Source organism: Sceloporus occidentalis, unplaced genomic scaffold (genome assembly GCF_023333645.1).
Source record: "Sceloporus occidentalis isolate IW3139 unplaced genomic scaffold, rSceOcc1.0.p SCAF_22, whole genome shotgun sequence".
Taxonomy (NCBI): Eukaryota; Metazoa; Chordata; class Lepidosauria; order Squamata; family Phrynosomatidae; genus Sceloporus; species Sceloporus occidentalis.
This window is the reverse complement of record NW_028317002.1, coordinates 313459-384889: the sequence shown is the minus strand read 5'-3', so window position 1 is coordinate 384889 and position 71431 is coordinate 313459. Positions and strand designations below refer to the sequence as shown.

The 71431-nt window shown below is 40.4% G+C and overlaps 6 protein-coding genes and 1 pseudogene across 6 annotated transcripts in view; 2 read left to right on the top strand and 5 right to left on the bottom strand.

Moving 5' to 3' along the window:
- LOC149300871 (centrosomal protein of 97 kDa-like) overlaps positions 1-8169 on the bottom strand; it is an 11565-nt gene extending 3396 nt beyond the window's left edge. Inside the window, exons 1-9 of the mRNA XM_089484456.1 lie at positions 8136-8169; positions 7190-7332; positions 6874-7032; positions 6270-6371; positions 5602-5715; positions 4942-5108; positions 4495-4659; positions 2225-2355; positions 1165-1831 (exon numbers count right to left, since the gene is read on the bottom strand). Of these exons, the coding sequence (XP_089340582.1) occupies positions 1165-1831; positions 2225-2355; positions 4495-4659; positions 4942-5108; positions 5602-5715; positions 6270-6371; positions 6874-7032; positions 7190-7332; positions 8136-8169 (1682 nt within the window). The remainder of the gene's footprint in view (positions 1-1164; positions 1832-2224; positions 2356-4494; positions 4660-4941; positions 5109-5601; positions 5716-6269; positions 6372-6873; positions 7033-7189; positions 7333-8135) is intronic.
- Positions 8170-15154: 6985 nt separating this feature from the next.
- On the bottom strand, positions 15155-19498 carry LOC149300870 (ribonuclease P protein subunit p21-like). Its single transcript, XM_089484455.1, has 5 exons — positions 19442-19498; positions 18372-18472; positions 18044-18126; positions 16967-17098; positions 15155-15228 (listed from the first exon to the last, which is right to left on the bottom strand). The coding sequence occupies exons 1-5, from the start codon at positions 19496-19498 to the stop codon at positions 15155-15157; spliced, it is 447 nt and encodes a 148-aa protein (XP_089340581.1).
- Positions 19499-40065: 20567 nt separating this feature from the next.
- LOC149300869 (zinc finger and BTB domain-containing protein 11-like) lies at positions 40066-52187 on the top strand. Its single transcript, XM_089484454.1, has 12 exons — positions 40066-40375; positions 42048-42274; positions 42930-43161; positions 43711-43935; positions 43984-44798; positions 45551-45724; positions 45829-46050; positions 46155-46299; positions 47015-47132; positions 48118-48276; positions 50960-51135; positions 51673-52187. The coding sequence occupies exons 1-12, from the start codon at positions 40066-40068 to the stop codon at positions 52185-52187; spliced, it is 3318 nt and encodes a 1105-aa protein (XP_089340580.1).
- Positions 52188-56175: 3988 nt separating this feature from the next.
- Positions 56176-58847, bottom strand: LOC149300868 (PEST proteolytic signal-containing nuclear protein-like). Its single transcript, XM_089484453.1, has 5 exons — positions 58805-58847; positions 58141-58355; positions 56990-57064; positions 56386-56441; positions 56176-56296 (listed from the first exon to the last, which is right to left on the bottom strand). Exons 1-5 carry the CDS (start codon positions 58845-58847, stop codon positions 56176-56178), a joined length of 510 nt encoding a protein of 169 aa, XP_089340579.1.
- Positions 58848-59752: 905 nt separating this feature from the next.
- On the bottom strand, positions 59753-60970 carry LOC149300867 (tRNA methyltransferase 10 homolog C-like). The gene has a single exon (XM_089484451.1). It carries the CDS (start codon positions 60968-60970, stop codon positions 59753-59755), a length of 1218 nt encoding a protein of 405 aa, XP_089340577.1.
- A 3210-nt stretch (positions 60971-64180) lies between these two features.
- On the top strand, positions 64181-65318 carry LOC149300866 (thioredoxin-like protein 4B). The gene is made up of 3 exons (XM_089484631.1): positions 64181-64312; positions 64417-64568; positions 65153-65318. The coding sequence occupies exons 1-3, from the start codon at positions 64181-64183 to the stop codon at positions 65316-65318; spliced, it is 450 nt and encodes a 149-aa protein (XP_089340757.1).
- A 4667-nt stretch (positions 65319-69985) lies between these two features.
- On the bottom strand, positions 69986-71038 carry LOC149300865 (putative protein ARB2BP pseudogene; annotated as a pseudogene).
- Positions 71039-71431: the final 393 nt, after the last annotated feature.

The window sequence follows — 71431 nt, the reverse complement described above, 5'->3', positions numbered from 1 at the left end:
GGGTTTTGGGGGGTTTTTTTTTACCCTAAAATGATGATAAGTCTAAAACATTAAACCAACAATCACATCTGTCAGTTGTAGACACAAACGCAATGACATTAACAATATTATTGTATGGATGGAGTTCGCTGGAAGCAGGGAATTTCTTGTGTAAATTAGGTCAATCTGCTTGTTGCGCAAGATTGTTACACTTTTTATATTCCGGTGCTACTTTAATGAGTGACTAATATGATAAGTCGCTATAGAGCCTGATTAAATCATCGTGCAGTAAATCAGGCTGTACAACTTTATATCCCTGTAATAATAATTGCACCGGGACATCTGGGATTTTTTTTTTTTTCGTCTTACATACTTTTTGTGACGTCTTATTTTATAATTCTTGACTAATGATCATTGATTTCTCAAACCAATATATATAATTGTTTCTATTCATGCGATGAAACATCCGTTCGTTCATCTGCAAACAAGGCCTGTCACACTGTGACTTCCCCTATTAGGATAGATATGATAAAACTTTCTCAATATTTAATTGATGTCACCACCAGGATACAAGCCTGTCTTCCCTTTCTCTTCTTAGCCACACCATGCCTCTACAAGGATTAGGTGATTTAGGCAACGGGTTTCAATGAATGCATCTTCTGTATGTAGATTTCACAGTCTGTCTATTGTGGTGGTCTTGTTACACTCCGACTACAGCTATGTGGTCAGAGGGTCTTCTACATGGTGATTAATTTGCCTCGCTCTTTTCCTCTCGTTTAAGCAACATCTTTTAAGCAATGTGTAACCTGATTATTTCTTAATCCTAGTTGACTTGTATTGACAAGTACTTCATTATTACATTAGTCACGAAGTAAGAGTCAGGTCTTAGCACCCTGACAGGCGCCTTCATTTTGATAGGTCTTTTGAGTCATGCTTAAAGTTGACATTCGTATCTGAGGGAAGAGAGGGTTATCTATGTGTTGTCTATATAGTCTGAAAATGAACCGGATTTAAAATCTTTACTAACCTTAGGTATTCCTAGATCATGTGAAAAAATGTACAAAAAACATTATTCATAGCAGATATACAGTTTGTCTCATAGTTATTGCTTTTTGCATATTGCATCTATTTTAATAAATATTTAAATACTTTATATAGGACATGGTTATTCAGAGGGAAACCTACCTATTGATCTCCCTGGTTAAGAAGATAATGTGCTCCTGCATTCTGCGCAGTCTGATCTCGTAGTGTACATCTCGAACTTTAGGATTATTTTTCCTGGCATAGAAGCCTCTCCAGCTGGACTGCAGCTTTGTGGCTGCTTTGTTCATACGGTTTAGACTTTCTTCATCCATTTCCGACAGAGACAATACTGTAGGTACTGTAGTATTACAAGGGTAATTATTTGTCCGTTGAGGATTCACAGCAATAGTACTGGAGGATGGGTCATCATTTCTGCCCTTGTTTGGCATTACTGAATTTACACAACAAAATGTGTCTTCTTCCACTTTCTTTTCAACTTGTTCAAGCTGCGTCATCTCTTGTGCCACCATTGTCAGGTTTTCAGTACTTTCTTTGTAAAATTCAATCACGCTTTCATTGGTAGCCAGCGTCCTCTGTTCTACACAGGGAGATACAGGGGAGAGACCAGGCGCAACGGGCATGAAAGTCGACTCTGAAGAAAGAAGACTACAGTTCAGTTTGTCCTCATCCGTTTGTATATCTTCCAAATAGAAGCTGTTGTATTGTGATGTTCCAGAATGGCCGGTACTAGAGGACACTTTTCTTGTGGCATAGGAGTAATCACAAGCACTGGTTTTTCCAAGCCAAGCATCTACATGGATTATAGGTTCTAAAAAAATATAAATAAAAAGAAAACGATACCTTATATATGCACCCAATTAGCAAAATCAGTTCCCTATGCACGTTATTCAAAATCTTAACTGAAAGCTTTGAATGATTGTTATTCATAAATTTCTGATGTGGTTATAATCAGCTAGACTTGTTACACATAGGGTTGAATACTGAAGATGTAAAAACTGCAAATGGATATGAGGAAGATCCATGTGATGCTTGGATCCTTTTAAGCAATCAGCATTTTATGATGTCAAATATGCATCAAAGCTGCCTGTTATGTGCAAGTGGATTGGAAGTCGAAGAGGATGACAAATATAAAGCTGTGCTATTCCCTGATGCCTCTACAGAGAAACACATATATATATATTATAGTGAATACATTCTGCACCATTGTCATGAGATCTTTGGAGTGTGCGACTTGGACTCTGTTGTTCCGTAGATGATGGTGACCTTCTATTTGGTGTAGATGAGAAGTGGCCTTCCCCGCGGATCTGGTGCAATAGCTGCTTCTGATGTAACCTGATAATGAAAAGCAAACATTTAAGAACCTGCCACATATGTATGTAAGAGATTTAATATCTCATTTTTGTCTGGAAGGTGAATGATGGATTACTAAAAAGTAACAGAACATTTGTATACCTCACTGTATACAGCAGCTATAGTCTCAGTAGACCATCGAATGCCTTCACCAATCACAATGTGGCAAAGCCACAGAGATTTAGTTTGGAGACATTGATATTACAGCAAAAGGTACCAGAGGATAACAGACAGTTAGGGAGTAACTAATACCGTATTTGCTCGATTATAAGACGACCCTGATTATAAGACGACCCCCCAAAATCTGAATATTAACTTAGGAAAAAAAGAAAAAGCCTGAATATAAGACGACCCTAAAGGAAAAAAAGTTTTACCAGTAAATGTTAATTCATGTAAACTATTTTTTTTAAATAAAAGCTATGATTGAGAAAAATATTTTTTTTTGTTTTTATTTCCTTGTATTTTCCAACCTGTCCCCCAGTTACGCACATCTGCCCCAAGGCTTGCCACACCAATATGGCACTGTGGCCCATGATATGCCTTTTAACCCTCTATATGCCACTGTGCCCCATGGTATGCCTTTTGACCTCCTATGTGCCACTCTGCCTCCAGAAATGCCTTATACCCCTATTTCCCATTCTGGCATTTAGGGGGTTAAAAGGCATATTATGGGGCAGAGTGGCATATAGGGAGGTATAAGGCATTTCAGGAGGCAGAGTGCTCTATTAAATGCCCCCTTAATGCCACTATGCCTCCTGAAATGCCTTATACCTCCCTATATGCCACTCTGCCCCATAATATGCATTTTAACCCCCTAAGTGCCAGAGTGGCATATAGGGGTATAAGGCATTCCAGAAATGCCCTATGCCCCCATTTAACACACACACACACACACACTTACCGGGCTTCCAATTTCCTGCTGTATTGCCGGGGCAGCGGGTTGACGTCTCCTTCCACTGCAGCCGGAAGGAGGTGGAGTTGGCAGCGGGGGTTTGTCTGCGTCCGTCGCGGATACCTTCCCCGGCTGTCAGAGATCAGAGTTCCCCTGATCTCTGACAGTCGGGGAAGGTATCCGCGACGGACGCAGACAACCCCTGCTGCTAGCCACACCTCCTTCCGGCTGCAGCGGACGTTGTCTACGCGAATCGCTTAGACGTCAACCCGCTGCCCCGGCAATACAGCAGGAAGCACCGGTAAGTGTGTGTGTGGGGGGTGTGGGGGGTGTGGGGTGTGTGTGGGGTGGGAGACAGGAGGATCCAGGTCCCCTGCAGCGGTGCGGGGGATCTGGATCTTGGTCTCATAATCAGACCTCTATTTGAGGTCTGATTAGAAGACGACCCCGATTAGAAGACGAGGGGTATTTTTCAGAGCATTTGCTCTGAAAAAAACCTCGTCTTATAATCGAGCAAATACGGTACTATAGGCAGAGTTTGAACATTTTTACTGGTATATTTAGATGTGAGCACAAAAATCACCACATTCATCTAATTAGTTAAAAAAAATCTTCCTTCTTGCTGATCATCTTTCTTCTCCACACCAGAGCTGCTTCTTCAGATTTGTTGATGGGGAGACAGTGGTAAATCTGTGATACTAATGTGGTGTGGATTTACACCAAGATCTAAAACTTATCAAACTTATAATGCCTAGTACACAAATTCAATCATGCATCAGTCTATAAGTTCTTCATTAACATTGCACCAACATCACAAATAATTCCTTTGGGAAAACAAAAAATTTGCAGACGCCATTGGTGGCCTACATATAGTGTTTTCATTCCTATTTTTAAAAAAAATATTTAGTATATTTAATATGATGTAACTGCCCATCTCCTCTAATTACACTACTACTGGGACACTGGTGACATCTTCTGGAGGTTGCATAGTGTGGCATGTTAAACACCAGTAGTAGCTCCAGTTACATATTGTATAGAATGAATATATCCTTGCTGAGTTTGTATGCTATGTACCAACTTAAATAACCGCTACAAGAAAAGCAAAGAGCAATAATAAGTAGTCCTTTTACATGATAACACACGGTGTTAACACAAAGGCTCAGACAGTGACTGAAAAGCTTGTAAGGAGGCAAGTACTTAGTGAGACTTCCAAATGAACTCATACGTACCTCTGTTTACTTAATATTTTCTCCAGCTTTGCATCCTCTTCAGTTTGAAGGCCGAGCGCTGAAGTAAGAGGACAAACAGATGCCAAGTACTGCACAAGTGGCACATGCTGACCAGGCCTGTAGGACCTTCCCTTGCCTTGGCTGTAAAGCCATTCTGCCTTCAAGCTGCAAATAGTAATGTGGACAAGATGCTAAGACTGTAGAAAATGTATACTACATGGTATCATTAGGGATGAAAAGAAATAGAAAACAAGAATACACAAGAATACATAGAGTTCCTGCAATTGGATGTAATATCTCCGTAGATAAATCTACATTGTAAGCACTCCCACAGATATCTATTTTTAACATCAGTGTAAATGATTTAAACACAAGTCTTCCTGAAACAATAAAAGACAAAACTTTCACAAATCTATACACACTCATTTAGTTAAAATGTGTTCTTACTTTTCTTTTTGGGACACAACATAACCATCCAAAACCTTAAGGTTCAAGCACCAGCTGACAATATAAGGTCTGTAGTCAAAACCAGGAAGAGATGGGGTGGCCATCACACAAGGATTATTCATGATTGATAATTGTTCCAGATCAGCAAGACCTGCAAGCAATGATACCTGCCAAAAAAAGTACATTTCGGTTAATGATGAACACGGCAAAATCTCAGTATCCCAACACACAGATCGTACAAACAAAACATTAACATCTTCCTGCAGGAGACTCTCATTGGGGTTGGATCTTATAATACATATTGAATTCAAAGTGCTGAAACCACATCTCTTGTGCAAACTCATAGTGAATAGACCTTGCTTCCCTAAACACAGATCCCAGCTCCTATCTGCAGATTATCTTTTTTTTCAAAACTTAATTCCTGTAACAGAATAATGCACCACGAATGAAAGTGAATTCAATTTAACTAGAAACACAAGGTGGACAGCAACCTCAGAACCTCTTTCTTCAATACCTATGCATTATATTGGGCTTGCTCACACCTGCTTCCTGGATTAACTCACTGAGGTGGTTCCTCCATTATGCATACTCATATCAAGGAGTATAAAGTACCTTTTAGGTGAATAGACCCCAAACGTTTTGCTCAACAAGTTCACTTACTTCATTTAAATCTCTGATTTCATTCTCTGCCAAGGAAAGTATGGTGAGATTCTGGGGAAGGTTTGCAGATGTGGCGCGTAAAGACGTTATGTTGTTTCCATGGAGAAGCAAAGTCTACAAAAGAAGGATTTATTAACAGCTATAGGTGTAAAGTCATCTGCTGGTTATGTAGAAGTCATCTTGTCTTTTACTTGAGAAAGAAAATCTACTAATATGGCATTAATGGGTATTGTCATAAATAAAATGTTGGCGGAGCGCAAGGTGTCTAAAGTGGAACAGTGTCCAATAACATTTTTGCGTTCTCCATCAAATCATAAAAACTTCCTATGGATTAGACATTGTAATATTGTTCAGTAGTTGAAAAAGATTTTACCATTCTGGCGTTTGTGCTATGTCCTGTCTACCTATTGTACAGCACTACGGAATTTGATGGCGCTATATAATAAAACAATAAATAATAATAATAATGACAAAGACACAAATCAGTCCCTTCAAAGAGAAAATCACTATCAGCAATGAACATGAAATGCAAATTCTTTTATTGATATAGCGCCAACAATTTATGCAGAGCTTCTTACAATACATATATGCAAGGAGTATGTTAAGACTAGAATTAAACATTCTTACATGAAACAATGTAGTTCTTTTATCTGGCTAACTCTACTTACTTTCAGAGATGTCAGTTTGGAGAGGTCACCAACTTGGGATATATTGTTGTCTGACAAATCCAGGTGTTGGAGAGAAGTGCAGCTATTTATTTGATCAACAACCTAGGAAACAAATTAAGTGTTTCTTGTCAATGAAACATACGTTTAATATGAAATAAATAAGTGTAATAGTCCAAGAAGGAAAAAACTACCTGTGATTCAACAATAACATATCTGTAGCAAATGACTATAATCTAATAACTCCAGCATACACTAACAGGTACATTCTCCAAACATAAAGCTGGTGGTCAGATTGTGTGAAAGAACCGTATCAGGTGTGGAGATGATAACTAACAAATGATAACTAAGTTTGCCTTCTTTGGCAACCACTGCATAATGCATAAGAACAAAGGATGTACAATAAGGGTGATCATCTACAGATGACCAAAGTGAAGAGAAGGATGAACTATGGGGGAATATGTGATCACAGGTAATCTATTAATCAAATTCCACCCTAAATGTGGCTTGACAATATATGCTAGCGAGGGTGCTTGGGAGAGGAACTACACAGTGTACCAAATAGTATGGCAATCGCTAATCCAATAAATGCCTTAATGACATTTACCTTTAAATTGTTTCCTGCGAGATTAAGCCATTCCAGATGCACTAAATCTTTCAATCCTTCCACATAGCCAATGCTGTTATGTGGCAGGTTTAGGACCCGGATATGGACCAATTTTGACACCCCCATCATCCGTACAAGCCGATTGTTGGCAACAGATAGCTGGCAAGGAAACACAATATAAATCAGTTTCAAAATCAGAATGATCAAGAAATGAGAGGGAGAGGGAGAAGAGAAAAAAGAGAAAAGAGGAAAGAAGAGAGAAGAAAAAAAAGAAGAAGAGAAACACACAAATGTTTTGGGGGGTTTTATTACTCACCTGTGTAAGATTTTTACATTTCTCAAGATGTTCCAGTTTGATAATCTGGTTCTTGTCCAATATTAACGTACGAGTGTCAGACCCAAAGGGTAGTGTAGGGGTCAGTTTCTGGAGACCTTGTCCTGACAGATCGGCTATGCTCCCTGAATGAATGAATGAGCAGACCATTAGAAACCAGTAAATCACTTATAAAAGCTTGAGCGGGTACAATACACAGCAAACATCTTTACAAAAAACATACTGGGAAATAATATGCATTTAAAGTCCTCACTGGAAGTGCTTTCCACATATCAATGCATCAACTAAACATACAACCTCAACAGAAAAACAACGATTATTTAACAGTTTAAAATTCAAGGGATTTGAGTTATTGAAAAATATAAAATAACCATCATCAATAACAATGTTCTCCATTAAGTGCGGACAATCCATATACCGAACGGTTCCTTATTTCGGTAATGGCAGAAATATACTATAATGAACAAAATACATACTCCCTATCATAAATAATACAAATGTAACCATCAATACTACATTATGAGTGATATTCACAAATACATGTGGCGCCAATGGCATACTTTCAAGTTTTAGGTATAGCGCAACAATATAACTCATTCTTCTAAAAAAAAAAAAAAAAAGAAACCACTGTTTTTTAAATTATTATTCTTCAAAGTCTAATTACTACCCACCATGATTAATAATGACGGGATAAACACACACACACAAATATTAAAGGCGTAGTGACAATGAAACAGTGCTGCGCTACATAATAATAGTTTAGTCTTGGTTACTTTCTCATTGACTGTGCGTATGCGTAAAAAAGGCAAATCCAAACCATCGTCTTTGAGATACAAAATTATGCCTTTTACTGCACAAAAAAACAATAACTGACCGACGAGTGCCACGGCACATGCGGCAACACCAAACAGCGTAATATAATACTTACCGTGGCTTTCACAGGCCAAAAGCGAAACTCCCATGGCACCTGAAAAGTCGATTTTCGCTTACTATAAAAACAAGGGACAGGGTGTCGCGAGGGACGGGGTGCAAGGGAGGCTACTGCTATTCTAGAATATACGGTAACGGAGGGAATATACGGAATTAAGCAGTATTTAAGGAACTTGGATAAACCCGACGTGTCACCGCTACAGGCTGCACTACTGTATATATACACGGCGGCACTTATTGTATCTCCCCTTTTATTATAAGGTAAACTGCTTGATCGTGGTTAACAAATAAAAACAGACACAATTATAATAATAATAATAATAATATTATAACAGACACAGGTATAATCAGCTATGAGTGCTGTGTGTAAAGCCCCTCTCTATGGTATATACTGTGCCGTTCCACAGAGCCAAAGAATTTTCATTCAGCTGTTGATCCACGGATAACCCACAGGCTGTCAGTTTAACGGTCACTTCACTTCAGTTCTCGAAGAGGGTTGTGGGAGCTGTAGTCAATTACTCAAGCGCAGAATAAAGTAATGGCGATGCAAGACTACAACTCCCAGAGAGCCTCGCGGCGGCGCCGAGAATGCTATTGTCCGCGCCTCTAAACAGAAACGAAGGCAAACTGTAAACATGGTTCCGTTTCGCACTGAACTACAATTACTAGCATCAGCGATTGCGCGCCATCATGCACCTTCACTCAGATATAAAGAAATCGTTGACAACGTGTTACCTTGTGATTTAGGGGACACGAGCGCGATGCTGGTTACCTCCTCTGCCATGGTTTCCGCAGCTTCTCAGCTCCCGGGCAACCGATTGTTGTGGATTTTTCGTCACTTCCGCTCCACACAGAGGCGGTGAAGGGTTGACTGGTTGAACAGAGATAGCCATACGGACCTTTCTTTAGCCAGCGTGCTAGCACCCACATCGGCCACTAGGTGGCGCTATTATAACTGGTTATATGTAAATGAAAAATAAATGCCTTGGGGCCAATTTACAATTGAGTAGCTGGTGTAAAAATAGTAATTTTAAATAACTTATATGGGTAAATAATAGAACACGCACAAGTGGAAAAATGATTTATGTAACCATGAACAGCAAGAAAACAATAGGTGGGAATAAAGACTGGACCCAATTTTCTGATAGCAAACTCATAAAGAATAACTAATAAAATAGAATGTGGTTAATTTAGACAATGCTTGCTAATGTTTGCAAAATAAATCTAACAGTTTATTCGCTAAACTAAAAGTTTGTATGTAAATTGAAATGAAGCGTTTGAACTTCCAGGCTTTTTTATACATAAGGAGCTCTGCTTGCTGATCACAGTGTGATCAGCACAGACAGATCAGCACAAGGAGAGGCAGATACAGTTTCTCCTCCTTCCAAAAATTGATAAAAAAAAGTGTAAAAATTAAATAGAATAAAAAGAGCGTCACAATGACATCACTGGAATCAAACATGTCTGAGGAATCCCTATAGGGATCTCAAGCCATACTTACACACAAGAAAAACACAAACAGGAAAATGATAAACAAATATATAATACTGTTTTAAAAGTGGCCCTTAGCCCTACCATTATATGTATTAATTTAAGAAAAGAAGAAAAACTACCACAAAAACACCGTTGATGATGGCAGAATATAGACAGTAGCGTGGCAGGGAGTAGTGCACGCGCGTGTGTGTATACTGTACCGTCAGCGTGTGTATGTGTAAATGTATAGTGCTGGAGTCAGTGTGTATGTGTACACTGTAGTGCCATTGTGTGTATTTCTATAGATGTATAGTGTTAGCCAGTGCGTGTGTGTGCATGTGTATAAGACTGTGGTGTTAGGGTGTATGCTGCATATCTTACAGTATGGTAATATGTGTATGTCTGCATTTTAGTGTTATGAATGTGTGTACATGAGCGTGGAATGTTAGAGTGTGTGTTACTGTAAGGTGTTTGTGAGAATATGATGTTACTGTGTGTGTGTCTGTATGGTATTAGAGTGTGTAACTGTATGTTAGTGTTTGGCAGGGCTCAACAAACCCTGGCTGCCAAAGTGACTATAAATCACTTTAAGGCCTCCAGGAAGCAGGGCAGCTGCATCCCTGCTTGGCTACGGGGGGGGGGGGGTGGGGGGGGGGTGATAAAGCGGGTATCACAGGTGGACAGCATCCATCCTAATTTACAAAATGTTTACATATTTAAGCACTAACATATTTGGCTACGCAGCATATAAGAGAGTTTAAACAAGTCCAGGTGCATGTCCCAATAAATATTAGCACAAACATGGTTTGATATGGAACATTGAAATCATTGAACCTTTGGCCGGTACAATAAAACACAAAAAGAGGAGTGATGATTAAACATACAGGGTTGCAGCGTGGAAGAAAGGTGTGTTTTAATTAAATTTAACTGCAGACTAGGGGAATATAAAAATAAAAACATGATTGGGGAAGAAAAAAAATCTGGCTCCTAGATCTTTTGGCTGGCTTCTAGATCCAAACTAAAATTTGTCGACCACTGCCTGAAGCCAAGAGTATTAAAATATGTGATTATAGGGTAATATGTAAAATATTGATGTCACCCTCTTGAAAATAATATATATTATATATATATATACGCATGTGGGGTATGACTAATCAGGAGATGTTGTTTAACATAAATTGGGTCATTGTTCAGCTGTGGCAACCACTGTGAAAGAGACATTTTAACCAAAATTGCAACAAAAAAACCCAATAATTTCTTACCGTAAATTTTCTTTTTCCTAGTATAGTGGCAGTACGTATGAGTTGTTCTTTCCCCTCAGGACAAGCTTCTGAAAGACCAATCAAAAAGTAAACTCCTCCCCTCTTACCCATAAAGGACGACAAACTGGTAGAGTCCTCAGTAATAGCAAGAAATACTACTCACTCCAACATATAAGGGAGGGAACTACGTACTGCCACTATACTAGGAAAAAGAAAATTTACGGTAAGAAATTATTGTTTTTTCCTGCGTATAGTGGCAGTACCTATGGGATATAGAAAGATCCCTAGATGGGTGGGATAGAGGCATTGACCGCTAGAAGAACATGACGGCCCAAGGCAGCTTTCTACAGAGGGCCTTGTAGAGTAATAGCCTTGCAAAAAACGCCAATAAAAAAGGGATCCGAGGCCAAGTCCAAAGCAAGAAGTGGCAGAGGGCAGACACTTGTCCCTTCAGGGTAGCCACCTGGAGACCTGCACTGAACCCCCTCTCAAGAAACTGCAAGATGACTGAAATAGATGGAGGATAGGTCAGGAAATCTTGATCCTGGCACCATTCCAAATACTTGCTCCAAGTTCTGCGGTAAATTTCTGACCAGCTATAGCACCGTGACTACCTTAATCCTGTAGAATTAGCCTTGCAGCATCCATGCCGTTAAGCGAAACATCTGGATGGAGTGTATATGGACATTGTGGTTTCCCAGTAGATCTGGAGATTCTGGAAGTTCCCAAGAACAAATCGTCATCTGGAGCAGGTCCGAGAACCAGCCCCGGTTTGGCCAAACGGGAAGGATTGCAAGCACCCTGGCTTTGTCCTTCTTGATCTTCTGGATACGCGGGATCAGAGCTACCGCGGAAACACAAAGGCTAGCTTGAATTGCCATATCACTGTTAGTCCGTCTAGAAAATGAGGATAGTCCATTTTGTAGAGAAACGCAAAAAGAGGGATTTCTGTTTTGTCTTGTAGCCATGAGATCTACTTCTGTACGCCCAAACTTGACGACCAACCTGTCGAAAAATAACTGGGCTCAGAGACCACTCTGTCTGAGAACATATTCCCCTGCTCTGATCGTCTGCCTGATATGACATGCCGATAGATCTGTCAGCTGATTTTTGGCCCGTAACAAAAAAAAATCTCAGAACAAAGACATTGAAGCTTCCAAGCCCTTGTGCCTCCTTGTCTGTTGGGGTAAGCTACTACAGTCGCATTGTCTGACTGAAGCTTACTTGGTGGAACATAATCCAAGATTTGAACGCCTTTAGGGCTAGAAAAACTGCATCCAGTTCCCTTTAGCTGGATGACTGGCTTGTCTCTTCTGGGGACCATCTTCTTTGGGCTCTGTGGAACCAAAGGTGAGCACCCCAACCTGTCTCTGACGCGTCTGTTGTGACAATGGACCAGTCTGCTGGTTGAAAACAAAGCCATCAATTGAGCTGTTTGAGAACCACTCTTGACACCTGGATCTTAGAATCTAATTCCTCTTGAGACCTGGACCAGCTGGAAAGGATCTGCCACTGAAGTGGCCTCATTCTTGACCGGGCCCATCTTACTGCTGGGATGGTAGAGGTTAATAGACCCTGATCAAGACCCTTTCCTGATGATACAAATTGGATATCGTTGCAGATGGTTTACTGCCTGTATGATCTTCTAGAAGTAAGGTGCAAAAAGAGGGATACAGAGTCCACAATGTGACCTAGGAAATAGATTCTCCTGGATGGAGTAAGATAAGATTTTCCTATGTTTATGATCCATCCGTGCTGTTCTAAAAAGGCTATTGAAGTCTTCAGTTGGTATTTAGTTGACTTGAAGAGGATGCCTTGAGAAGCCAGTCGTCAACTGCTTTGAGATGAAAATGCTTTGTTCTTATAGCAAATCTCAGGAACTTCCTGCCATAGGGACATGTAGATACGCATCTTTTAGGTCTATAGTGACCATGAACTCTCCTTCTTGGACGATGTAGGAAACGGATATAATGGCTTCCATTCTGAAATGTTGATAAGCAATACAACCAATTACGGATGGCCTTTAAGTCAAGAACCGGACGGAATGTGCCATCTAGTTTGGGCACGAGAAAAATTCGAGAATGCACACTCCTCTCCATTGATGTTCTGAGGGCACTTGTTCGATGACCTCTTTCATTAACAATTTCAACACTACTGCCAACAAAACTTTGTTCCTACTTTTTTTTTTAAGATCAGAGGAACACAGGAAGTGGTCGCGAGGAACAGTGAAAAACCTGATCTTGTAGCCTACAAAAACTATTTGTCTAGACCACTCTGTTATCCATGTGTTTTCTGTAGACTGAAACCATGCTTTCTAGTCTGTGAGCGGCATCGAGGAGCTGCAGTGCAGGTAAGGGGGTGGGGAGGGTGTTTGAATGAGTGTGTGTGATTGAGGGAATGAATCTGTGAATGAATGATTATATGAATAAATGAGTGTGTGTGTGTGTGTGTGTGTGTGTGTGTGTGTGTGTGTGTGATAGCATGGATGTGTAAGTGCTGGAACCTAGGCATGATGGGACTGTGATTGCTGTTAGCAATCACACTCCTATCATGCCAAGTCAGCCAGTACATGCTGAAACCTGGCCAGCTACCCCCCTTGTGTAGTGATGCTGCCAGCAGTATGGGGTCTGCACTTACAGCCACGCTGTACCAGCATGTACTGGCTGACTTGGCATGATAGGAGTGTGATTGCTAACAGCAATCACAGTCCCATAATGCCTAGGTTCCAGCATTTACTGGATGGATGTGTAAGTGCTGGAACCTAGGCATGATGGGACTGTGATTGCTGTTAGCAATCACACTCCTATCATGCCAAGTCAGCCATCTTTAAATGCTGAAAGGTCTGGGATAAATTATCTTCGAACAGCATAACAATGACTGCATGTCTTTTTGCTTTTCTTTTGCCAAGATGTCCGAAGCACACTGTTGGCAAGTCTTTTTTCTGTAGCCGACCGGGAGCGGCATATTACACTCTGCACAGGCTAGATGTCTAGCTTTAGAAGTAGCTATCTTAGCAGGAGGAGCAGGTTTGTCTTTTTCGGGAGATGAAGGGTTAAACCCAAATTAAATCAGTGGCCATAAAAACGATCTGCCCCGCGCATGCTCAGATCCCGCTACAGGATCACAGTGGAATGAATAGCCACCTGGGCGTGCGTTCCACACAATTGCGCATGCTCCTCCTCCATTCCCAAAAAAAAAAAAAAAAAAAAAAAAAAAAAAAGGATATAGTGAACGCTGCCTCTGTAAGCCAGTTACAAGGCGCGCAGCACAGAACTTCCACCCGGGAAGTTTAAACCGCAAACATTTATTAAATCCAATGCAAGACAACCGTGTGGGGGCTTGGTGACACGGGAACCTGACCTGACGCACACTCTTGTGGTCAGTCAGGTTTGCACAGCTTAAAATAGGCTGCCAAATCATCAGAATTGGCGTTATAAAAACGATCCGTCCCGGGCATGTTAAGATCGCGCTACAGGATCACAGTGGAACGAATAGCCACCCGGGCTTTCGTTCCACACAGCTGCACATGCTCCTTAACCAAAAAGGATAGAGCGAACGCTGCCTCTATAAGCCAAACACTCACCCCCCCGGCAACAACCCGTGTGCTGCACCATCAGAAGAATCCACGAAGCTGTTCACCCTACGAGGGACAAGAAAGAACTGAGGACTCTACCAGTTTGCCGGCCTTTATGGGTAAGCGGGGAGGAGTTTACTTTTTGATTGGTCTTTCAGAAGCTTGTGCTGAGGGGAAAAAACAACCCATACGTACTGCCACTATACGCAGGAAAAAAATGGAATTCTTTTTCTTTGACATTATGTTGCCTGTATTTCTATGATTTTAAAAGGTCATTATGCTCCTGAAAAAATGATGTATAATTTTGGTGGATTCATCAAATATGTAAAAGGGAGATGCTTAACAGAGTAAACATGACAGACAAAAATCTGGCCTTTGGGTTCGCAAAACTACTGGGAATGAAGAGGTAAAAAAAAAAATAATTCAACTTTATTACACATTATGAAAGTCAAAGCCCAAGCGAGGTGACTAAAGAATCCATATGTGCCAAGCAATTAATCGGTGATGTGTTGTAAATCTGTAGTAAAGAAATGCACAAAAACAGATACTTTATTTGGTACGAGGAATCAATTACAGTTTTTAATGGAGTTTGGGGTTTTAAAAAAAAAAAAAAAAAAAAAAAAAATACTGTGTGTATTTTCAAAATGTTAAACTTACAAATCAAAATAACTGTTCCATATGAAAACATATTTAAGTAGAAAGTGCATCTTAAGTTTTCTTTTCATCAGGCTTCAGTGAAGATTCTGTCTTGTTTGGGTCTTTTTGAGATCCACTATTCACACCTAATTAAAAAAGAAAAATTTTTTTTTTTAATGTAAAGTGGAAAAAATCCAGGCAAATACTTCAACATTAATACTTTAACAGCATTAAGTTTGCTTTATGCAGCTCCTGCATTTACTTCTCGACCAATGAAGTATCAGGTACATCAGGTAAGAAAGTGTCCCTAAAAACCAATGTTTTCTGCAGCACTGACCTGGAAGTCAAAAAGTGCAGTTCTTTAATACAGAATTATTACTATCTGATCACTTATAAGAGTGATCACATTTTCAAGATTATTATTATTTACTGCTTTATTAAGTGTCATCATATTCCTCATCGCTGTACAATAGGTAAACATAACAAGTAGTATATAACATACCAACAGAAACAAGAGGTGAGGAGGGCGCTGTTCAAACGAGCTTACAATTATACAAGAGGTAAAAGTGCCGTTGTTAGGGATGGACCAGTCACACCAGTATATGTATAGCAGGAAAGAGACTAGGAAAGGTGACCTTTCCTGGGAGGGCATTAACACATAAGTTAGTAGGCGCCCTTAAAGTGGGTCTTGAGGGATTTTTTTGAAGGAATAAAAGGCACAGAGAGAGATGGATAGGTTGGGGGAGGGTATTCCAGCAGATAGGGGCAGTCCTTGGGAAATCTTGTAAGCGTGCATAAGAGCTAAAAATCAGAGGAGAGGATAGGAGATAATTGGATGAGCGGAGAGACCGTTTAGGAGTGTATTTAGAGATGAGTGAGGAGAAGTAGGTGGGGGGGAACCGCTGTGAAGGGCCTTGAAAGTCCTGAAGCGCACAGGCAGCCAGTGAAGAGACCGATGGAGGGGAGAGACGTTAGTAAAGCGATGGGAGAGGAAGATAAGTCTGGCAGCAGCATTCATTGTGGATTGTAGAGGGGTGACAACGGTGTGAGGGAGACCAGTAAATCAGGGTTCCAATAATTGAGGTGGGAGATATTGAGGGCATGGCAAGCCCTTTGGTGGCATCTTTTGTTAGGAAGGGATAAATGTGGACATAGTTTTTAAGATGGAGACAGCAGTTTTTTGATACAATAGATGTAGGAGGTGAATCAGAGGTCGTATTCAAGGCAGAGAGTGTGAGGGAAACTGTTGAAGAAATGTTAGCATTGGAGGGAGGGAACGTAAGTTTGGTTTTGAAGGAAAGAGAAAGACGCAGACATCCAGTTAGAGACACGATCTAAGAGGTAGGGAGAGAGATCAGCAGAGGATAGGTAGATCTTAGTGTCATCAGCACCCAAGTGGTACAGAAAGCGAAAGGTTGAGATTGGTCTGCCAAGTAGTGTAAAGTGAGAATAGAGGGGATCCTAGAAATGAGCCTTGGGGTACCCTGACTGACTGTTAATTTGAAGGCATGATCAGAAAGGTAGGATGTGAACCAGGAGAGAGCAGTGTCAGAGCCCAGAGTTCTGAAGAGTTTCAAGGAGAAGAGGTTGATCTACTGTGTCAAAAGCAGCAGAAAGGTCCAATAGGATTAGCACAGAGTAGTGGACCCTGACTTTAGCAGTGGTCATTAGTAAGGGCGGTCTCAGTAGAATGTCGAGAAAAAAGTTTTCAATTTGAACAATAGATATTAGAAATATATGAAGACTAATGTTCAGCAGTAAGCACACACATTAGCTAGGCAAGGACAAAAAAAGGAAAACACCAAAAAACAGATGATAATATCTGCGTTTGGGGATGAAGCGGATACATGTGTGATATTTCTTGATAAAAAAAGGGAAGCTTACCTGGTTTGGGCTGATTTTCTAAGAGAGCTTCAGGCTGTTCACACCACAGCTTGTAATCTGGGTTACTGAGAAATCGTTTAGTGAGACCACAACTCAGACACCTGATAATGGTCTTCCTCTGTCCACGACATTCTGAAATACATGCATTCACTGGGTTTTAAACTGAAGAGGTCATGTTTATTTAAATTAACAGAGTGTTGTAGTCAATGGTGTATATTCAGAAAAGGTCTTGTTACCAGTGGGATACCTCAGGGACCTGTACTTGGACCCATTCTTTTTTATATTTTTAATAGTGATACTGCAGAAGGTCTTGATGGAAAGGTTACAAAAATTTGCAACAGGGTTGATGTTCCTGGAGGAAGAAGCCAAATGGAAAATGATTTAGGTGAACTGGAAAAATGGTCAGAGCCGTGGCAACTGGCATTTAATGTGGATAAATGCAAAGTAATGCATCTAGGGCCTAAAAATCCAAGGGCAGAGTATAGAAAATTTGATACTGTCCTAACCTCAACATGTGAGGAAAGGGATTTAGGGGTAATTATTTCTGAGGACTTAAAGGTAGGTAAGACAATGCAGTAGAGCAGCAGGTAATGCTAGCAGAATGCTTGGTTGTATAGCGAGAAGTATTAGCAGTAGAACGAGGGAAGTGCTCATGCCGTTGACAGTGTTAAATTGGAGGGTCAAATGTTTCAAAGTGATGACAGGAAATAATACTTTACTGAGGATAGTGGATGCATGGAATAGTGCTGAAGGTTACTACAGTGAAGGAGTTTAAACATGTATGGGATAGGCATAAGACTATTCTAAATATAAGATAAGGCCAAAGACCAAGGAAAGTATTCAGACACTGGGCAGACTAAACGGGCCAAGTGGTTCTCATCTCCCGACATGTTCTAGTTTTCTATGTAAGAAAGATGTCATCCATACGCCTTGCTCTGTGAAACAGTCCTAAAGTTTTACTAATATGGAAAAAGTATAATGTTTTTGAAAGATACATGTCACCATTTCATATAGTATGTTATGATTTTTCCCGTAATCAAACCTATATTTTTTCATATTTTTATTAGGTAGACTTACTTTTTTGCCTCACCGTAGATGTGACACCAGGAATTAGAAGGGAGCTGCATCTTTTACAAATTGTTCTTTTCACCGATGGGTCCCTTAAAAAAAACATAACAATGAAGTTCAAACATGAGATTAAAAAAAAATAAAAAATTCACTGAACAAAAAGGAAATGTATTGACATATTTAATATCAAGCTCTTAAGATTTTGATTGTGTTTTCCTAAAACAGTAATTGAGCGATCGAGGTATAATATTTATGATAAAATGTTTTTTGCTGAATGTCAACGGAAAATCATGTAGTAAAGTACATCACACGCTTATCCGTTGAAAGAAGAACTCACTGCCTCAACACCAGTCTCTTGCTGATCACTCTTTGTGTTTGGCAATAAAATCGAGCCAGCTCCACATTCTCAGGGTTTTGTGCCAGGACACAGTGTGCAGCCTTGGGAAAGGAAAGACAAATACAATCACAAACACTTCAGAATGCCTTAGACACCCAGCACCCATCAGCTACCCCAGGTTTTAGCTTTGTTGAACTCCTATACCGATTGGATAATGATGTCAATATGATATTCTAACAAAACTGCAATGATGGCTGAAATGCTTCCCTAACTGCTAAAGTTCAACACTTTCTGTACATTTTCATAGCAGAAAAGCTTGTTAACTAGGATTCCTTTACGACTTATACAAAAATATGCAGGTTCAACGCAACTCCATGGCTTACATTATGAAGAACCAATCCCAGGGAGATTATGCTGCAAGAAGGGGAGGGGGGGCTGACCTACGACAAATTTAAGTATCCGTTAAAAACGGTCACCCAATAAGCAGGAGACGTTCACTGGGCTTGGCGCTTCAAAATTAAGTCTGTGAATCGATACCTTAATTTGCCTGAAATCCTAAAAGGTTTCTACGCAAAGTGTCCAGTTAGAGACTTAAAACAAATAAATAAAACCATTATTGATACATGTTGGAAAAATGGCATGTTTTCCAAAATACAAGTTAAACATTTCTGAAAGACTGCATACTGAAAATTATGAAAGGAAGAGAAGATGAAGATGTTTGTGGTGCCGTTACTGTGCAACATGTAACAATTTGGCAGTAGGTCTTACATCCGCAACTTGAGGCACCCAAAAATAAAATGTAGAATTACATGTCAATCTGATTTTACTATCTATAGGATTAGGATGCCCAGTGGCCTTAACTAAAATTGCCAGACATACAGAGTATTATCAGTATGTGCATTTAGCTGAGGTTTGAAGACTACATGCATCTTCATCTATGAATCATCTGTCATACATGACAAAGTTACGACACATAAGAAAAAGACACTTGTTTTCGCAAGAAGATAAAAACGTATGGCACCCCAAATAGACATCGGTCTAAGTAATAAGGAACGCTTGCTTGTTTTTACCTGGTATAGAAAGTTGAGTCTTTCAAATGCTTCTTTATCTTTAATTTGAGTTGACATTTTTTTTTTAATCGGTATCAATCTGGAAATAAGCAAGAAACAAGCTATATTTCTCATTGTGTGCACTTATACAAAATGTTTATGAAATCACAAGAACAGTTATCTACAAAATTTCAGTATTACAGTTAGAAGACTTTTTTTGAATTAGTATTTGAAAAGTTTATTTAATATGTCACAATTTACAATAACCCCAGTGAGCTCCTGCTGCAGGAAGAGTTAGGCTGGACATGTACAATGTAAAAGTCAAACCGACCAGAAAATTATGGGGCGCAGATACATATAGGGAAAAAAACAAAACAATATATAGTGTAGAGTGTAAGATCAATCTTATGTGGAAGTGAAGTGTTGCACTCACAAGTGGAACAGATGATCCAAACCCATCAAAGTGAAATGCAGTGATATCTTTAACCCCTTCGTGACAAAGGCTGATTTTACTTTTTGTACCCTTCGTGACAATGGCCTTTTTAACATTTCTGCGCTGCTTGTGTTTAGCTGTAATTTTCTTCTTTCCCGTTTACTGAACCCACACACATTAGATATTGTTTTTTTCAGGACAAGAAGGGCTTTCTTTAGATGACATTGTTTTGATTGTATCATATTATTTACTACTAAAAAAAGTATAAAATATGGTGAAAAATTTAGAAAAAAATGACTAACTTTTAGTTGAAAAATCTTTTACTCATCTATAAAAGGTAATGAAAAAACCTGCTAAATGGATTCTACTATTTGTCCTGAGTTTAGAAATACCCAATGTTTTTATGTTTTTTTTGCTTTTTTCTACACATTATGGGGCAATAAGTACAGGTAGCGTTTTGCTATTTCAAAGCCATTTTTTCCAAATCTGGTAATTCTTCCCCCCATGTGCCATTTCGGGTATCTTTGAACCCGGCCAATGCAATTTACCCCATCAAATCATATATTTTTGAAAACTAGACAGCCCAGGGTATTCCAAATGCTAGTATTTTAACTATTTCCATGCACCATATCTACCACCAGTTTTTGTCAAACTTTGTGGTAGTCATTTTTTTGCATTTGTTTTGTCACACACATTTTACTTCAGGTATGAATTAAAAGGTTCTCGTTTATGTCACTATCACAAAACACCCCAATATGTGTTCAGCAACATCTCCTGAGTACAGCGATACCTCACATGAATGATTTTGCCTGGCTGTTTGGGGGCAAAAGGGCCACATTTGGGGCATGCGCATTTTTCAATGTTGAACTTTGGCATTTGGGGATCCACTGCCTATGCCCTATTTGGTACATCTTTGAGTCGGGCCATTTCAGTGTGCCCAATAAACCCATATATTTTTGAAAACTAGACACCCCAGGGTATTTCAAATGCTAGTATTTTAACTCTTTCCATGCACCATATCTACCACCAGTCTTTGTCAAACTTTGTGGTAGTCATTTTTTTGCATTTGGTTTTCCACACACATTTTACTTCAGGTATGAATTAAAAAGTTCTCGTATATGTCACTATCACAAAACACCCCAATATGTGTTCAGCAACATCTCCTGAGTACAGCGATACCTCACATGAATGATTTTGCCTGGCCGTTTGGGGGCAAAAGGGCCACATTTGGGGCATGCGCATTTTTCAATGTTGAACTTTGGCATTTGGGGATCCACTGCCCATGCCCTATTTGGTACATCTTTGAGCCGGGCCATTTCAGTGTGCCCAACAAAACCATATATTTTTCAAAACTAGACACCACAGGGTATTTTAAATGCTGGTATTTTAACTCTTTGCATGCACACATTTTACCACCAGCATGTTTTCAAAGTTTGCAGTAGTATTTTTGTGTGTGTATTTTTCCCACACACACCTACTTTATGTATGAATTTACAGCTCCTGGTATATGCCGCTGTCACACGACACCCCATAATGTGTTCAGCAACATCTCCTGAGTACAGTGATACCCCACATGCATGGGTTTGTCATTTTTGTGGGAACTAAAAGGCCACATTTGGTACGTGTGCATTTTTCTAATTGGAAATTAGGTGTGTGGCCATCCTTCCCCCGGTGTTAATTGGGACGTTGTTGAACCTGGCCAATTCAATTTACCCCATCAAATCATACCTTTTTTAAAAGTAGACACCCCACGGGCATTTAATATGCCAGTATTTTAACTCTTTCCATGCGAGAATTGTTTTAAGCTAATATGCTAATTTTAGGACTTGCTCACAAAAATATATTTTTTATATATATATATTTTTTTTGTCTTTTTTAAAAAAAAATTTTAACATTTTTTTTCAACTTGGAGGTTCCCCTGATAGTGACATCAGTGGGAAATGATTTTTACATTTTACTAGTTTTTTACCATTTTTTTTCTAATTATTATTAATTTTATTTTATTTTTTAATTTATTTTTACTAATCACACTGTGATTAGAAAGCTGGGTTCCATTGACTTGCATGGTGAATGCAGTACCTCTATTCAACCTGCAAGTGGAGCCAAAGTTCTCTAGATGGTCTGGACCATCTAGCGAACTTTTAAAATTTGTTGGTTCCTGTTACAGGGCAACGGCCATCTTGCTTGATGGCGAAGATCATCGGCAGCTGCGACCGCTCTCCGGAGCGGTCACAGCCCATCGAAAGGTAAGTGTTTGGTGTCGCTGGATGCCTCCTGATCGAGGCATTCCAGCGACACCATTTAAGTTTAGGAGGCGATCGTCGATCGCCTCCTAAACGCTTTTAAAACGGGCGTCCGCCGCCATACAAAGTATGGCGGATGTTGACGCCCCGTGGAGGGGCCAGAGATGGCCCCTTCGTTCCGATCGCGGCGTTGCTGAATGCCTCGAGGTCGAGGCATTCAGCAACGTTTTTTGGGTGCAGAAAGCGAAAACAGATCGCTTTCTGCACCCGTTTAAAGACGTGCCGGTCCTGGCACGTCAATTGTCGTAAAGCATATGCTTTTCCGTGTCGTGCCAGGACCGGCAATTGTCGTTAAGGGGTTAAAGACGTGCCGGTCCTGGCACGTCAATTGTCGTAAAGCACATGCTTTTCCGTGTCGTGCCAGGACCGGCAATTGTCGTTAAGGGGTTAATGATCTTCGTGTTGAATCTAAAAACATAAGCTGAAATGGTGCAATATCTTAGGTAAAAAATCAAGTTCACCGATAAAAATGCACTCACATTTAGTCCATGCACTCAAAGTGCATAAAAGCGTGTGGGTAGAAAATCCACCGATTGTGGAATATAAAACGGTCCAAATGGATCCTTCCAAACGCGTTTCGCCGACTTGGCTTCCTCAGTAGAAGTATAATCGATCCGGTAAGTAGTCTTGTTACGTTCTTGTGCTCTTTTTATGGCCGTTCCCGTATTGCGTCATCACGCGCCGTCCATTTCTTATCTGTTGTCGCCGCGTATCACGTGTCTCCCGTCGTTCGTTTGTGTATCAGTAAAGTTTCGTTTGAAAACGTGGGCGGTCCAGCCTTTGCTCAGGGAGATCATAACGCGATCCTCCCTCCTGAAGTTTATTATTCCAGAATCAATGTGTGTGTTAATGTGTTTGATGGTGACAATTTATTATGTAAAGGTATAACATTTTAAGAATAAAGTGCAATAAAGATGTGCTTGTATAAATATCTTGGAGTGAAATCAGGAATCAAGATGTCTAGAGTTCATTTTAGGGAATTAATTCAGTGTCTGAATAAAAGTGATTTATTGTAATAAATATGATGTGATTATAAGATTATAGATGGAATATAATATAGGTACTACAAGTGTCAAGATGTCTACCATTCATTATGTGGAATCAATACATTTATATCAGGAATAAACAGTGTCTAAAGTTCATTATTTTAAAATCAATATAAATGTCTGTGTGTTTAATTGTAAACAATTTATTATATACAGATATAAAGGTTATAAAAATAGGATTGTGATTTATATAAATATGTTAAAATAATGTCAAGAATCAAGATGTCGAGTTTATTTTATGGAATTTGCTGATTGTCTAAAAGAATATGATTTATTATAATAAATATACTATGATATATAGAGTAGTAAAAAAAAAAATCAATGGATTGTAATATAGGTGTCTAGATGTCTACTATGTAGATTCAATAAAATGGATATCTCAATAACTGTAATATAATATACTGACTGTTATATAATAGTAGTAAAAGCTGCGGACAAAGGAGGGTCCATAGTCATTATGGATAGATCATATTATTTACAAGAGGCATACCGCATCTCGAATGATGAAATCACATATAAGAAACTAAAAACAGATCCCACGAAATCCTTCCAAATGGAATTTAATAATTTATTATTAGAAGGAAAACACAATGGAGTCCTTAGTAATCATGAATTTAGTTTTTTAAACATAGAATTCCCAAAAGTGGCCATCTTTTATTTCTTACCCAAAATCCATAAGAACATGACTACTCCCCCGGGAAGACCTATAATCATCGGGATACATTCTTTAACAAGTAATACATCACAATATGTTGATTTTTTCCTTCAAAAATATGTCACCCTTTCTCCATCCTATATACGAGATATCAAACAGATACTGGAAACCTTAAAAGATAAAATGGTCACCAAATTACATATGGGCCACAATTGATGTCTCATCGCTATATACAGTAATCCCCCATGAAAAGGGAATACAAACCATTGAAAAGGTATTACAAAAAGATGAGAAGATGGACCCTTTACAACAAGAATTTATCTTAAAGTGCATTAAATTCACTCACACACAATTATTTTTGGTTTCAATCAAACTTTTTCCTACAATTGTGTGGTACAGCCATGGGGACCAGATTCGCACCCAGTTATGCCAATCCATATGTGGCAGACTGGGAACAAGAACACATTTGGTCCAACAACCCTTTTTATGCGAATCTGGTCCTCTGGCGTAGATATATAGATGACATCCTTATAATCTGGAATGGCCCCTTGAAAAATTTAAATTCCTTCATAACATGTGTAAATCACAATGACTACAATCTACAATTCACCTCCTGTATACACAAAGAAGAAATACATTTCCTAGATCTCACTCTATATACAAGTGGAGAAGAGATTCACACGAAAACCTTCTTTAAACCAACGGACAGAAATAGTTACATCAATTTTACAAGCTGTCACCACCCGAATTGGTTACGAAACATTCCAAAAGGACAGATTGCCCGTATTTGTAGGAACTGTACGGAAGAAAAGGAATTTATAGCTCAAAGCCAAAAATTATCAAAATTTGAGGACAAAAATCACCCACAGGTTCTATTACAGGAGAGCTTTAGATCTATCAAAGAGAAAAAGAGAGATGAACTCTTGAAGAATCAACAACAACCTAAGAAGAACTTTGATTTCTGTTTTTGTACAAGATATAATAATGACAAAGCATTTGAAATTAAAAAAGCTATCAAGAAATGCTGGCCCATTTTAAGACAAGATAATATCCTGAGAGAGGTTCTACCTGAAAATCCTAATATCATCTACAAAAAAACGGACAATCTAGGCATTACTAGCACCCAGTGTATTACCCGAGACAGAAGAAAAGCAACTTGAATTTTCTTTCTATAAAAACTCCCGGGTACCACAAATGTGGGAGATGTAAAATATGTAGGACATGCAGTTTACAAGACAGAAAAAAAGCACGGTTTTTAGGTGCACAAACACGGGGAAAGAGTATAAGATAAAGCACTTTATTAATTGTAACACCACCAATGTCATATATATGTTAGAATGTCATTGTGGAGCTCAGTATATAGGGCGAACCTCCAGAAAATTGAAGACTAGGGCCCTTGAACATATAGGAGGGATTAGAAACAACAATCCTAAACATAGCGTGCCTAGACAAGCAAATGACTGTAAATCGTTCTCTCTTAATAGTTTTAAAATTATAGGGATTGATATAGTTACCCCACATTGGCGTGGATGAAACGTCAAAGGGGGATTGAATATGGAACTCGATATTTTAGCTTTTATGGATTAGCCCAATTTTTTAATTTTTAACTCTAACAGTCATACATCTTTTATTTCAACTTTTAATATCCCTAATTCTAACTTTTATTATTTTAGCCAATATCCCTATACTTTTTTATTATAAATAACTATACAAATATCGTATATATTCTTTTATACTTTTTTTTTTACACTTAGTTTACCAACCCCATAATGATATATGTGAAAACTTACAATATTTTTGTATATTTCTGTATATTTTTTATATAATTTTAAATATATCACTTTTAGATATTAACATTTATAAACAGTCAGTATATTATATTACAGTTATTGAGATATCCATTTTATTGAATCTACATAGTAGACATCTTGATAGTTGTAACACCTATATTACAATCCATTGATATTTTTACTACTCTATATATCATAGTATATTTATTATAATAAATCATATTCTTTTAGACCAGGGCTTGACAAATTTTTTGTAAATCTAGGCGCCAGCTAAAAAAGTTAGGAGCCAGGATTTTTTATTTTTTTTTAAATTTAAAGTTTTTATTAGGTTTTTGTTTTCCTTTTGAAAAGGCACAATATACAAATTATACAGAAACAGACTGTCAGAACATACAGCGGCGAATACATAGTATCCCAAGTCAGCACTTACAAACAATATGAGAAGAATAATCAAAGAACAGTCACAACAGGATATCCAGACATCTTAGCAAGAGCAACAAGTATACAGAATACATGTACAGAATAGTTGATAGCGAACACATAGTATCACAGTACCCGAAAAGTGGTGACAATAAACATAAATGCAGACCGTACCACTAACAGCCTGAAAGCCGCATAAAGAGTGCCACGGAGGGGCAAACCAGGACAACAAGGCGCCTGGAAAAACTGTGAAACAAGAGGATAAACCAAAACTTGACTCTGGGAGCAAGTACCTTAGATGGAAAATTAGGTGTAATGTAGATTTACAGAGGTCATCGGGAATAATGAACAGCATCACATATAAAACTAAGAAGAACACGATATAGGTAGGCCCTGCAAGGCGAGGAACGAGTCCTCTCATAAACCATGTCCTCAAGCAGAAGCAAAAGAAACATAAAAGGCGACTAACAAGAACGTCTAGAACGTCTGGGCACGGCTCGCCCTCACCCGGGACTAGTCACTCTCCCAGAACGCGGCATCCCGCATGAGAAGCCAAGGGGACCAAACTTTGTCGTACTGAATCAGTTGATGGTCATTCCTGAAAGAGAGTTTTTCCATCTCGTGTACACGATCTAAATGCTGGCGGATAGCCGAGACACGGGGTATCTCTGCGGACTTCCAGTGACGGGCGATCAGTAATTTAACAGACAAAAAAAAGTGTATAATTAATTTCCTACTAGAAGGAGGGAGATGGTCGGGGAACATGTGTAAGAGCGCCAGCTGTGGCTGAAAAGGGAGGCAAACCTCTAGAGAGGATTCAAGAAACCGAAAGAGCTTCCTCCATATCGCTAATATAGGTGGGCATAACCACCAGACATGTAACATTGTACCCTCAGAACAACACCCTTTCCAACAGAGGGAGGAGCAAGAGGGAAACATGCGCGAGAGGCGTTTAGGCGTCAAATACCATCTACAGGTTAGCTTTTTTTGTAGTTCCACATGATTGGTACAGTGCGTCACACCCCTCATTGCCTCTTCAGCTTCAAGCCACAGCTCAAGTGGAAATGTAGTGTCCAACTCCTTTTCCCACGCTAACATATGGGGGAGTTTCTTCTCCCAGAGACCAGAGAGGAGAGAGGCATAGCACACCGAAATCGCACCTTTAAGGGGCGCAGAAGCCAAACATAAAAGAATGATTGGGTGTGAGGATGAAATATCAACCGGCAAACAAGGTTTGTCGGATTGAAGTAAGTGTCTAATTTGTAAGTATTTATAAAAGTCCCGTGATGAAATGGAAAATGTGGTACACAAATCAGAGAACGGTCGGAAAGAACCACGGTGGAAAAGGTCACCTAAACGGATGGGGGAGAGAGACTCCCAAGCACGTAGTTGTAAGTGTGGGATTAACAGTTCTAAGGAACTTAACGGTGTAGCCTTAGTGAGGTGGTGAAGTGGAGGAAGCCGATTAGCAACCCGAGACCACGTCCACAACGTACAAAGCGTTGTGGGTGGGAGAGGAGGTAGAGGAGGAATATATCGAGTTGGAAGCCAAAGGAGCTGCGATACTGAGTAAGGACGCAAATAGGAATTCTCCAACAACACCCATCTAGGGATATAATCGCGGAAATGAAAAGCAGCCGCTTGCGAGAGAATCGCTGCCTTGTAGTATGCCACAATGTCCGGTGCACCCATACCCCCCTTAAACCGAGGAGAGAAAAAGGATTGTCGTGAGATCCTAGAGCGACCACTCAAATTAATAAAATCATTAAGCGAGGTTTGTATGCGCGAAAGAAACCTAGAAGGCACAGCAACCGGGACTGCCCTGAAAACGTACAGCAGTTTTGGTAGGACCATCATTTTAACCGACGCAATGCGCCCGAGCCAGGAGATGTCGAATGATCGCCAACCATGCATTGTGGAGAGTATATGCTTCCATAGAGGGACAATATTAAAATCATTCAATTTGGACAGGGACTTAGGTAACTTAATTCCCAAGTAAGAAAGATAGTCACGTCTCCAATCAAAGTTGTATGCGGCCCGAAGTGAGGAGGATAGGTGAGCCGGAAGATGCATGGGCATAGCTTGTGTTTTATGTACGTTTAATTTATGGTAAGACACCGCTGAATAATGTGTGAATTGGGTCAATAATGCAGGCAAGGAAACAGATGGGTCCGTGATAGCAGCTAAGATGTCGTCAGCAAAGAGACCAAGAATAGATTCATGACCCCCCGCATGTTGGAAACCGTGGATCAACGGATCAGATCGAATAGATTGGGCTAATGGTTCTAGAGCCAATGTGTACAACAGAGGGGATAACGGACAACCCTGACGCGTTCCATTAGAAATTTAAAACGGAGGAGAAAGAAAACCTGAAAATAGGACAGATGCAGAAGGAGAGGAGTAGAGGGCCATAATGGAGCGAATCATGGAAGGTGAGAAAGCAAATTTCCGAAGAACAGAGGAAAGAAAAAGCCAATGTAGCCTGTCAAAGGCTTTTTCCGCATCAAACGAAAGGAAAAGACATGGGGTTTTGTGTCGCGAGGCCTCCCAGGAAAGGTCAATAAACTTGCGGGTATTATCATTCGCTTGTCTATGTCGAACAAAACCCACCTGGTCAGAGTGAAGAAGGAGAGGGAGAATCGCGGAGAGCCTATTTGCTAAAAGTTTGGCATAAATCTTAATATCATTATTCAACAACGAGATAGGACGAAAATTCTCACATCTATCTGGTGTTTTGCCTGGCTTAGGAAGGGTAACTATATGTGCACGAAGGTTTTCAGTCGGAATACACCCCTTAGACATAAAAGAGCGAAAAAGAGAAAGAAGGTGAGGACCTAGAACGGGGAAGAAAGTTTTATAGTATAGACCCGTCAGGCCATCGGGACCAGGGGCAGATTTATTTTTAAGTTGGCAAGTGATAATGCGTATTTCATCCAAATCTATGGGAGCATCGAGGCTAAGCCTCATATCATCCGTGAGTGAGGGCAAGGAGACAGAGGCAAGATAAGCGTTAATAGAGTCGAGTGCAGGCTGAGGAGTAGAAGTGTCATTAGAAAGATTATAGAGAGAGGAATAGTAAGCAGCAAATTCGCTAGCAATCTGGGACGGGTCCTGTAAAACCAACCCTCGTGAAGATCTAAGAGAAGAGGGACGCGCCAGGGCCGAAAAATGTCTAAGTTTATGCGCAAGCATAGTATCCGCCTTGTTCCCTTTGGAATAAAAACGTTGCCGGATTTTCAACATCATTAAAGCTGTGTGGCGAGATTGGATTTCAGCCAATTTGAGTTTAATGCGTCGAATCTCAACAGCATGTAGGGGAGACGGAGAACATTTATTCAGGGCCTCCAAGTCATATAGTTGAAGAAGCAAAGAGTCTTTGTCATCCTCTCTGCTCCTTTGTTTTTTCAGGTGCGAGGCCATGCTAATAAACCGACCCCGAATCACAGCCTTATGGGCATTCCACAAGGTCTCAACCGAGTTCACAGAATCAGTGTTCTCCTGAAAATACATATCTAAGTGTGAATGTATTTGTGACGTAAAGGAATCGTCCGAAAGAAGAGAGTCATTAAGGCGCCAGGAGCCTTTGCCTTGGAAAGGATGCGTGACACGTAGCTGCAAGCGCAAGGGAGCATGATCAGACCAATCAATGACACCGATAGAGCAGTCCCGGATTGCTTGAAGCGTAATTTTATCAACTAAAATGTAGTCGATCCTGGTATAAGAATTTTGTGGTGCAGAAAAAAAAGAATAATCCCTTTCAGAAGGGTGTCGAAGGCGCCAAACATCATATAATTGAAATAAATGTAAAGTATTGGACAAGGAGTTAGCAAGAGATCTCATCTGCCTGCCATAAGTACCCGTCTGGGCAGAGGATGTATCAAAAAGGGGGTTAAAAAATGCATTGAGATCGCTGCATACAATAAGATGGCCACTTTTAACGGAGTCTACTTTAGCTAACAACTTCTTAAAAAAGTGTGACTGGGAAGTGTTGGGCGCATAAAAGGAAACCAAAGTATAAGCAATAGAATTAATAACACAATTAATGATCAGATATCTACCCTGGGGGTCTGCCGTCTTTTTAGTCAACTGAAAAGAAAGATGCTTCGAAATAAAAATAGAGACTCCCGCCTTACACGTTTTAGCCATGGAATGGAAGTGCCACGGGAAATCCCTAAAAAAGAAATTTGGAGGGGAGGGCTGTTTAAAATGAGTTTCCTGCACACAGAGAATGTGAGCGTGGTGTGTCTTGGCCTCAGAGTGAAGCAATCTCCGTTTGTGTGGAGTATTCAGGCCATTTACGTTTAATGACAAAAGGTTAAGGGACGCCATAGTGATAGACAATAAAAGAGAAGGGACCTAATACGGTGATCGACATAAAACTGAGCAGAGACCCCCAGAGGAGAAAATCCCAAATTGTATAATGGGATGAGCCGTGTCCAGAACCAAAAAAATTAAAAATAATATGCAAACCCATACAGTGCCTGTAAGAGAAAAGAATACCAAATTGACAGAACCAAAACCATACGTAAACCAGCATCCCATAAGTAGCAATGGAATAGATGCGCTCCCAGAGTAAAAAAAAGAAAAACACAAAACTGATATGAAACTCAAAACTGAAGCGGCCCATACAGCTGTGGGCCGGCGGGGGGGGTGGAAACCTGTACCCTGCAGAGAGACTGTACAAGGAGGTAAAGGCCATACCCAAGGAGGGCTAGGAGACCTCCAAAATAGTTAAAAGAAAGAAAGAGACCCCAATGGGCAACTAAAGAAAAACTTCGTGACTTATGTGAGAATATGTGTGTGTGTGTGCAGGCTAGAGAGGCGTGATGGTGCAAAAGAATATGTCGAGAGTGTGTCCTCTCTGCTTCATGTAAAAAGAGAGCACAGAGTAATATAAAATGGTGTAGTAGAAGGGAAGGCATGCAGTATTGTATATGAATGCGTAACAGTAGGTTCAAGCCGGCCTATAACACCAGGCCAAATACAAAGTATCGAGAAGCCGAATGTAAATAAAGTAATGAAGTGTATATGTGAAAAAAGTGAGAGTGTCGTGTAGGGTGATATGCAAGCGTGGCAAGACTACATGAAATCAGAGTCATAAGCCGCCGGAATAGCACATGAAAATAAAAAAAAATAACAAAAAAAAACCAAAAATAAAAACAAAAACAAAAAAAAACAAACACCAAACACACACAAAAAAAGAAGGGTGACAGTATCACATAAAACAGCGGGTCTCACCACCGCAGCCCGGGAAGACGACCCCAAAGCCTTGGAGAGGCTCGAATGAGACGCACGTAGAGACCGAAATCCAAAAGAATAGATGAGAGTCTAACCAGTCCTGTGAAATAAAAGCTGCAACGAATAGGATCCGATGCAGGCCACAAGAGTCAGTAGACAACGGCGAACGTCCATGCCACCAGGAGACAACCTCAGAAGGTACGGTGGAGAGCAGGAAGGAGGAGACAACGGAACAACCACCCCGGGTGGAAGGAGACAGCGACAACGAGTTCACGCTGGAAGCATACCGGAGCCAAACAAAAAAGCAACAAAAAAAAATAAATTTAAATAAAGAAATGTCAAAGAGAACACATCGGCACGGGCGACAGCGGAACTTCATGCATAAGATGCCACCGAGTAGCTCACGTATGTGTAGGAGAGCGCTTGGAGTGCACCACTTCCCATTCTCGGGCAAGCCGTTTGGGAGGAGACCTGGCGAGCGGGAGCTGAGCCCGCGCAGAGGCGAGTTGTGCAGGTGCTTCAAGCAGGCCCCAATCAGAGAGTAATTGAGAGCCTACAGCCGGCGTTTTAACCAGGTGTGTGGTGCCATCTCGGTTGATGAGTAGACGAGTGGGATACCCCCATCGATAGGGAATTTTGTGAGCCCTCAGCGCAGCAGTAACGGCTAGAAAAGCCCTACGATGTTGCAGAGTATATTGAGACAGGTCTTGAAAAAACTGTAAATCACGATATTGCTCCGGGAGAGCATTCTTGTGTCTAGCCTTCTGCATAAATTGATCCTTGAGCGCATAAAAATGACATCCCGCGGAGGTGAGCCTTGTAACGTTTTAGGACGAGGCAATCTATGTATGCGGTCGATCGAAATCTCCGTGGACATGGGTAGCTCCAGCACCGAGCGGAACAGCGTGGTGACATAGGTAAGTAAATCCTCCGAGGCGACATCTTCGGGGATACCGCGGATTCGCAGATTATTGCGACGAGAACGATCCTCTATATCGCTAAGTTTGAGACGTAAAGAGTCCACTTCATCCTGCAAAGAATTACACGTGTCGACCACAGAGTTGTGCGCCGACGTGAACTCCTCCATCTTGTCCTCAAGATGTGCAGTGCGGCCTCCAAGTTCTCGGATATCCTTTTGGATTTCAGAGAGAGCATCTGTCATGTCATGTTTAAATTTAAGGTGCATTTCATCTAGCAGCAATTTCATCGCGGAGATGGTCAAAGCCTGATGGTCGGAGGCTTCTGCTGCAGGTGAAGGAGAACGCTGAACAGGAACGACATCAAGGCCTTGTGAGGCGTCCGAGTCTTCCCCTCCATCTTGGATCACCGGTAGAGCGCGGGACGCTGTCTTCCTTCTCGATTTAGACTCGAAAAAGGTAGGTATATTGTGCGCAGATGGTTTTGCCTTGCCTGCAGACATCATGGAAACCAGTAGAGTCAAAAAATCATAAGTCAGAACCGAAAAAAGAAATAAAAAGGGCCGTTGTATGAAAATGCTGGAGGAGCTCCACCACCATGCGTCCTACTCCATTGCCGACCAAGCCACGCCCCGGAGCCAGGATTTTTTTTTACATTAATTGTTGGTTAGGAGTGATCTGATCATCATCAGCCCACTTACTAAACTCACAGCATTTGACCTGGAAGCACCCTGGACTTTTAGGTCAGTGCTGTTTTTTTTTTTTATATATATATATATTTTTTTTTTTTATTTTTTTTTTTTAACGCTTTCAATGCTGATGTTCCATTGGAGCACAGCATTGACTGATATTTAGTCCCCACAAGCTTGTGGGGACAAATGTTAACCCCTGCAATGCCACGAATGTGTTATAGACAATTATGGAATTGAAGGGGTTAACGCTGCACTGTCGCTCTCATGGAGCGATCAGGCAGCAGGGGGGTGTTGGGGCTGGTCTCCACACTCATGTGGAGACCAAAGAACCCTCTCCCCCTGTCCCTGAAGCTGCCTCTGGCAGCTGGGACGCAATTGCTGGTCTATAGACCAGCCATTGCAGGGGGGAGCCTCTGATGACTGCTGTAGGCTTCCATGCCTACAGGAGTCAAGGGGCTTGTGGGGGCTGGTTTTTGCTGTTGCTGGTCTGCCTGGGCTTCCAGGCAGACCACCAGCAGCAGAGCCCCTTACAAAACGGGAATTAACCCCTAAATGCCGCGATCGCGGCATTGAAGGGGTTAACGCTGCCCTGTCGCTCTCATGGAGCGATCAGGCAGCAGGGGGATGTTGTGTCAGGTCCCCACACTCGTGTGGGGACCCAATCAACACTGAACCCCCTTTCCTGAAGCTGCCTGTGACAGCTGAAAACGCTATTGCAGGTTTTCCTGCAATCGCGGTTTCAGCCTACAGGATCACTCCGTGGGATCTCAGGCTCGGGGGCGGGCTCTGAGTGGCTGTGCTGTCTGCCCAGACGTGGTGACGCGGGGCCATTTTTTTTTGGATGTAAGAGGTAGTGATGTCCGGATCATGAACGAATCGTTCATTTGATCCGGTTCTTTTTAGTGATCCGGATGAGTCGGTTCACTAGACTGAACGATTCGTTTGTAGCGGTTCAGTCTGTGAATCATGCAGCTGTAACCTGATCCTAGAGCTGTGAGTCATCTGCAGAGCACTCTGGGGTCAGGTTACAGCTCATTAATTCACACAGGAACGATGACTCAGAGAGTCGTTCAAAGAGTCGAATGATCCGAAGAGTCGAATGAACCGAAGAGTCGAATGAACCGAAGAGTCGAATGATTCGAATCTTACAGGGATCCGGATCTTACAAGGATCCGGATCTTACAAGGATCCGAATCTTAGAGATTCGAATCATTCAGAGAATATCACTGATACCATACTTTTATAAATAAATACATTAATGTTCACACTGCCCCCAGGATTTAGATTCCCCTGAGTTTGCCCCCCTTTACCTATAACTGCACCTACCGTTAACTTCATTAAATTAAATTAACCCTCAGTCATCAGCATAAAATTAACCCTTATACCCCATCAACCATAACTGCCCCTGAAATTAACCGTAAAGATCCCATTAACCATAACGGCCCCTGAAATTAACCCTAAAGACCCCATTAACCATAACGGCCCCTGAAATTAACCCTAAATACTCCATTAACCATAACTGCCCCTAAATTAATTGCATGTACTCCAGATAAATTACCTAATAAATTGGTATGGTTGATGGGGTCTTTAGTGTTAATTTGGGGGCAGTTATACTTAATGGGGTGTTTAGGGATAATTTAGGGGCAGTTATGCTTAATGGGGTCTTTAGTGTTAATTTAGGGGCAGTTATGCTTAATGAGGTGTTTAGGGTTAATTTGGGGGCAGTTATGCTTAATGGGGTGTTTAGGGTTAATTTGGGGGCCGTTATGGTTAATGGGGTGTTAAGGGTTAATTTTAGGGGCAGTCATGGTTGATGGGGTGTTAAGGGTTAATTTTAGGGCAGTCATGGTTGATGGGGTGTTTAGGGTTAATTTAATTAATTTAATAAAGTTAGCTTAAGGTGCAGTTGCAGGTAAAGGGGAATGTAAATCCTGGGGGCAGTGATTATTAATGTATTATTTATAACAGTATGGTGACATTCTCTGAATGATTAGAATGCCAATGAAGGCAGAGAGTCGTTCAAAGATCCGGATCTTACAATGATCCGGATCTTACAGTGATCCGGATCTTACAGTGATCCGGATCTTACAGGGGCGGGGCCAATCGTTAGTGCGCCTGCACGGAGTTACTGGAAAACAGTAACTCCTTGCAGACACACTGAGTGATCCAAAGATCTGGATCATGAATCGGATCATTTCAGTGAACGAATCGAAATGATCCGATTCACTTTAACGATCCGAACTTCCCATCACTAGTAAGAGGCTGACAAACTCCTAGGCGCCAGGACAAAATTCTGAGTCGCCATGGCGACCTGGCGTCTGGGATTTGTCGAGCCCTGCTTTTAGACAATCAGCAAATTCCATAAAATAAACTCGACATCTTGATTCTTGACATTATTTTAACATATTTATATAAATCACAATCCTATTTTTATAACCTTATATCTGTATATAATAAATTGTTTACAATTAAACACACAGACATTTATATTGATTTTAAAATAATGAACTTTAGACACTGTTTATTCCTGATATAAATGTATTGATTCCACATAATGAATGGTAGACATCTTGACACTTGTAGTACCTATATTATATTCCATCTATAATCTTATAATCACATCATATTTATTACAATAAATCACTTTTATTCAGACACTGAATTAATTCCCTAAAATGAACTCTAGACATCTTGATTCCTGATTTCACTCCAAGATATTTATACAAGCACATCTTTATTGCACTTTATTCTTAAAATGTTATACCTTTACATAATAAATTGTCACCATCAAACACATTAACACACACATAGGTTCTAGAATAATAAACTTCAGGAGGGAGGATCGCGTTATGATCTCCCTGAGCAAAGGCTGGACCGCCCACGTTTTCAAACGAAACTTTACTGATACACAAACGAACGACGGGAGACACGCGATACGCGGCGACAACAACAGATAAGAAATGGACGGCGCGTGATGACGCAATACGGGAACGGCCATAAAAAGAGCACAAGAACATAACAAGACTACTTACCGGATCGATTATACTTCTACTGAGGAAGCCAAGTCGGCGAAACGCGTTTGGAAGGATCCATTTGGACCGTTTTATATTCCACAATCGGTGGATTTTCTACCCACACGCTTTTATGCACTGAGTGCATGGACTAAATGTGAGTGCATTTTTATCAGTGAACTTGATTTTTTACCTAAGATATTGCACCATTTCAGCTTATGTTTTTAGATTCAACACAAAGATCATTAAAGATATCACTGCATTTCACTTTGATGGGTTTGGATCATCTGTTCCACTTGTGAGTGCAACACTTCACTTCCACATAAGATTGATCTTACACTCTACACTATATATTGTTTTGTTTTTCCCCCCTATATGTATCTGCGCCCCATAATTTTCTGGTCGGTTTAAATTTCTACACCCTGAGGAAGAGTGTTCTTTTGGGCAGCTGCGGTCGTATCTGGGAAGTATTATTTATATTTACTTTCACATTTCAGCACATGAGCACGTGACTTTAGGTTATTTCATAGCTTTTACAATGTAAAAGTCAGCCAGTGAGATTTCTTGAGCCTTCTTACACATTGAATTACCTTGCATTCAGGTAGTAGTATACTGAATCACTATACTACTTAGGGCAGGGGTTCTCAAACTGCGGCCCTCCAGCTGCTGCAGGACTACATCTCTCATAATGCTCCTTCAGCTAAGGGGCTGGCTGAGGAGTATGGGAGATGTAGTCCTGCAGCAGCTGGAGGGCCGCAGTTTGAGAACCCCTGACTTAGGGTGACCACATTTCCCAGATTGCCCGGAACAGTCCCGCAATGGGACTTTATGCGTAACAGTAATGCATTAATAATGCATTGTCACAGAACAAGAGCTCTGAGTGAAGGTCTGTCCTCCTTGGCCGAGTCCCCTCTTCACACGGAGCTCAGTGTAAGCTGCATCCAGCATCAGGCAAAAAACCCACTGTGTAAGTGGTATGTGTGTGATTGCGTGTGTCATGTCACGTAACGGAGGAGTTATTTCTCAGAAACCGCTCATGTCTGGTATTGATTGTATGTATAATATAATATTAAACCTGAAATAAACTTGGTTCCCGAGTTTCCTAATAATTTATAGAATATGGAATGCATTTTATGTGTATGTGAGATATACAGTGTATATACACACCTGTGTGTGTAATCTCATCTGCTCCATACTGTGTCCCTAAATGGCAGAAAACAGCAGAAATAAAATGTGGTCACCCTCGCAGAGGCTCTGGGCACATGTTAACCTCCTCAGTGCTCCCCCGCACTTTTCCTGGGCATATATTATAACGTCATGGACTAATTAGATAATTTTGCGATATGAACCACAATATTCCGGGCACAACATGCAGCTTCCGATGACAAACACCAACCTCTGACTACACTTACAGGAGATGAGCAGACATTTATTGATTTACATACATCCTTCATATGCCGCAGTGTTTAAAAACGGGTAGACAGGACATTATAAGTACTGTATAGCATAACAAAGGTAAAAGAGGGACATACTCTCAGGAGCTTACAGTCTAGAGTGTTACAATGTTACCTTCCTCATCAACCTGTATAGCTCCATCAGTGATAATCTCATATAAACATTCCCTTTCTCCTCAGATCATGAAAATGTCAGAGAACCAGTCAAGTGAGAAAGCTGATGCTGGACCAAATAGGGACTCTGCACCAACAGACACCATTGTCTCCATTCCACCATTATGACATCTCCAGGAGTACCATGTACAAAATCATGTGGAAGTCTTGGAGCAAGCAAGTGTGTGGCCACTGAAATCCAGAAAATGATCCCTCTGGGAGAACTTAGCTTATTAACCACTTAAGGATCAGACACATCTAGAAATATAGAGAAAAAGACTTCTTTTTATATCTTCTTTAAAATCTGTAACAGTAACAGAACTCCAATGGCACAGTATCGCACTTATAAGAGGTAGCGGCACAACAGATATGTTATGCACAAACACTCATTAATGTAGGTAGAGTCCCACTTATCATAGGAATTAATGCAAGTCGATCTGTATTATGTTCTCGATGATCACTCAACGCGTTTCACCAAGTTTGGACCCAGCTTCCTCAGGAGGAACAATAGCAATAATGGAAAATCCACTGAAACAGCCTCCCATGAAATGAAGAAAAATTGTCTCCTCAGCACGGCCCCCCCATAGACTGCATTAGAATGCATTGCATGCCTTTACTTGGTGTCTTAAAGGCACAGTGCAACTTTTAAGATGGTGCAGATCCCAATGAGGAGAAGGCAGCTGGGGGTCCTGCACCGCATAAGGTAAATACGTCGCCAGGCGATTGACCCTGACTATTCATAATAATCCAGCATCACAGATATACTATTATATCTATATTTAATCATCCTGTCACATGCACCTAAAGAAAAAAAAACATCTCTCGTATCCGCCCATTCCTCACCCAAGAATCCACAAAAACTCTTGTTCATTCACTTTTTTCATGATTTCCTGTCTTGACTACTGCAACACTCTTCTGGTTGGCACTCCACTGTCTCGACTCTCTCCTCTACAGTCTATCCTAAATGCCGCTGCTAGGCTTATCTTTCTTGCACGTCGCTCCTCTTCTGCTTCCCCCTCTGTGAAACCCTCCACTGGCTCCCAATTACTTTTAGAATTAAATTTAAAATCCTGGTACTGACATATAAGGCCATCCATAATACTGCTCCTCCGTACATTTCTGCCCTCATAAGCAAATACTCTCTTACTCGATCCCTACGTTCTTCCCATGGGCTAAGGCTCTCCTCTTCACATCTAAAAACCCACTTCTTCAGAGAAGCATACCATCTTAGCTGCTAGAACTTCCTTGTCATCGATACAACCACCACACTACCTCTCACCCTTTCTCTATGCCTTATGTTTGTCACCCCTTTTCCCTCTAGATTGTAAGCTTGCAAGCAGGGCTCTCTCCACCGAATGTATCGGTTTGTCTTAGTCTGTCAATTCTTGTCTTATCATACCCCTTGAATTTATGTATTGTATTAAGCGCTGAGTAAACTGTTGCCGCTATATAAATAAAAGATAATAAAAATAATAATATTGGGTAACATCCTAAATATCATCCCGCGCTGATTTGATTCTCTATACAACGAGACAAGGTTGAAACATAATTGAATCATTCTTTTATTCATTATGTTACGGAGAACAAGTGCGTGAAGCCAACAGATGAACTCCAATTAACTGTATTCAAAGATTTTGCCTTCATAAAAATGCAGTCATCCACATAGGATTAATAAATACTATTATTTATGATAGTATAATTATTTATTGGAAGGCTAATTAACAGTCAGTAAGCCCTCATTCCTGGAAGTTGACCCAGGCATCACATGCCTGCTGAAGCCAATTATGCATGATAACCATAAATTTCGTTAGGACTAGTGATTGTATGGCTTCAAACCAGAGCCTCGGATGGTACCGAAGATCCACGCAATGTTTAAACGACCAACGGAATCTCATTAGAAGTCTTTACACGGCGGGCCCCGGGATTTGGTGTTTACCGTAAATATGTCATATCCATGTCATATAAGAGACGTGCCCCCAAACTTTATTGTTTGAAACGTTGCATATTTTATCGTCGTACAGTGCTTGCGTATCATTAAGCGGTCTGTGTCTGGCTTGCTATATGATAGGAGTCATGCTATACCACCGTCTGTGGCAATGCACTTGGGAAAGAAAGGTAACGTTCCTGAACGGCAGTTAGGAAATACGGTCGTCTTACATAATATGTAAACATCCCCACCGTACTACATTGACACCGACGGTTACCACTCACCACGCTCCCGCGGGGAAAAAAATCACGCAGCGTCTCACCGCCTCGAGTTCAAACACACTGCGTACCAGGTTCCGCCCCCCCTGCTAGTGACGTCACTTCCGCTGGTGCAGCAGCCATTTTATCTTTCCGCGAGACTCTTCATCGGGCGTTCCGATATCTGCAGTTCCCCGTGTAACTGTCACCCCCTGTTGCGGGTTAACGGTGAAGCAACCCGTGCGGTTATTTGGAGCGCCCGGTGAGTTAGCCGGGTGGGTCCGAGGAGGGGCATAAGGCGGCGGCTGCCGCCAACGGACCATTATTCTCCTCAGCCTGCCCTACAAACATGTCGAGTGAAGAGAGTTACCTGGCGATCCTTCGCTATCTCACTAACGAGCGGGAGCCCTACGCACCGGGCACGGAGGGCAATGCCAAGCGCAAGATCCGCAAGGCGGCTGCCTGCTACGTGGTGAGGTCAGGCATCCTGTATTACCAGAGGCGGCACAGGGACAAGGAGAGCTTCACCGAGCTGGAGGTGGTGCTGCAGACTGAGCGCAGGAAGGGGCTGATAGACGCGGCGCACATCAGGGCGGGAGGGGAACACCTGACCCGGCATCAGACATGGCATAATCTGTCCCAGAGCTACTGGTGGAGAGGTAAGCACGGGGGATACAGCGGCGGGACTGGGCAAAGCAGTACAATCCTACTGGGACTTCTGGGATGGGGGGAGGAGGTCACTGGTGCACAGTCTGGAGTGATGAGCGCAGAAAGTAAACAAACAAACCTGCACATGCTCTTTGGATGTGTGCACAAGGTGTGAGGCTGGGTAGGAGAGCAGAACAGTGACCAGGTAAGGGGTGATACCAAGTGTGCTTCGCCTGCTCTATCTATGCTGCAGGATTTAGCTGGAGCCTTTTGAAATAACGCTGATCACTCCGTCTCGGCATGGGACACTTGCAGTTCTCTATGTATCTACTGGAGCACGTGTCCTCGGTTCCTACTTCCCCGCTGGGATGGAAAGCGGGAGGGGTCAGGAAACGGACAAAACTGAAGGATGCTTAACCTTGGAGGAAGTTTGTTTTTTTTTAAGCGAGAGCGAGAGACAGCCTCGCACAGGAAGTGGCAGGCGCCTGGGACGGCTTGATATAGTCCATCAGTGGGCGGGGCAGGGAGGTGTGGCCCTAATAGCATGACAGCTGGATAGTGTGGGGGCACGAGGGAAGGAAGCTGCGTGGGGTCCTAATACTTTACTAGAACACTCGCTTTTATCATTGACATGATGGCCATGTCGTTGACTCTGCTGGACTTAGCACCCTAAATGCACTATTAGTAACCATATTTTAGTATGATATGGAATGCCTTAACCCCCCTCTCTCCAAAAAACAATGTTTGCCTCATCATTTTTATATTATTAAACCTTTTAAAGAAGAAATATTAACATAATCTAAAAATAGAAACCTGGAGGTCAAGTAAGGCACATCTTCCCAGCAGATGTGGTAGAGGCTAAAACAGTGAGGGAATTTAAACATGCATGGGATAGGCCTAATGCTTCACTGAATCTTAAGACAAGACCAAGGACTGCTTGTGGTTTCAGTCTCTACACCAGTAAACACGGGCTGAATTGTTGTCAAACAATCGTGTAGTCAAATCTCATCTTCATCTCATCTTAAGTCATTTTCAGTGATGGCTTTAGTTTTTGTGAAGGCATTATAGTAACTTGGAGTTGATGGAGCCAGGTCTCTATCATGTCTGATGTTGAAACAGTATGCAATATACTTGGATTTCCAATCGGCTGTGTCCCACTTTCTGTGTTTTACGGCAGTATTGAGGTCTTCTGACTATAGAGTTGGCAGGAGAGTTGTGGTTTTTACTCCTTTTCTGCACTATATGCAATGAAGGTTGTACTCCAGTAGAAAGAGCTTGGCTGGCCCTGTGCATTGTATGGTTAAATACGCTAAATCGGTGAGCGTTCTCCAGTGTCCCCACCGTCTGTACATTATACTGGGCAGGCTCCGCACTTCTTACTGGAGAAATTAGCCAGTGTTGGCCCTTCATAATGAATGGACAGAGTTTTTTTTCTTTTCCTTGTTCTTTATTAAAAAAAATAATATATATATATATATATATATATATATATATATATATATATATATATATATATATATATCATTTTCAAACGCACAAGACAAAAAATTGTATGCTGTATGTTTTGATGCCATGTAGTGATGTTGGCTTTGGATTGTTTTATTTAATTTCTACCCCAGTGTTGTCCATTATACCGATGAAGATATATATAAATATGTTTTCTTTTTTTTCTTTTTTTATTAGGCATTTTAAAGCAGGTAAAAGATTACATCAAAGCATGTCCCAAATGCCAGGAGAGGCTGGATCGCTCTCGCTCTTTGAACGATCCATCTGAAATGCTAGAGGAGCTTGGCATAGAAGTCCGATCAGACGGCGAGACAGATGACGAACAAGGCAATTCTGCGCCCTGTGCAAAACCTGTCCAAAAAACTGTTAAAAAGAAACCGGCGACAAAACACGAACTGGTGTTTGTACGTATTTAGTTTGGGAAAACTTCGGATATGAGACAAATGTATTAATGTTATATTATTACTTTGTCACATTACCTTAAACTGTCCGGTTGTTTTCAGCATAGTTTTTCGTGAATTTATCCCTTGCTGTAATGCAGAAGAATTGTGTGAATTTAATTTCCCTTCCATACATTGACACACATGGATAAGGGGGGGGGGGGCATAAAGCACAGCTACACATTCGGCAGAAACCGAAATCCAAGGTATTGGAGTTTTACTTTCTATCAAGGCATATGCTGTGATGGAAAGCAAATAGCTATTCATGCTTGCTTTGTACACTTTTGATGTGTATGGTGGTTGTGTTTTTTGACAACTAAGTAATGTTGACAATAATGATTTGGATCTTAACTGGCAACTAAAGATACCATGTTTTTTTTTTTTTTTATCTTCTTGGACAGACAGGGAGCTTATTTTTAATGCTAGCCTAAGTTCGGTTTGGAGAGAGAAGCCTAAGTCCGGTGTGTTCCCCTGACAGTATATTAAAGAGTATTATATCACAGTTGTGTCACATGTCCATGTTAATGATTCTGTGTGGTGTACAAGTTCAGATTCCGTACTTTTTTTTTTGCGACAACAATTACAAAATTGAAGTTTGTTTTTCTTCTTGTTCCTCAAGGTTGATAGCAAAGGCACAGTGAGGCAGTCCTCCACTAAGCATGGGCAGAAAGTGTTGGAGCAGCTGAACCAGCAGCGCCTATCCAATCAGTTCTGCGACGTTACGCTTCTCATCGAAGGAGAAGAGTTTAAAGCACACAAGTCTGTGCTAGCTGCGAGCAGCGAATACTTCAGGGAGCTCTTCATTGAAAAGGGGGCTGTTTCAAGTCATGAGGCTTTTGTGGATCTCTCTGGTAAGGAGTGATGTATTTTATGTGATATTGCATATATAACCAGTGTCTTGATTAGTATATATGAACTAATTACAGCGTGATGTGAAGGATCAACATTCTTGTTCCTTTCCTCTATTAATAATGCCTGGCCTAAAAATTTCAATATATACAAGACTCCACAAATCTCAAGAGCCAGGCAACCATGGCTACTAACATTTTCTTTAGCTGTCTAAAAGAATGCGTCTGTTACGCTGGCTTGTGACATTTCTTCCTGATTGCATATTGAATATTCCCATGCATGGGCTAAGGAAGATGTTCATTGTATTGTTCTCTGATATTCGGATCAGGTGCGTCCAGTCCACTTTTTCTGGATCCTTACGTTTTATATCTAGACAAGTGTGGTTAATGTATTCTTATACCATTCCTAAAAAAAAACAGAAGTATTTTTTTTAATTTATTGATTTTTTTATTTTTTTGTGCACTAGATCAAATGTTGAATGACTTTCTGGTGACAAGGACGCAGTCCAATCGTATGCATGTTATCTCACGTTATGCTTCTGCCCTTTCCAGGATTCTGCAAGTCCAGCTTCCTCCCGCTACTTGAGTTTGCATACACCTCAGACCTGAGCTTTGATTTCTGCACCATGGCAGAAGTTGCCATGCTGGCTCGTCATCTTTATATGAGCGAGGTGCTTGAAATATGTGAATCTGTTCATAAACAGATGGAAGAGAAGCAGCTCACCCTGTACCATAAAGGTGATGTGCAAACTGTGACATCAGAAAAGAGCTTGTTAGGCGATCATGTGGAAGTAGCGGGTAATGCAACCCCCACAGTGACTGAAGCGGTGAATGAAAATCAGGCGCCAGATGTGATAAATAAAGAAAATATGGAATGCGAGGTTGCTGACACAGTACAGATGGAGGCTAGAATAGTTTCTAGCGCAACTCCTCATCTTACTGTTGGCTTATCTCAGTTGTCTGTAGACTCTACCGTAGAACTGGTGAGCGAGAGCGAAGTTCCCATTAGTTCTTTGAGTGCCACAACGGCAATCTACATTTCAGATGTGAATGCAGAGCTCCAGCCCGCAGTCATTATTCCTGCAGTAATCGATGTATCCGCAGAGGAAACCCAGGCTCCGCAAACCGCATGTATTGCTCCAGAAGTTTGTGTGTCTGCTGAGCCTACCGATACCCAGCCAGAACCTTTGGTTGAAAATGTGAGTGAATCCCATGATGTTCCCGAGTCACATATACTCGCCAGCTGTGCAGTTGAAGCAAAGGTGACTTCAGATTCAGAGCAGCCAGATGTCAATTTGAATGACTCCTGCTCCACAAGTACGCAAACACATCAGCAGTGCAAAGAGTCCAAACGGGAAGATTCTGCCATTCCTGTCGAGGCACCTTGTGTCGATGTTGTGGAAACCGTACTAACAACAAAGAGCAAAGACACTCCTCCTAAGAGGAAACGTGGTAGACCTCCAAAGTCGCCAGCGACAAGAACCATTGGTGGCTCCCAAGAGCCTCTGGCACCTTCTGATGACAGCACTTATAAAAGGAAGCTGAGGGAGCGCTCAGTTGGGGAAGGTGGATATGTCCAAATGCACAAAGGTCAAGAAAAGAAGATCCGAAAGACGAACTCCAAATCTGCAGTCCAACAGGTAGTCTCTCTTGCCCGTTCTTATATGCTTTCTTTTCTTATAGAAATTGTGTTTTCTGGAAGGAGTTCAGCCTCATAGAGCTCCTTTGTTACTTTGGAGCATCGTTAACAGAGGGCTTGACTTTGATTTATAATTTTATTACGGTGTTGGTGTGGTAGTTAGCTTATAGGACATTTATAATTGCTTAATTAGTTGAATCTATTGTAACAACATTTGAATAAATAAAACCTAATAATCGTGAGGTTAAAAACATTTAATACAAATCATTGTTTCTCTGAACCCTGGATTGAGGCATCCAGTATTCAGTCTGTTCTGTTGGAGAATCAGAGACACAGGTTTTGTGTTACTGAAGTTGTGTCCAACTTGGTCCAGAAGAACCTCATTCTGATTAGTTGTACGCTTCAGCTAAATACTATACATTCTAACACCTATGCCTTTTAGGTGTTTAAGATGGAGTTTGATGGCTCAAATACTGTACAAACTAAGGGATAGGATCATTGAAAGATCATCATGAAAGATGCTGAAATAAAGTGTTAAACCCTTTTTTGATCCATTAGTGGGAGCTGGTGGCTCATTACAAAAAAAAGAAAAGTTCCTGTGCCAACAGGATTTCGTAAAGATCCACCATGTTTTATGCAATATTGTGGTTATCCTGGTGTAGTCCTGTAGAGTATGTGGCATATTATTTCCCTGTCCTTAAAATACTGCCTGTAACTTACTAACGAATATTTATTTTTAACAATTTAATTAAGGTTGCCATGAAACTGGTGTTGCGTGGTAAGAAAAGAATAATGCCGTCCAAGAAGGAAGGGCCCAAGGTTGAAGACGAACACAAGTGCGCTGAATGTGGAATGGTTTTCCAACGTCGCTATGCCTTGATAATGCACAGCGTGAAGCATGACAAGATCAAGGAGTTCAAGTGCCCGGTGAGTCGTTGTATAGGTTTGTCTCAATTATGGAGCAATGGAATATATAAATTTGCCTTATTACTCAATTCTGGAAGTAATTGATGTATATTTTTGACCCGCAGCTGTGTACGAAAGAGTTTCAGTATAGGGCGTCCCTCCGCGCTCATCTCATCCGGCATACCCGCAAACCGGAATCGTGTATAGTTGAAGCAGAAATGGATCCTGCCAAAGGGCCAACAAAAAGGCAGTTTATTTGTGATATATGTGGAAGAACGCTCCCAAAGCTGTATTCTTTGCGATTGCACATGCTCCGACATACAGGAGTGAAGCCACACGCGTGCAAGGTAACAGATGCCCCCCGTTGCATTTTATTTATTGATAGCAAAACTTTATTTAAAACAATTTCTAACCTGTGGTCGTCTTCAATTGTGCTGGGCTTCATTCTTAGATCTGTGAAAAGACGTTTACCCACAAGCATGGTTTAAAGATGCACCAGGCTCTACACGAAGCCCAGAAGCGGTTCAAATGTGACAGGTGTGAAAAGTCGTTTGTAACAAAACGCAGTCTGCAGGAACATGTTAGCACGCACACAGGTAATGAAGTGTAGAGATCTTCTATTAAAAGTGATACAGAACTGTTAGCCAAGTGCCTTTTTTTTTTTTTTTTTTTTTTTTTTAATACCCCATTTTGTATATTATACACACTTTTTGTTTGTTTTTTTTTTTAGACCGCACCGGCAGCTTAATTTAATGCTGTAATGAATGCCAGATACTAGACTCCAGAGGAGCACTGCTATGTTGCTCTTCCTTTATTTGTTAATTCTTTACACTCTTTTAGAGTTAAAGAAAGCTCTGGAGGTCACTAGTTAGACAGGGACATCAACATACCTAATAGTTTGTCTCTGTGTAGACAAATCACTCTGCCCCTCTCTTCCGTGAGTTCAGAATGTTTGGCTGCTTTTAGTATATTACATAGAATGTGTAGGTAAAAACTGTCCCCATTAGCCATTTGAAATGTTGGTAGCTACATGTACGCATCAAAACGCTTCAGAATCCTGGCTTTTACTAAAATCTCCCGATTTCTGCATAAACATGTTATTCTTTGATCCCTGCTTTTGTAAATTCTGATAATGACCTATGATGATTTGCATTTTGTTGCTGCTCTCTTGATCAAGGTTTACTGAGAATTAGCAGTCTGAATTCAGTTAGTGAATGAAAGCAGCAATCATAATAATAAAAATAAGTATCAGAATATTAAATACACACCCTGCTGCCGATATTTTACTTTATTTATTTATTTTTTTTAAAGGTATTTCCAAGTATCTTTGCTCAATATGTGGCAAGGCTTTCCACAGAGCCTCTGGACTAAGTAAGCACATAAAGAAGCACAAGCCAAGAGATGAGACTTGTGGATTTCATTGCACACAGTATGTTGTTATTGCTTATACTTAACTAATAGTGTGTTAAATTAAATAACTTCCCCACTCAGTGAACTTAGGACGTACAATCGCTATCAGAGGACCGAAGACATAATAGTACGTCCTATGTTTTTTTGCGCAGGAGATCACTCCGCGATCAGCAACAATGATGATCAAAGTGAAAAGGGGGAGAAACTTCCTCTTCAAAACATTAAGATAAAATGTCATTATTATTATTTATTTAGTGCCATCAAATTCTGTAGCGCTTACATAAGGGGCACCTCAGACATTTCCTAGAGAGATCACTGAGGTCACTTTAAATACCTCGGTCACCTCCAGTCTAAAAGGTGTTAAAAAATACAATGTCAAATATTTGCCTTAACACCTTGTGTCCCTCCCACTAGAAATATACATTAAAAAAAACCCAAAACCTTTCTTGACCCAATCCAAAAATAAGAAAAAAAATGGTGTTGTATGTAAGGGTGCATTTTGCAAAAAAAAACAAAACAAACAAACCAAAACTATGCATGGGGAGTCTTTTTCTACTTCGGGAATGTTGTTGAACATGAGTCAGGGTTTGTTTGTTTTTTTTATCGGTGGGGCCTAATTTCTGGAAGAAATCCTAAATAACATAGCATTTTTGAAAATGTCTTTTTATCGGTTTTTAATATGTTATTCATAGTAACTGGAAGCCTAAACCAAAGAAAATTGTAGAAGGCAAAGAACTATCTATCCTTAAAATAACAATGTGTAATTTTCTGTAGGTACACACATGGAAAAGGAATGATGGTTGAGCAAAGATAGGTTAAAAATGTCCAAAAGGCTCCGGTCACAGGGTTAACGGGTCTGATGTAATATAAATGCAAAAGCAAAATAACAGTAATAATAACCGTAATGTATTGTTTTCCAAGGAGTGCAGTGGGGCTATTGTATTGTCTTGTGAATTTTTTAGTATTCTCCGCATATGACCAACGTGTGTATCCTTTGCATTTAGGTGCGATAAGAGTTTCTTTGGTTCCCGTGATTTGCAGCAGCACATGAACAAGCACCTGGGCGTGAAGCCTTTCGAGTGCGAGTTTTGTGGAAAATGCTACAGCTGGAAGAAAGACTGGTATTCGCACGTAAAATCCCATTCTGTGACGGAACCCTACAAGTGAGTAGAATTCATGGGCTTTCTTATGCCTTGTCAGAGCGTTATTTATATACAGCCACCTATAACATACAAGATGCCCGGTAAATAGGGTCTGCCAGGCGCATGAATGCTACTTTTTCTAGTTAAGGTTGGTTGGTCGCTTTCCTATAACCTCCGCTATACAAATGAGTACACTAAGTAAATCAGTGACGGTATTTACTAGGGCTGCAACAACGAATCGATAAAATCGATAATAATCGATTATGAAAATCGTTGTCAACGATTTTCATAATCGATTAGTTGAATCGATTTTTATCGATTTATAAAATTATGTTTTTCAGAGCAAACGCTCTGAAAAACTCCCGTCCTTCTATAATCCGATCTCAAACAGAGATCGGATTATAACTGTAGAATCCAGACCCCCCGCAAAGCTGCAGGAGACCTGGATCCTCTCTGCCACCCGGTGAGGGTCTGTGCAAAACACACAGACATCCTCCGCTTCTCCCCTTCCGCTTCTCCCCTCCACTTCCGCCCGGGCTTCTATTACTGAACCCGGCGTCACGTGACCTTCCGGTGCGGCTTCCATCATGGAAGCCCCAACGGAAGCGGAGGGGAGAAGCGGCTGTCTGCGCGCATCACACAGACCCCTACCGGCTGCCGGAGAGGATCCAGGTCCCGCTGCAGCGCCTGCAGGGGATTTGGATTTAAGTGGGCGATGTGCGCAACCTCCGGTACTTCATCTCGCTGCCACTTCCACCTGCCCCACCAGGGGTTAATATATCAACAGAAGAAAAACAGGACAAGTAAGCAGCACTGGGTAAGTATTATCTTTATTTTTATGCTCATTTGCCCTGTGTTTCTTCTGTTGATATATTAACCCCTGGTGGGGCAGGTAGAATTTTTGCGGGATCTATTAATTATGTGCATTTGTGGGGTTTTTTTATGTCTATAATATTTGATTTATTGTCCATATATTTATATTGTATTGTGTATTTTTTTTGTCTATATTTAATAAATATAAATATAAAAAACAATTTTAGTGATGTCAGTTTTTCTTATATCGGGGGGGGGCATAAGACATATCAGGGGGCACAGTGGCATAAAGGGGCTATAAGGCATATCAGGGGGGACAGTGGCATAAAGGGGCTATAAGGTGTATCAGGGGGGACAGTGGCATGAAGGCGCTATAAGGTGTATCAGGGGGGGACAGTGGCATAAAGGGGCTATAAGGCATATCAGGGGGGACAGTGGCATAAAGGGGCTATAAGGCATATCAGGGGGGACAGTGGCATAAAGGGGCTATAAGGCATATCAGGGGGGACAGTGGCATAAAGGGGCTATAAGGCATATCAGGGGGGACAGTGGCATAAAGGGGCTATAAGGTGTATCAGGGGGGACAGTGGCATGAAGGCGCTATAAGGTGTATCAGGGGGGACAGTGGCATGAAGGCACTATAAGGCATATCAGGGGGCACAGTGGCATCTCAGTGGCATATAGGGGTAAAAGGCATATCGGGGCATGGTGGCATATCAAGGGTAAAGGTATATAGGGGGCTATAAGGCATATCAGGAGGGCACAGTGGCATATCGGGGCACTGTGGCATATATGGGGCTATAAGGCATATCAGGGGGCACAGTGGCATATTAGGGGACAAAGTGGCATATCAGTGGCATATAGGGGGCTATAAGGCATATCAGGAGGGGTATAATGCATATCAGGGGACAGAGTGGCATATAGGAGGTATCCCCTTATACCTCTTATATGCCACTCTGTCCCCTGATATGCCTTATACCCCTCCTGATATGCATTTCTGGGACAGAGAGGCAAGCTGGGGGGGAGGTGTGCATAACTGGGCAAAAATAGTTTACATGAATATTTACTAGTAAAGCTTTTTTTGGTATTTTTTGAGTTCTTGTTAAAATATAGCTTTTCTTATTATTATTATTATTATTATTATGTCAGTAAAATAAGAAGGCGAATCGTGAAATGCCATTGTAAATTATACGTTTTTATTTAAAATAAACGAAAAATTTGCATATTTTTTTTTTACCCGATTAATCGATTAATCGAAAAAATAATCGGCCAACTAATCGATTATGAAAATAATCGTTAGTTGCAGCCCTAGTATTTACAGATAATCAATATATTTGTTTTAGAAACCCAGCATAATGTAAATGCAATGACACCGGTAAGTTTCCCTTTCGCAGCAGCTGATGCGCCTTATTATTATTATGAATATTATTATCTTTTATTTACATAGCACCAACAATTTACGCAGCATTACATTTCTTTCATCTTGTTTGGTTGCCGATTGTCGTTCAGACAGCCTCTGTGAGCGAGGAGAAAGGAGATCACTTCTGTATACGATACGGATTAATTAGATACACCAGACTTTCCAGCTTTGCCAAAAGTGTCAGATCTCCTAAACTAAAGATCTCATAAATAACTAAATAAAGTTCATTTTATTTAATGTTTTTTATTTTTTTCTATTAAAGGTGGCATGTGTTGTATGTAGCCAGTCAAGACAAACGTACAAGTGTTGTCTTATGAATGACCTTCACTTTAACGCGTGAAACAATAAATCCATTGTACTTTGCAGCCTGGTTTACGTTGTTGATGTTCAGGCTTGATGTCCGTAATGGAATATCGGTAGTAATGCGTCTTACTCTGTCCGCATGGCTGACGTTATACTCTCTCCCCGTAGGTGTAATGTTTGCGGCAAGGAGTTCTACGAGAAGTCTCTCTTCAGGAGACATGTAAATAAAGCCACGCATGGCAAGAAGGGCCGTACGAAGCAAAATGTGGAACGCGTTTGCGAACACTGCGGAAAGACTTTCACTCAGCTGAGAGAATATAGAAGACACGTAAACAACCACGAAGGTACAGAATATTAAAACTATGCCAATGTATGCTATCGTTTTATACATGAGAATTCCCACTAAGGCTAAAATTTACTTATGGATCAATTACATTTAATTTAAATATAGACCAACCGAAGGGACAGAATTATTATTTCTTTTTAAACAGCTAATGTATAGTGTCTGCAGTGAACAGTCCTGACAGAGGCTTCGAATAGCCTAACAGTGTCTTTCATTGAAATGAGCTTGGTATCTTGGCCCGCTATAAATAAGTCAATGGTATAAAAATAATATATATTTAAAATCACTTGGCTGTCTTTTTGTGCCACTGCAGTGCATTTTTCTTCTCTTAAAACCCATTCTCTCTCCTGCATTAGAATACGCGGTCTTCTAAATTAGGCAAATACCGCCTTTGCTATATATGTGGTTTAACTTCCCATCTATATTGAGTTTGTCCTATTTACTGTTCATGTAATACAGAAGAATTGTTTTTGTTTGGCTTGGGCAATATGATATAATTGCAAATAGTTAATTTTGCCTTTTGGATGTATTATTTTAGGTGTAAAGCCTTTTGAATGCCTTACGTGCGGAGTAGCTTGGGCAGATGCCCGCTCCCTGAAGCGTCATGTGAGGACACACACGGGAGAGAGGCCCTATGTCTGTCCTGTGTGCAACGAAGCTTATATAGATGCACGCACTCTACGGAAACACATGACCAAGTTCCATAACAACTACATACCTTGCAAAATCATGTTGGAGAAAGATACTCTTCAGTTCCATAACCAGGGTACTCAGGTCGAACATGCGGTCAACATTTTGTCCTCTGACATGCAGGAGCCACATGCAGAGATTGTAACCGAAGAGATTGAGACTGTGTTGGTTTCGGGAGAGGCGATTGAAGACATCGAAGCGGCGTCTAACTCCCAGGAGTGCGTGTCTACGTTATCAGACCAAAGTATCATGCAAGTGGTGAATTATGTACTGGCCCAACAACAAGGACAGAAAATCGGAGAGGTGACAGAGCACATAGAGACAGTAGAAGTAGAGGTTGACCACATTTCGGAGGAAGTCTAATTGTAAAATGCCTACAAAAATCTGGATTTGTATATATTTATAAATGTGTTTATTCTAGCACTTAACTGGTCCCCGTAAGTGCTGCTACAGGTATTGAAGCAACCAATAATTTATATTGTTTGCCTGAAAATGGTCAACATTTTCCTTCTATCCTTTCATCAGGAGTGTACGATATTCTACACTCAATCAACCATTACAAGTTGTTGTATTCTTATGCATTTTGTAAGTAAAAGTCTGCTTTCATTTTTTCCATTGAAGGAAATGAAAATAAATACACCTTAAGGGTTGTTGATCAGATCTGCCGCCTTCTTTGTTTTTATGCTTACAAAAAACGAATGTCATGGGGGGGGGGTGATTATTTTCCAGTTAAAGCAGGTTTTTTTCAAATTGGCTTTTTTTAGAACTATTTTTATTTTTTTTTGCAATAATGTCGAAGTTTTAAAAAAAAAAAAATGTGTTAATCGACAGTAATGTATTGCTGATCGCTGAAATCCATTTGGTACCTACTGCCACATCTATAGAACTGTGCGTAGCCGGTGCTTCAAACGTCTGCTGCTAAAATGTTTTAAATAAAACAAGCTTTCTGAGATTTTCTCTTATCAGCCTTCTATTTCCCTCACCCTACTATCCATTAAGCTCATAGCTGGACTAATCACACGAGCCATAAAGTTGATGTATTTATATAGTTTGTTTTTGTTTTTTACATTATCTCCCTTTAACCCCTTGATGACAATTGCCGGTCCGGGCACGTCACGGAAAAACATGTCGTTAACGACAAATGACGTGCCAGGACCGTCATTTGTTAAAACGGGTAAAAAAAAATCGATCCGTGATTCATGTGGGGTATCACTGCACTCATGAGATGTTGCTGAACACATATTGGGGTGTTTTGTGATAGTGACATAAACGAGAACCTTTTAATTCATACCTGAAGTAAAATGTGTGTGAAAAAACAAATGCAAAAAAATGACTACCACAAAGTTTTGACTGGTGGTAGATATGGTGCATGGAAAGGGTTAAAATACTAGCATTTGGAATACCCTGGGCTGTCTAGTTTTCAAAAATATATGACTTGATGGGGTAAATTGCATTGGCCGGCTTCAAAGATACCCGAAATGGCACATGGGGGGAAGAATTACCAGATTTGGAAAAAATGGCTTTGAAATAGCAAAACGCTACCTGTACTTTTTGCCCCATAATGTGTAGAAAAAAGCAAAAAAACATAAAAACATTGGGTATTTCTAAACTCAGGACAAATAGTAGAAACTATTTAGCAGCTTTTTTCATTACCTTTTATAGATGAGTAAAAGATTTTTCAACTAAAAGTTAGAAACAGTCATTTTTTTCTAAATTTTTCACCATATTTTATACTTTTTTTAATAGTAAATAATATGATACAATCAAAACAATGTCATCTAAAGAAAGCCCTTCTTGTCCTGAAAAAAAACAATATCTAATGTGTGTGGGTTCAGTAAACGGGAAAGAAGAAAATTACAACTAAACACAAGCAGCGCAGAAATGTTAAAACGGCCATTGTCACGAAGGGTACAAAAAGTAAAATCAGCCTTTGTCACGAAGGGGTTAAACTGTTTGTATTTGTTAAATTATATAGAAGCTTAAAAGACTTGATTATTCCTGTTATATATATTTTTTTACATATTTTTTGTAGTTTTTGTCAAGTGCCATCAACCAGTGTTACAAAAAAAAAAAAAAGGAAAAAATTAGTGCTGGGAAAATAAATAGTTTCTATGCTAATGTTTGCCCTGACATAAGTTTTACTTAACGCTCGGAAATTTAATGTAGCAGCAACTTATTACTAACGCTGTGTGTTGGTGGAACACCCGGGTCCATGCAAATCCAAAGAAACATATACAATAACCGTATGTGCAAACGAGGGAGCCCATTTAACGGGTACAAAGTCAGTGACGCACTCGGTGTCCGTATCCACATCTCCGCTTAGAATTATCAGTGCTAGAAGCGGTAAACCATTTTAGAGGGACCCATGTTGGCCTTGGTGTATATTATTTGGCTTAGCAAGTAAAACAATGTATACATACATATACCTAATAAAACATGGTTATGGATTCAATCGCCTGCTTGCTGTACTTTGGCGTAATTCAGTGGGTTCGAGGACCTTAAAGAAAACTTGTTGATTTAACTATACGTTACACAGAGCCAATCATTTCATTCAGCAGGTCACCGAAGTTGGACTTTATGTATTGTGAAGTCGGGAAGATAAAACCACAAACCCTCATGTCCACTCCCCGTTTAGTGAATAGACCTTTCTGAATTTGTGTTACATACATTCCGGCAAACCCAGTGCAAGATGTGTACAGCTCCCTCGCATGCAAACTGTCCATAGGGTCTGCAGGGCCATCCAGGCCATGTCCTGCTTGATGTCACAATAGTCCTGTCTCTTGAGTGTTAAATCTGAGGAGCTTAAACAACCAACCATAATTAAGACTTTTCTGTCATAATGAAAAACAAAGTTACAGAGTTGAAACCGCAACTCTCCTGTTAGTGAATAAACACCAATTAGCGTTCTAGTCATTTCACCGGATTAACTACGCGTTATGCAGGACCATCTCGTGCAGCCAAAACGCATATTGTTGGGCCTTTGGTAAAGTATGTATTTCTCACAATGCACACATGTACATCTGTGCTTCAGTCTGGTCTTTGACTTTGGCTTTTTTACATTTTTAAATAAGAATTCTGATGCATTCCTATGTGCTTTGGATCGTTGTCTTTGTTCTAAACCCAGTTGTGATTTAAGGGACAGACACACGGGCTGACATTCTTCTGTAGAATTCCAATACAAACTAAAGTCATGATTACAAGACATCCAGGCCTTGACATCACCACACTATGGCTTTATTATTGACGGTTGATGTTATGAGGTTCTTGACGTACTATACATACATGCCCCATCCATGATGCCCAGTGTCCTGATGGGGGAGTCATGGACTTGCCTGCAGATCTGTAAATGCTATTTTAATGTCGTTTGCGATTTCCTGGATGATTTTCTATCTTGCTCTATGAGATATTGACAGGCCTGCCACTTTACGGAATATACACTACTGACAGATGTCTCCTCCATAACCTAAATCTGACAGCAAGGTTCAACGTTAGTCACGTTTATATTGGGCCCTAATTAGCCCAAACGTTTTACTAAGGTCTTCAAAAATCCAACCCTAATAAAGCCTTTCACCAGGTTAAGGGTTCTGGTGCAATGTGTTTCTCAGACTCTATATTTCTTCATACAACACACACAGAACATGTAAGAGGTGTCCAAAATGTTAACAGGACTACAACATAGGATTGGGAAAGCTTTATTTCCATGGTTATTTTTGATCACAATATTTGCAATTTTTCTTCTTTTACAGGAAATTCAAGTATATGTCCTAAAAAGAATGTTTAGTCACTAATGCCTCAATACACATGGACTTTATATAACTTATATATGCATTAAAATTATATATAACTATATAAGAAGCAAACGTGTGTTTGACATTAACTTTAAATAGTGGCTTTTTGTTTGGCATCAGAAAGCATGTATGATCTTGATCGAGGTCACGGACTTGAAACGCATATAACAGAATATAATAATGGCATCTAATTAAACATCTCTATATTTAATCTTCGCAGAGAACATGCGATCGAAGTTTACTTAATGACTGCAATAACAAGCCACAGCTTTTTTTTTTTTTTCCTGTTAAAGAGATTTCTGTTTTTACTTCTTGTCGGCCAAGGTGAAGAAAAAAAAATAAAAAAAATCAAACAACCATAGACAACAAAAAAATACTTCATTCTACATATAACAATAAAAGTAAAAAAAAAAAATATGCAGAGTTTGGTGGAAGCAAATGTTTAAATTCCTCACACATCTCTTAAAAAACAAACAAAAAAAAAACATACACAACTGCAAATGTATTCATCCATAAAAAAGGAAAACTTCCTCATTGACACACAAAGCCTCTCCACAGACAATTCATTTATCAGGTATCCGCTCCAGCTGAGATTTCAAATTCCGCTCCCATAGCTTCTGGCTGTCTGAAAAGCCGTGCTTGCCTTTGTTAAATGAATTTGGCCCGGCGGATGTCGGTGTATCCCTAGTAGAGTCAGGACAACACACATTAACAATGGTGCATTGTAGCTGAGCACATTATCATAGATTTAACCCCCCGCTTAGGTTTTGTACCTTCCGATATTTTTCATGCGCATTCTTGCTTCTGGGGGCATTTCCTCTGGTTCACTCTGCACATCATAAAAATGAAATATGAATTATACAAGGCTACAAAACATAAGTAACATATGAGACCAAGCACAAGAAAACTGTATAATAATGGCTAAATGGAAAATATGGAACTTGATGGTCAAATAAATCAACTTCATACCTTCCTAGCCATGGGCATTGCTGCACTCTAATGTGGAATCTATAGCCAAGAATTTCAAACGCACATAGTACTATTTCTGCCGGAGAATTGTCCGTTTTGGCGAATTCTCGCTAAATAAGGATCTTTTCTATCCAGCTGGACTACTTAGGCAACCTTAATATCCAGCTGCTGCTAAAACCGAGGGCATTTGCACCATTGACAGAGCTGCATAAAAGCCAATTGAATATATATATATATATATATATATATATATATATATATATAAATAAACCACTTCACTCCATAACTATTAGAAAGATTTCTGAAACACTTCATCCTATTTGCTGTAGATTTATTACCAAGCATACACTGCAAGCTTTCTCATTTCAATTGGAAGCAGCAATTTAACTGTGACAAGACAGAACTTACATCCTCATCTTCGTTGAATACTGCAGCCACTGCACTTTTTTGGGCGGCTACTGCTGGAGCGGTTTCCTTAGGTTTCTAAAAGAAGAAAAAAAGGTATTAAATAGAAGCGAACAGAACGCGTGATGCTACACATATATACTCACACCACCGATTAAGGCACTTATTTGTTTTGTACATGATGGATGGGCTATCTTAAACACCGGCAGCGGAGGTTGTCTACGCCATGTCCATCGGTCGGCCCCGCTAGACACCAGGGAGTCTGGGGGTGCATTGATAAGTCACGGGGGGGGGGGGGGGTGTGCATTGCTAGGGGGCAGAGTGGCATATCTATAAGTAAGATGCATTATGAATTAAGGAGGGGGACTTTATAATGGCTATTGGTTTTCCAAATTTCTGTTTTACATATGTTGACTAACAGCATAATAGATACCAAAAATGTTAAAATACATGTATTCCTGATTATTAGGTGCTGTTTTACCATACCAGTGTGTATTTTTTCTGCAAAAATATTTTTTTTTCTAAAATAGCACCAACCTTTAAGGGTGCGGCCTATAATCGAGCCAATACCGTATACTGCAGGACTTCTCAGGTCATAACTTTTATTGAGGATAGCCTAAAAATTAAGTTGTTGTTTTGTTTCTTTTGCTTCAGTTGATGACATTTCATCCAAACCGTAACATGCACCGTCGACATGTCCCCAATTAGCGAAACAGTATGAAGCAATGTGGAGAAAAGTCATGGAAACACACAAGCTACGTAAGTTAAGATGATACCAATAAAGGCGGCACCTCAGCTCTACTTGTCTCCTGGAGCCAAACAAGAAGCAATATAACGGCACCTCCTGCAACCTCCTTGGAATAGTGGTTTCTAACCTAGCGTACACACAGGCACAACTAAAGCATGTATGTAGACACCTCTTGAATCCCAGCAATGTATGACACCCTAGGGCAGGGGTGTCCAACCTGCAGGCCTCCAGCTGCTGCAGGACTACATCTCCCATACTCCTCAGCCAGCTAAGCAGAAGAGCATTATGGGAGATGTAGTCATGCAGCAGGTTGGACACCCCTGTCCTAGGGTGATGCATTGTTTGGCCAACACTGTTATATAGACATTTTGAATGCACAATTCAAACATCTCAAGTTGTTCCGTACATTGGTACTAAGCTTGATGGATATAGAAGGTGCCTTCTTTGTAGTCTGCCCTCCGATCGCAAATCCAATCTTGGAGACTTTTGACAAGGGCTGGCTGGAGTCCTCCAACGGCTTATCTGCAGACCTTTTCTCTGCGTTGCGACTTGAGCTTTCTCCTCCATTGCTGGAAGAAACAGTCTTAGTGTTCACTGTTTTTTCTGCCTCTTCTTCTGGTCCTGGTGAAGTTGAAACAACTTACCAAGATGAGCATTTTATTTACTGAGCTGAATGATGGGAACAGCAACCACAAAAAAAAAAAAAAGTACCAAAAACAAAAATGGGCCTTAGTATTAGTGTAGGCAAAAAACCTACACCTATACATAGATAAATGCTAGCAGTCTAATAATAATATGGTTCTGTATGTTCTAACCAAAACATTTTATTTCTAGAAGTATAAACATATATATCCTCCCAAAACTCATGATATCAGGGTTTGTACACGCAGAGCAAACATAACTAGGATTTTATACGCATACTCTGTAATGACAGTGAACCAACTAATTCGTATACAACGAATATAGCCAATAGTTCGTAGAGGTAAAATTATGATTACAGTCACAGTCAAGCCAACATACAAACGTTTCAAACACTGAAAATTGGGCCCATATCCGCATATCACACGCACTCTCCGTATCACCTCCTTTCACTCGTTCCATCTTCTCCGCCATCTTGCAGGTCTAAGCAATACTGACGTCACTGTTTCCCACCTAGCTCCGCCCATCCAGTTACCATAGATAAACTGCCTGAAAAGATAGAGCGTCTTCCGGCTACTTCCGGACTCGCCGTCAGTGGTAGTGGATGTTTTGGATAACAATACTTGGAGGTAATAAAACGGACTGGCAGTGTGGCGTTACTAGGGATGCCTAGTTCGTTGCAAGAGAGCGGCTGCCGCAGTATATGCAACTCTAAGTTTTAGTTTTTTTTAATGGGTCCGTCAAAACATGCCGTGAACGGAACTGTAGGAAAGGTGTGATTGGTCTTCCATCGTTAAACACACTATAGGAACTGACTGGTTATTAGGTCAAAATCCCACTGTCGTGCCTAGTCTTTGTACGAGCCGCATGAGGAAATCTTTTCCGGCTGCTCTTGCTTCTTAACTGTTACAGCAAGTACGGGGCCTATACTATTTACAGCAATCTGATTCAGGAGACAGAACTTTTAGTCATAGCACTAATATAAAAATCTACTTTCATGGTTTGTGACAAAATCTATGCAGTGTCATTTATTGAATTGTGATTTATTTTTTCTGTGCACTTGGCTTGTATGTATGTTGTGAGCAGTTTTTTGTGTGCATGTGAATCTTATTAAACTTCTTCTTATTAAACTTCTTCTTGTGTGTTAAAGGAATCAATTTCAAAATTTCTGTGCATAGAATTAGACCCCCCCCCCTTGAAACATGGCAAAAGACATGCAAAATGTAACCAGGCTTGTAACAAATTCTATTTAATAACAAATGTACAGAATAAAGCTATTGGGATAGTGTTAAATTGTGTCCGATATCACTATTTCCATTGTTTTGTTTGTTTTTCTTGTTTTCTGGCTTTCAATGTTAGAAACCATTAAAGTCCATATTTTACCATTTTTGAGCGTATTTGTAGTTTTTGACCTTGCTCTTTTCTCGTGAGTGACCACGTTCTAGAAACCCTTCATGTTTTCTAGTTGGGACAAAGGACAATGCTTTTTTCCAGTCACCCTCCTCCTTTAAACTTAAAAGAATACATGTCATTTGGTCAAGGGTAAGATTTTTAGCTCCGCTGTCCCACTTCAGGTATCTGTCTAGAGGTAAACGTGCAGTGGTCAAATTCAGCCGTTTAGCATTTGCCAGCGACAATCCCGTTTGCTGACATCTGTCAACTATGGAGCCAACAATGTAAACTTTATTATGGTCAAATCTCTTCAACTCATTAGGAGAATCTGCTGTCAGGTAAACAAGCTGATCCTGTGGGAACATGTCTACATGGGACTTCTCAGTGGCAGTTACAAGTACATTATCCCAAGCTCCGGTGTAACGCTTTACCAGTTCCTTATGGTATGGTCCATTAGGCTGGAGGCTACAGAAGTAGAGGTGGAAAGGATCTTTAGCTCTTCTGTTCCATCCTTCAGACAGCATTAACTGATACACAGTATTCTCTAGTTCATACCGTGACATATGGTTTTCATATACCATGTCAAACACAAGAGGTTGTCCCAATGTCATTGCCTGTGCAACTCTCCATCGGAGCACGTTATCAATGGAGCTATCCCAGAACTTTAAAAATAAGGTATTTTTCACTTCTGTACTTGCTACTGCTGGTTCAGTCAGTGTCTCCATCTTAGCTTTCTGAAGCTCTTGCTTCTTTTTAATCCTGTTCTTTTTCTCTGTTTCCTTAATTGACAAGAATTTTAAATACTTTTTCCGTGATGAAACAGAAGAAAGCTCCACAAGGGCTTGTACTTGTTCTGTAGTCATGGATGTTGGCACAGCTCTACCTGCCAGTCTCCACATTTCTACCAATTCTCTCATGCTGGCCAGTGAGGGATTCTCTTGTGTTTCTGAGTTCAGTTCCGTCTCAGTACTTTGGGTATCAGATTTCATAATAGTCTTCCACTCATCTAGGTCTAACTTTGTATCTTCTGCCCTCAGGCACTGGAACAAGCTTACTGTTCTGTATAGCGATTGCTGACAAGGGACTCTTAAGGATGAGCAAGAGACTCTTCCTTCCTGAACAAGAGTATGAAATGCAGATGAACATCTAATGGTTCGAGTCACCGTATTCAGTAATCTCATTTTAGATGCAACACAGAAAGCCATCTACAAATACAAACATACAATGTGTTAGATAAAGCATATACATAAAGCCATCTACAAATACAAATATACGTGTTACAAGCATATACAGTTATATTGCACAGGTGGTGTTACTGACAGCCTGAAATAAATAGGTGTAACTGATTTTCATTTTATTTCCACAGCAGCTGACCGCTAACATGATGTCTATGTAGCCACAGGCATAATACCTTTCTGCAAAAATAACACCCAACAAAAGTTATGGCGGGGTAAAGGTGGTAGAAAACCCCCTTCACCTAAAACTAGGGCGGTAGCAGAGGCATTTTAAATGCTAATGTACAACCACAAGAAGCCAGAAGACTTTCTTTCCTCACAGGAATCTTGGAGCGCTAGTACCACTGCAAGGTATTCTCGGTAGGTGTATGCAAATTGAGAACAACAATCGCCCTTTTGCCTCTATATATACACTTTATACATGGACCCCTTGGAGCAAATGCCCGCTGTAGTAGACAGCCTTTAAAGAAAGCACTGGACTGTGACACAATTCTTTCCCACACAGAAGACAGAGATGCTTGTTTAGCGTAAAAGCAGAAGAGAATACAATACATATTCAAATTTTTTTACACCACCGTTCTTTAATAGAAATAGTTTATTAGCCTCTCTCTCCCCTTCAGAGAACTTCTGGGTTAAAAGAGACCACGAGACACACTGTTTCTGTCAATGATGTATCCCGGGGATTTTTGGTACATCTGAAAAATACAGTACCCGTTTTATCCCAAACATTTTACACATCTGGGTTTTTTTTATTATTATTGTGTAAATGCAGTACCAGAACTTGAATATTGGAAAGTTCCTAAATCAAACCAAGAGGAAGTATGGCCGTGCTGTTGTATTTAGTAAATGTATCATAGGCACAATGATGGCTAACCTCGGCTGTACAGTCAACCACGTTCCACCTCTGTTACAGTTTGGCCGGGTTTTCGACTACCGCCTCCTGTTAACAAGCCAAGAGAGAATAAGGTTAGTGCAGTCAGTGTCACGCTTTAAAGAGGGGGTTTGCAGGATAGTTGCAGTTTCAGCTGCCTTCCCTAAAGATTTCGAAGGACCAACACCGGTGAGGTTCTGCTGGAAGGAGAGCAGAGCTGGTCCTACAAAATGTATCCTTAAATCATGGGTGTTCCTAGATGTTTGTTCGCTTATAATTATGCACCAAAAGGGGCCATATCGGGCACAAGTCTTCACAATACAGAGTAAAATAATTGAGCTGAAACTGCTGATCACCTGCTTCTTTACTCATTGATAGCTACACATTTAGAAGAAAAGACGTGATTTACCCAATTTGATTAATCAAGAAACAGCTTGACTTTTAGGACTGTGGACTATTAAAAAGCACCTCAGAGTGACTAGTAAGGAATAGGCCACTGTGACTGGAATGCGAGCTGCAGATTGGGCCAGTTCTCATTGCTCTCTGGGTTGCAATGCTTCTGAGCCACCTGCAATCACTGACCCCCATATCATCCACTAGATACCCCACCTTGTATAACGTGCCTATCAACGTTACTCTCAATCCCATACCACACTACTTTAAATCATATAGGGGGATATAAAACATCTGATCTCAGCACCTTCAGTCTTTGAAGTGTTATCAACCTCTATTAACTGTGACATGTCACACAAATGCATGTAGACGAGAGGAGTTAAAATGTTACAATTACCGCATAGTGTCAAACCAACACAATAATGTCTGTCACCCCCTACAGTTACCGTGGCTGGTTGATCCAGACAGAGGTCACTCTCCCCGTGTGCCGCGGCGCGCATACAGCATGAGGCATACTCACAATAGTTCGGCTTCACTTCCGCCACACTTTCTGCAGGGACAGCCTCCGAGAACTCACTTCCGCTTCCGGTGATACCGCGCGTTCCCGACAGTAGACTTGGGGGTATTGCAGGTGCCCGTCTCGCGCACAGGGATCACGGATATGTCAGGGTTGGTGTAGGTAATAGAAGATGGTTGGGTATCTTTCAGGTTTCTTCCACGTGTCGCACTCCTGAGCCGGGTCACAGTGGAGGCAGGGGGAAAAGTAAGAAACCTCCAGCCTTCTGACAGGGCGTTCTGTGTCTCAAGCGGTCCCTCTGGTCATCATCATTAGGAAGTTATTTTGGTTTTTTTGCGTGATTGCCCAACAGCCTGCTAATTAATCACTGTTAAAATACCCTGAGGTATCAAACAACTGACTGCTTCTGAGGTAAATTAGTCTGTTCGTGGCCATCAGAATGGAATTAACGGCATACCTTTGTGTATATCTTTAGTGACCTCAAAATAAACTTTTACCAGAGAGGTAGGGGCAACTACAGATACCCCATACGGCCCTACCTGCCCGTTGGAAAATATTCCTTAGGCTTTAGTTCCCCTGTAGGGCTATTTTCAGGTGATTTGAAGCTCTGTTATCTCAGCCCACTGTACAAGACACATATCCTGACTGCTTATCATACTGCCTGTGGGAAACTATAGAATGGCTCAGTCTCTATCACCCATCTGGACTCTCTGACTAATGATAGTCTATGGGAAAGGAACTTCATAGCATTGCCGTAAAGAATCAGCTCGGTGTGGTGTTTGAGCGTTGACAGCCACCCAAAATATCAGATGACTAACAATAATCTAACTAATAATCTGGTCTGCAGATAAAGGTTTATTGGACCCCCCCCCCCCCCCAAAAAAAAAATTATCTGTCAATTCTCACCTACATTACTGTATTTTATGCTCAAGGAGGTGATGGATGCTTTGGGATCTAGTAATAGATACAGAATCTAAGATTGGAGTTTAGAGACATATGTTTAATCATTTATAGTTTTCCTTCATTTCTACTATTTCTACATGAGTAAAACGACTAGTGCAATAAGGCTCTCGTATACGCGACGATACCATCTGCTAGAAGTTACAGCCTTTTTATGTTTTCGGATAACTTCACTATTTTATTGTATTGCAGGTTCTGTGGACGCTATAAAAATAAAACTTCATAAAACATGTTTCCATTTCGTTTCAGCGCAGATGCATTTCTAGCTATTTACTGTATGAAGTCCTACCACGTTTTTGTTTTTCAGATGAGCTATTTCCTTTAATAGTAAAAAAACATTGTGCAAAAATGCTGTTTATTAATGAATCCATGCATACATTGTAATATTGTCCTTTTTTCCTTGTAGAAACTGGTCATTGTGAATGCGCCATCACTGAATATGAGTTTCCTGCTGCCTAAGCTGAGCACTAAAAGCGAGGTGGATCAAGCAATAAAAGCAACAGCTGAAAAGGTTTTAGCCCTTCGGTTTGGAAGAGATGATGATCCAGTTTGTCTGCAGCTCGATGATATTGTAAATCACGTACTTTGCTTTCATATTAAGTTAATATTATTAACTAAAGGAATCTCGCAATGATATTTGAATACAATGTGATTATTTTTTTTTTTTATTCCCAGCTTGCCAAAACAGCGCACGACTTGAGTAAAATGGCAACTATTTATCTTGTGGACGTGGATCATGTACCAGTCTATACCCGATATTTTGACATCAGCTACATTCCTTCTACAATATTCTTTTTCAATGGACAACACATGAAAGTGGATTACGGGTAATAAGGATTTCCTCATTTTTATATGGAAAGGTGTGTGTGTGTGTGTGTGTGTGTCGTGTATGTATGTGTATCAGACACTTTATAATGCATCACGTACAAGTACTTTAATAGAAATTCCAATACATATCGAATTATTTTGAAACTTGGCCTGGCATTTCCAAAGGTAGGACCTTTCCGCTACTACAGATCAGCACTCAGGAAGGAAGAGTGCATATTAAAGTACTTTTCTGTGGTCCAGTGATTGAAATCTGTAGTAGTGGTCTCTGCACAAGCGCATGGGGGTTTCAATAGAACCCCCATCTGCAGTGTTCATTGAGGTAGCTCTGGAGCTGACTGGAGGTAAGCATGTAAAGTGCAGGGAACATATTTCCTGCAGGGCAACTAGCTAGGTGGTTGGGAAAGGGGTAAATGCATTGGCAAAAAACACAAACATTTAAATGGACTGCAAAGCATTCATATACACTAAAGTGAATGTGATGGCTGTAGCGTCCCAAAAGGTGCTTTGCATGCAGTATCAGTAACACGTCTTTAAACATTGCTTGAATCTTGATTATAACGAATACAATGTGTTACTTTTACAGGTCGTCAGATCATACAAAGTTTGTTGGAAGTTTTAAAACTAAGCAGGATTTCATTGATCTAATTGAAGTGATCTTCCGGGGAGCAATGCGTGGAAAACTCATCGTACAAAGTCCTATTGACCGAAAGAACATTCCCAAATACGATCTTCTGTACCAGGGAGTGTAGGAAACAAGGGGCGATATGCCACAACAAAATAGCAGAGTGTGAAAATCAGACAGTGTCGTCTGCTTCAGGTTTTATGAACACCGAGTAACCGAGCACTGTTTAAAACTTTGCATAAGAACCTTATGCAGGCAAAATATGAAATGGCAGAAAGAAAAGTATTTGTTCACACAAAAAGTTAATGAAAAAGTGTTGGTTTAAGGTATCTTCTAATAATTCAGTGTACAACTTTTTCAATTGTTTTTCTTTGTAAATACATGATGTATTAATAAAAACTTGGTTTTCTATTACAAAATTATTTTTAAATTATATTTATTTTACTATTTTAAAAACTTTTTTCCTCTCATTTCTTTGAAGAGGGAGAAACTACCTCTCCCTGGTTTCACTTGTATCCCCACTGCCACTGATCGGGGAATAGTCTCCATATGGCTTCTTTGATCTGCGCTGCCGATCACAGTACTTCTGGGGGTTCCCCTTTAACCCCTTGATGACAATTGCTGGTCCGGCCACGTCACGGAAATTCAAGTCGATAACGACAAATGACGTGCCAGGACCGGCACGTCATTAAACGGGTGCAGAAAGCGATCTATTTTCGCTTTCTGCACCGAAACGGCGTTGCTGTAATGCCTCGACCTCGAGGCATTCAGCAACGCCATTATCGGCACAAAGGGGCCATCTCTGGCCCCTCCCCGGGGCGTCAACATCCGCCATACTTTGTATGGCGGCGGACGCCCGTTTTAAACTTAAATGGTGTCGCTGGAATGCCTCGATCAGGAGGCATCCAGCGACACCAAACACTTACCTGGGGATGGACTCTCCGGAGCGGTCACAGCCGCAGCTGCCGGTGATCTTCGCCATCTGCAAGATGGCGGCGGTCCGGGAAAATTCAATAAAGAAAAACAATAAAGTCTAAAAAGTTCGCTAGACGGTCTCCAGACCCTCTAGAGAACTCTGGCTCCACTTGCAGGTTGAATATAGGTACTGCATTCAACCATGCAAGTCAATGGAGCTCAGCTTTCTAATCACAGTGTGATTAGAAAAAATAAATTAAAAATAAAATAAAATTAATAATAATTAGAAAAAAAACAGTAAAATGTAAAAATAATTTCCCACTTATGTCACTATCAGGGGAACCTTCAAGTTGAAAAAAATGTTAAGAAAATTAAAAATTTTGTGAGCAAGTCCTAAAATTAGCATATTAGCTGAAAACAATTCTCGCATGGAAAGAGTTAAAATACTGGCATATTAAATGCCCATGGGGTGTCTACTTTTAAAAAATGTATGATTTGATGGGGTAAATTGAATTGGCCAGGTTCAACAACGTCCCAATTAACACGGGGGGAAGGATGGCCACACATCTAATTTCCAATTAGAAAAATGCACACGTACCAAATGTGGCCTTTTAGTTCCCCCCAAAAATGACAAACCCATGCATGTGGGGTATCACTGTACTCAGGAGATGTTGCTGAACACATATTGGGGTGTCGTGTGACAGCGGCATATACCAGGAGCTGTAAATTCATACATAAAGTAGGTGTGTGTGGGAAAAATACACACACAAAAATACTACTGCAAACATTGAAAAAATGCTGGTGGTAAAATGTGTGCATGCAAAGAGTTAAAATACCAGCATTTAAAATACCCTGGGGTGTCTAGTTTTCAAAAATATATGATTTTGTTGGGCACACTGAAATGGCCCGGCTCAAAGATGTACCAAATAGGGCACGGGCAGTGGATCCCCAAATGCCAAAGTTCAACATTGAAAAATGTGCATGCCCCAAATGTGGCTCTTTTGCCCCCGAACAGCCAGGCAAAATCATTCATGTGGGGTATCACTGCGCTCAGGAGATGTTGCTGAACACATATTGGGGTGTTTTGTGATAGTGACATATACGAGAACTTTTTAATTCATACCTGAAGTAAAATGTGTGTGGAAAACCAAATGCAAAAAAATGACTACCACAAAGTTTGACAAAGACTGGTGGTAGATATGGTGCATGGAAAGAGTTAAAATACTAGCATTTGAAATACCCTGGGGTGTCTAGTTTTCAAAAAATATAGCTTTATTGGGCACACTGAAATGGCCCGGCTCAAAGATGTACCAAATAGGGCATGGGCAGTGGATCCCCAAATGCCAAAGTTCAACATTGAAAAATGTGCATGCCCCAAATGTGGCCCTTTTGCCCCCAAACAGCCAGGCAAAATCATTCATGTGAGGTATCGCTGTACTCAGGAGATGTTGCTAAACACATATTGGGGTATTTTTTGATAGTGACATATACCAGAACCTGTTTATTTATACCTAAAGTAAAATGTGTGTGAAAAAACAAATGCAAAAAAATTACTACCATAAAGTTTGACAAAGGCTGATGGTAGAATAAGTGCTTGGAAAGGGTTAAAACCAGCATTTGGAATACCCTGGGCTGTCTAGTTTTCAAAAATATATGATTTGATGGGGTAAATTGCATTGGCCGGGTTCAAAGATACCCGAAATGGCACATGGGAGGAAGAATTACCAGATTTGGAAAAAATGGCTTTGAAATAGCAAAACGCTACCTGTACTTATTGCTCCATAACGTGCAGAAAAAAGCAAAAAAACATAAAAACATTGGGTATTTCTAAACTCAGGACAAATAGTAGAATCTATTTAGCAGGTTTTTTTATTACCTTTTATAGATGAGTAAAAGATTTTTCAACTAAAAGTTAGAAACAGTCATTTTTTTCTAAATTTTTCACCATATTTTATACTTTTTTTAATAGTAAATAATATGATACAATCAAAACAATGTCATCTAAAGAAAGCCCTTCTTGTCCTGAAAAAAACAATATCTAATGTGTGTGGGTTCAGTAAACAGGAAAGAAGAAAATTACAGCTAAACACAAGCAGCGCAGAAATGTTAAAACGGCCATTGTCACGAAGGGTACAAAAAGTAAAATCAGCCTTTGTCACGAAGGGGTTAAGCATGTACTATTAAGTGCATGCCTGTGTATAGGTTAAATGTTGTCAGACACTGTACACAATGACCTGGATTTGCAATTCATTTTAAGGCAATATATACAATTGGACTGAATACTTTAGGCATCACCTACACAATACACAGAGTGCACATTGAGAATTCCTTAAGTGACATTAAGTTCTCTCTATATATATAGCATAAAGGAATGTATAGTTTGTTCGGCTAGAGTATCGCTTTAGGTCAGAGCTGTGAATTTCCTGGGCACAGTCATGCCAGATTTGTAGCATATTGTTTAGCAGAGTGTGAGTGGAATCCTGAACTAGATAAATCGCATCCTCAAAGACCATGCTTCTCATCCCTGCTCAGCATGCAGACTGTGCCTTTATTTATTTATTCAATCTACTACCTTGATATATACACACACTCACAATCTACTACCTTGATATATACACACACACTCACACACAATCTACTACCTTGATATATACACACACACTCACACACAATCTACTACCTTGATATACACACACTCACACACAATCTACTACCTTGATATACACACACACTAAGTTACATCCACCAGCCAAGCCTGAGAGATCCTATAATGCAAGCGATTCTGGCTGGGTATACACAACATTATACATGGATGCCTTAGAGCTAACGTCCCAGCGCAGGGGTGCGGAAGCCAGATCACTAATTATATAAGGTGGAAATTCTCTTCCCCATACATGTTCGGAGGTATATACTAAAAATTGAGCTCCCCGTTAAATCAAGAGCTGTTCAAAGATGTTTTATCGTTTCAAACTCTGTAGGGCGAGTGAGATGTTAGAAATGAAACATTTTCTGTTTCCTGTTATGAAACCGCTGATGTTTTCGGTATCAGCCGAATCCCTTTTTTTGTTTTATGCAAACAATTAACGAGTTGTTAGTTAGGGAAGGCCATTCATATACCCAAGCTTGTTACCACTAGAGTCAGGGACTGCAAATACAAATAAATAGTATTGTATACTAAACAATATGTATGCTACAAAAACCTTAACAAACAAACACAACAAACTGATGTTTATATTTTAAGTGAAAGATCCTCATCAACCACTATATTATGGTGCAACTTATGGACTTTATTCACGGGAAGTGGGAGTTTCTAGGAGAGCTGTGGTTTCAGCACAACCACCTCATTTTGCAGGGCTACCCCATGAATAAAGTGAAATGTCTTTTGCAAAGTTGTTAGTCTCTACCCTTGTATACCTTTCATATACATATAAGTATTAGTCATATCCCTAAAATGATGAATGTGAGAATCAGGGGGTGATTATGCATTAGTTTTCTAGATGAGTTAATTGTAGTTTAAAAGAGACCAATACTTTGCTAATTATTGTATATTTATTATAGCTATTAAATTCAGCATTTGGAGTCTTGAGGGTTAAGTGGCTTTTTATTGGCCGACTATGGGACCTCCGGGGTTCTGAGAGCTTCAGTAACCTTGCTTTTACGTTGGCCTAATAAAAATCACCTTCAATCCATCTAGGAGTTTCTAAAATATCATGCATTCCAGCTCCCATTGTGATTGGCCTGTTCTTTGCATGGAGAGCAATGTAAAGTCGAACATATATGCATTCACACGTACAGAATATTTTATTTCCTTTAGATATCAAATGCCATCCGTCTATTTCTTTTAATTGTACAACATTTAATGGAAGATATAACCAAAGTTCATTTATTCCTTGTAGCACTTCTGGTTAACATTGTTCTTGATGGCAATGTTGTGTTTCTTCGACTTTTTGATGACCTGGTAAGAAAACGGAAAACAGATTGAAGTGCAATGGAGGGTGCAAGTTCATGATTTTCAGTTCCAGCAGATACTTTGGGGCAATCCAGTTTCCTCAAGGATCCTGTTGGTCTGTCTAAAGACTTGGAACTAAGCACCCAACTCCTGCAGTGCGCACGTAACCAGGTCTGCACTGCAGGGTCCGCTCTTGCCTGGTGCTGGGCATGGTGTCTGGAATCGATAAACGCTACTGCAGTTACTTTGTTCATAACCTCCACACTTTTCTTGCACAAAAGATCAAGAAAGACAAGGCCGCCATAACCATGTGCAATAAATGCCACATTCGTAGCTGCGGTTTTGGAAATAAACTGGTCCCAGACATAGGTAGTGTGCTCCTCTGGAGAACCACTACACCTCTTTGGAACACAAAGTTTTCTTTCAATTGAGTCACTGGTCTCTGGAAGAGACTCTTCTTCCGTTTTCACGATCATGTTGGGCTCTTCTTTCATTTCAACAAAATTGTCATTGGGGTTCAAGACAATTACAGATCCATCGTCCCTTAACGCGGTCTTAATATAGGGGATTTGTGTTCCTTTATCTATAGAGTGGTGGAACACTGCTTTTTGTCCCCACTGACCGGCTCTTATTACGCCTTTGTCTTGAAGAAGAACAAGCAGGTTTGTCTGCATACTCAACGATTCTTTACTCATAAAAAAGAAAGACTTTGGCTCTTCATTGGTGGCATCCACTGGAATAGAAATTCTTTGTAGATTACAATCTTTCTCCAAAAGATCATAAACCTGAAGTGTGATCATATCTCCAAGCACCTGATAGCGCTTGTGGTTTCGGTCATACTCATTTTTGTAGTAGTTGTACAAAAATCGTTCTTTGGTAATCACGTGCCTTAGCTCTCCTTGCTCATTGAAATAATATTGTAACGAGTCTTCCAAGCCTTGAGGAACTTCAACGCATGTTTTGAACCGTGTCAATCCTTCCATTCCTGTTGAATATAAAGCACAACCATTAGCCAAACACGGGACATAATGTACAGTAGACCATATTGCTTTGGTATATTTGCCATATATAAATCATATCATGGGTTTCCTCCTAGGGATATATTTTTATTTATAATTATTTTCCCATTTCTGTAATCTTGCTGCCATACCCTTAACAATTTCTGATTATAGCTTTTTAAACAAATGGAAGTGCTGCGCTTGGGATGGAAAGATTGTTGCATGAATGGCTATATGACTGGTGGAGGGACAAATTATGTCAGAGCCGAAAAATATATATCTGAACAAATTAAAGTGGTAGCTAGTTTTCATTGCACTTATGATTGGCCTGTATTATAAATGCATTGCTAGATCAGTAGGACTTCTAGGAAGTCTTGA

What these genes read in the sequence shown, in the direction of transcription:
- LOC149300868 (XM_089484453.1), bottom strand. Translation starts at nt 58,847, where the DNA reads ATGGCGGAGAAGATGGAACGAGTGAAAGGAGGTGATACGGAGA. An exon ending in GAAAGGAGGTGATACGGAGA is followed by an intron (nt 58,356 to 58,804) that starts GTGCGTGTGATA and finishes CAACTTCACCAG; the next exon opens with GACCAGAAGAAGAGGCAGAA. An exon ending in TATTCAACGAAGATGAGGAT is followed by an intron (nt 56,442 to 56,989) that starts GTAAGTTCTGTC and finishes TATGATGTGCAG; the next exon opens with AGTGAACCAGAGGAAATGCC.
- LOC149300870 (XM_089484455.1), bottom strand. Translation starts at nt 19,498, where the DNA reads ATGTCAACTCAAATTAAAGATAAAGAAGCATTTGAAAGACTCAACTTT. An exon ending in ATCTACGGTGAGGCAAAAAA is followed by an intron (nt 17,099 to 18,043) that starts GTAAGTCTACCT and finishes CATGTATTTCAG; the next exon opens with AATGTCGTGGACAGAGGAAG. An exon ending in AGAAAATCAGCCCAAACCAG is followed by an intron (nt 15,229 to 16,966) that starts GTAAGCTTCCCT and finishes TTTTTTAATTAG; the next exon opens with GTGTGAATAGTGGATCTCAA.
- LOC149300869 (XM_089484454.1), top strand. Translation starts at nt 40,066, where the DNA reads ATGTCGAGTGAAGAGAGTTACCTGGCGATCCTTCGCTATCTCACTAAC. An exon ending in CAAAACACGAACTGGTGTTT is followed by an intron (nt 42,275 to 42,929) that starts GTACGTATTTAG and finishes TTGTTCCTCAAG; the next exon opens with GTTGATAGCAAAGGCACAGT. An exon ending in TCTGTGACGGAACCCTACAA is followed by an intron (nt 48,277 to 50,959) that starts GTGAGTAGAATT and finishes CTCTCCCCGTAG; the next exon opens with GTGTAATGTTTGCGGCAAGG.
- LOC149300867 (XM_089484451.1), bottom strand. Translation starts at nt 60,970, where the DNA reads ATGGCTTTCTGTGTTGCATCTAAAATGAGATTACTGAATACGGTGACT.
- LOC149300866 (XM_089484631.1), top strand. Translation starts at nt 64,181, where the DNA reads ATGAGTTTCCTGCTGCCTAAGCTGAGCACTAAAAGCGAGGTGGATCAA. An exon ending in GTCTGCAGCTCGATGATATT is followed by an intron (nt 64,313 to 64,416) that starts GTAAATCACGTA and finishes TTTTATTCCCAG; the next exon opens with CTTGCCAAAACAGCGCACGA. An exon ending in CACATGAAAGTGGATTACGG is followed by an intron (nt 64,569 to 65,152) that starts GTAATAAGGATT and finishes TTACTTTTACAG; the next exon opens with GTCGTCAGATCATACAAAGT.